We start from the raw sequence: 56,133 nt of genomic DNA, 5'->3' as shown, positions 1-56,133 counted from the left end.
CGATAATGTAGCATGTATCAGAATTTCATTCCTTTTTAACCTAGGCGTTGAGATTAAACCTAAGGCCTTGTGCATGGTAGATTCTATAATTGAGCCATACTCTTAACCTTCTGTCTTAGGGTTCCTATTGCTAGGAAGAGACATCATGAGCACGGCAACTCTTGTAAAAGAAAACACTTAATTGGGGGCTGGCTTACAGTTCAGAGGTTTAGTCCACTATCATCATGGTGGCACATGGCAGCATGCAGGCAGACGTGGTGATGGAGTTGAGAGTACTACATCTTGATCAGCAGGCAACAGGAAGTAAACTGAGATACTGGACATGGCTTGAGCATATATGAGACCTCAAAGCCTGCCTCTACAGTGACATACTTCTTCCAACAAGGTCATACCGACTCCAATAAAGCCACACCTCCCAATAGTGTCACTCCCTTTGGAGGCCATTTTCTTTCAAACCACCTTACCCTCATTGTTTTCTACAACCAAATGACATTATATTGTATGTGCACATATTATTTGTGCTGATTCCAGTGTTTTGTTTATCCATAGGCCTTTGTGTTGTTAGGTTTTTTTTTTTTCATCTTTTCGCTGTTATGAATGATGCTTCTATGATCATATGATCAAATATCTTGGTTTTAGTTATTTTGGATCTATATCTACAAGCAAAATTGCTGAGTCATTCAACACAATTCTGTTTTGGGCAGGGCATGGTGGTGCATGCCTTTAATCCCACCACTCAGGAGGCAGAGGCAGGCAGATCTCCATAAGATACTAATCTGGTCTACGTAGTGTCTTCCAGGCCAGTCAAGGCTGTATAATGAGAGTCTGTCTCAAAATAAAGCAAAACAAAAAGCAAAACCAATTGTGTGTGTGTGTGTGTGTGTGTGTGTGTGTGTGTGTGTGTGTGTGTGTGTTTTAAATAAAACATCCTGTTTCCAGCTATACCCCAGTGTTTCTCCACTGACAGTGCTCAGGGAGCCCAACATTTCCAGATCCTGGAAAATACCCACTATTTTCTACTTTATGGATAATAGCCTCCCATAGGTATTAAGTGATATCTCATTGTGATTCTGATGTGTATGCCCCTAAAATTGATGTTTATCAACTTTGTAATTGTAGGTTATTTTTGTTCTTGTAGTTTTGAGACAAGTTAACCTCATACACATCCAGCTTTTTCTTTTTACATGGGTGCTACAATCTGAACTCAGGTTCTCATGCTTATACAGCCACCCCAGCTCATAAGTATTATTTTCTATAAATTACTGCATGTTTTGATTTGTATATGTAAAAGTTAATTAACATATATCTAAATTTAATTTTCCATTGCATAAAAAATAGACAAAATTGAAGGCCAGTTAGATGACTCAGCAGATAAAGGCACTTGTTACCAAGCCTGATGACCCAAGATCTGTCCCCAGGACCCAAATAATGGAAAGATACACCTACCACACACACACACACACACACACACACACACACACACTCCAAATGTGAAAAAAAATGAGTGGGGCCTGTTGTAATCCCAGCTATTCAAGAAGCTGAGGTAGGAAGTTCACAAATTCAAGGTCTGTGTGGTCTACAGAGCAAAATCAACTCCAAACTGGGCAATTTAGTGAGAGTCTGTCTCAAAATTAAAAGTAAAGAAAACAAAATGTCCCTGTCTATTATGTATGAAGCTCTAGGTTCAATCCCCAAGTGCTTCAAAATTAAAGAGAAAGAAGAAAGATTTCTCACATACACTCCCAGGAGAATTGTAACTTTTCTCTCTGAAGGTTTTTGTCATTGAGTCTGAGGCAGGACAGAAAGACAGGGGAAATTATGGGGACATGGTAAAGGAAGGGAACCTGTTGTGAACTTATTATGCCAGAAGCATAAATAAATTTATATCTTCCCACAATGTCAGAATTTATTAAACAACAGTACATTTGCAGGGGTTAGCTGTTTTAATGACAGCTTTTGTCATTTGTTACCACCTACCTTGGTAGCCTGGCTAAGGTAAATATAGGTTCTTTTATTCCAATCTTATTAATTTCTTAGTTAGGGTTTCTATTGCTGTGAATAGACACCATGACCATGGCAACTCTTATAATGGAAAAGGTTTAATTGGGGGCTGGATTCCAGATCAAAGGTTTAGTCCATTGTCATCACAGTGGGAAGAATGGTGGCATGCAGGGTAGACATGGTGCTGGAGGGGTAGCTGAGAGTTCTACATCTGGATCGGCAGGCAGCAGGAAGAAAGGGTGACACTAGCCCTGGCTCCAGCATCTGAATCCTCAAAGCCCACCCTTAATGACACACTTCCTCAACAAGGCCACACCTCTCAATAGTGCCACTTCCCATGAGCCTATGGGGGTCATTTTCATTTAAACCACCAGAATTAACATTAAATTTTACCACACACCACACAGTAAATACATGTCTGAATGCATATAGGAGCTTTACAGAAGGAATGCCAGTTTAAAAATCTGCAGCAGAACAGATTTCAGAAAGGGATGGAGTCTGTACTGATAAAATAACAAACCAGACCAGGGCCAGAAAGAAGCTGCTACCGCAGCTACAATTTGAGAATGAAGGTCTAGAATTCAACTGGGAGGTGAAAGCCAAATCTGGATCCAAGAGTGAAAAACAGTGGGTTCAGATCCACAGATGGGTCAATAGGTGGATGGTCAAGCAGACCAGGAGACACAAGCAAAGCCTCAGGTCCAGGGTCATGGAGTTCTCTGATTATTAGTCTTGCCAAACAAACCAAGTATCAGATGATAGCTTTGTGTGGCCCATGCCTTCACAGTATTTGGTATCCATTTCTTTGTGGGGCCTGGGTATTATTGATTTTCCTTAGTCTGGCATGTACTATATGTTCTTGGGCTTTGTTTCCCTAATTTTTTTAAAGATTTATTTTTATGTGCATGGGTGTCATACCTACACTTATGTACCATGCGAAGCTTGTGGAGGCCACATGAGGGCATCGGATCCCCTAGAACCTGAGTTACAGATGGTTGCTAGCCATTGTTTGGTTGTTGGGACTCAAAGCTGATTCCTGCGGAAGAGCAGCCAGCACTCTTAATGCTGAGCCATCTCTCCAGCCTGCTTTGTGATGGTTTGAATGAGAATGGAGCCATAGGCGCATATGTGTGTGTGTGTGTGTGTGTGTGTGTGTGTGTGTGTGTAAAACTGGAAAGTTTCTCCAGGTCCCACCAAGCCCCACTTATAAAATAATCACTCAGAAGCTTATATTAACTAAAACTGTTCAGCCATTAGCTCAGGCCTACCACTGACTAGCTCTTACACTTAAACTCAACCCATTTTCATTAATTTATATGTCACCATGTGTTCTGTGGCTTTACGTGTGTGCCATTACATGCTTCTCCCTGGATGGCAGGCTGGTCTGACTCAGCCTTCCTCTTCCCAGAATTCTCCTTTCTGTTTACCTTGCCTATACTTCCTGCCTGGCTACTGACCAATCAACTTTTATTTATCAACCAATCAGAGCAACATATTCACAGCATACAGAGCAACATCACTCTTCACATATATTTGAATGCTTGGTCCCCAGTTGGTGGAACTGTTTGGGAAGGATTAGGTGGTGTGGCCTTGTTGGAGGAAGTGTGTCACTGGGGGCTAGCTTTGAGGTTTCAAAAGCCCATGCCATTCCCAGTTAGCTCTCTCTGCCTCATGGTAATTGTCCCAAAATATGAGCTCTCAGCTATTGCTTCAGCATTGTGGCTGTATCATGATGTTTTGTCACAGCAATTGAAAAGTAACATAAACACCCCTGATATTTTAATAGACCCATGTCCTTCTACAGTCTCAATTCATAGGGTAGCTTTCTTTCTACTCCCAGGAATGTAATTTATCAGTCTGTGCTGGATAGATGGTACCTGACAGATGGAAAAATGGCTAGTCATCTTTCTCCCTCAAAATGGAATCAAGATCTGTGTGTAAAATGGTGTCTCTTAGGGCAAGATACAGCCTAAACTGTTTCATAAACTGTGCAGTAACTTAGAGTAGGACACAGTCTGATATCAACAAAGTCCCACACCACAGAGTGACTGAAGCTTCCCACCAGCTGAGAAGCAAGTGTAGTAGAATATTATTTTAAGGTGTGTTACTTTTGTTTATGTTGCATTTGTTTAACTCTGTGAAGTTTTGTTACTGTGCCTGTCTAAAACACCTGATGGTCTAATAAAGAGCTGAACGGCCAATGGCAAGGCAGGAGAAAGGATAGGCAGGGCTGTCAGGCAGAGAGAATATATAGAGAAGAAATCTGGGAGGAGGAAAAAGAAGTAGCCAGAGAAGGAGGACTCCAGGAGCCAGCCACCCAGCTACACAGCAAACCACAGAGTAAAAATAAGGTTTACAGAAGTAAGAAAATGGGGAAAGCCCAGAGGCAAAAGAGAGCCAGGCTAATTTAAGAAGAGCTAGCAAGAAATAAGCCAAGCTAAGGCTGGGCATTTATAATTAAGAATAAGCCTCTGTGATAAATGTAGCACTGTATGATCAACATGAATTTTTTTGTTGTTTTTTTGAAACAGGGTCTCACTATGTTGCTCTGACTGACCAAAGCAACAAATGTGAGAAGCTGGGACTTTCCTCACCCACAACTTCAGAGACAAGTGAAAGACATGTCTGGAAATGTTTGCAAACAAAATTGAGAAGTATGAAAAAACGAAGCGGTTGCTGTTTCTAAAGACTGGAATACAATCGTTTTCAAGCATCTAGAGGGAGCTCATGAACTATCAAGTAGACCAGATTATTAATCAGTATGGTGCACTGGTGTACAGATTATTTTAAAGCAGTGGTTCTCACCTTTCCTAATGCTGTGACCTTTAAATACAGTTCCTCATGCTGTGGTGACCCCAATCATAACATTATTTTGTTGCTGCTTACTAACTGTAATTTTGCTACTGCTATGAATCATAATGTAAATATCGGATATGCAGGATATCCACTATGTAACCCTGAAGGGGTTGTAACCAACCCCTTTAAACGGACTTGGAGATCAGCCAGAAGAGGCTGAACACTGAATAGTTCCTTATCTGCCTTAATTCTTTACCATCAAAGAGGAAACTTTTGCTGGGGGGAAAAAAAACTGGAATAAAAGCACAACTAGCCAGAAATACAGTATTTGTCTTCCGGTTTATTATGATGAAGGACATTATTTACAATCTGTGTCTTCTGGAGCCGTTCACCTCTAAAATATTTTTATTCTAAATTGTCTAAATTGCTATACTCTGGTTTTCCCTCTCCCACGCCCCCCCCCCCACACCCCACCCCACACACACAGAAGTGCTTTTTAGGGACTTTGAATCAGGCCCAACCAGGATTTGTGCTTCTCAGAATTTCGGAATAGCCAGCTTAGTTTAATAGATATTTTAATATAGAACATCAGCTCTGATAATCGGCAGAGAAAGGAAGGTAACCGCTGCATTGTGAGGTAAGCGCTCAGAACGTTCCGTGCCACGCAATGACCAACGCGCCAAGTGGACTCGCCCGACCAGTGCGTGGCCCACCGCAGCTCAAACGGTTTTTTTCCCCCAGCAGCTTCTCAATTTCAGGCCTGGGGAGGAGGCCAGAAGCCGGTGCCCCGGGACCGACTGCTCAGGCCCTCCCGGAAAACGGCGGGAGAAAACACACAAGGGCAAGGGTGAGTTATGGGATCAGAGTCCAAAACGCAGACTGGCTCCTAGGCCGCCAACCGACTCCACACCCCTTCCAGGGCTGATGACGAACTCAGGGTGCGACGGACGCGCACGCAGCCCGCGCTCGCACGACAGTACGTGCAAGGCAGCGCGAGGGAGTCCCGGTCCGCCACCGGCGCGACTCGCGTCCCGCCTCCTCCGCTCCGCCACCCCCGCAGCTCCGGGTCCGCCTCGGTGCGAGGCCTCCGCCGCAGCCAGGCTGCTGGCCCCGGTCCTGTCTCTTTAAGTGGTGGGGCCTGCGGGCCGCCCCTGCCGCTGCTGCCTAGGTGGCCCCGCGCGCCGCTTTTTGAGGGGCGAGTCAAGATGGCGGCGGCTTTGGCTCTGTGAGGAAGACGGAAGAGGCGGTGGGTTAGGGAAGGCGGCTTCTGAGAAGAGTTAGGGGTTGTCGGGTCGCCAGGGACGCTCAGAGTCTTCCGGGTAGCGCTAGCTCGTCGGCCTCGGATGCTTTAAGCGCGAGGAGCGGAGCGGAGGCTCCGGCTGCGGCGGCAGGGCCAGGTACAAGGAAGGAAAACATGGCGGCGGCGGCCTGAGGAGGCGGCGGCGGCGGCGGCGGCGGCGGGAAGCGGCTCTGCGGAGGTCATGGCGGAGGCGGGAGCAGGGCTGTGAACCGAGCTGCCCCTTGTTGGAACGGCGGCCCGGTAGGCTGTGCAGAGCCGCGCGTTCCTGTCGGGGCTGCTGGGCGCCCGCGCTCCCCCGGCCTGGACAATAGCGCCGAGGAGCGGGCGGCGAGAGAAGGCGGCGGCCCTGGGCTCGGACCCGGGAGCGGACCATGCGAGCGGCGGCGCGGCTCCGGGGCGGCCAGCGGCGGCACTGAGGTCCCGGAGTTTCCCGTTCGCGGCCGCCCGCCTTTCCTGGACACCGTCCCCGGGCCCCTCGGGCGGGGCCCCCGGCCGGCACGATGACCGACACCCGACGGCGGGTGAAGGTCTACACGCTCAACGAGGACCGGCAATGGGACGACCGGGGCACTGGCCATGTGTCCTCGGGCTACGTGGAGCGGCTCAAGGGCATGTCCCTGCTCGTCAGGGCCGAGAGCGACGGTAAGCAGCCCCCGCCGGTGCCCGGGGAAACCGTGGCACTCGGCCTGGGAATACGGGAGTCTAGGCGGGAACGCCGTGGGTACCCAAGTCCGGTGGAGCTGGCGAGAGAGCCTTCGGGGTGTTTCCTTAACCGAGAACCCTGTGGTGGGGAGAGTTGGAGCAGAGCGGAGCACGCTGCGCGGTGCCGCCTTTTCATGGGGAAAGGTCGGAGACCTGGGATCCGGAGCCTGGCGGGGGGTTTGCACCAGTGTGACCTTGAGAAAGGCACGGAACGAAAGCGATCTGCCCCTAGTTCACCCATCTGTAAAACGGACACAAGACCTTGCTTGGAGCTCATGAAGTTCATAGCTGTTGCACACTTTGGAGAAAGTTCTGGACGTTTTTCCACTACCTCTTTCTGATCTTAGGGGTCGGCGATGCTGGCAGCTCCACTAGAGAGAAAACGCTGCTTTGCTTTGTTAGGATACGTTGGACTTGTCCGGTGTTGCTTGTCTTTTTCATAAGAAAGGAAGTTGTTTGTTGTTATGAGACAGGGTTTTCTCTGCGTTGCTCTGCAACTAGTTCTGTAGACCAGGCTGGCCTCAAACTCACAGAGATCCGCCTGCGTCTGCCTCCCGAGTGCTGGGATTAAAGTGCACCACCACGCCTGGCCAGGAAAGAAAGACTGTTTGTAATTCTACTGTGGGAACTTCTGGACCTTTGGAACCTTTTTTGTTTGCTTGTTTTTGTTTTTTGTTTTTCTCTCGAGACAGGGTTTCTCCTTATAGTTTTGTTGCCTGTCCTGGATCTCGCTCTGTAGACCAGGGTGGCCTCGAACTCACAGAGATCCGCCTGGCTCTGCCTCCCGAGTGCTGGGATTAAAGGTGTGCGCCGCCACTGCCCAAGCCCTTTCGAATATTTTATTGTAAGATTTTCTGATTGCTTAAGCGTGTGGTCCTCATTTGGTTCAACTTAACAGGTGGGGAGAAGTATTTTTAAAACTTGAATCTGCCCTCCTGTTTTCCCTTCAGGTCTATTGAAACAGTCTTCAGGGTCAAAAGACCAAGTTGTTCAAAGTTTCACGTTTTCTGTCGTTTTGTTTTCGACAGGGTTTCTGTGTAACCCTGGCTGTCCTGGAACTGTCTCTGTAGACCAGGCTGGCCTCAAATTCAGAGATCCTCCTGCCTCTGCCTCCCAAATGCTGGGATTAAAGGTGTGTGCAACAACCGCCCCGGCTCTGTTTCTCATTTTAAATTATTAGTTTCTTCAGGGTTTGCCATTTTCCTTGGTTACATTCTGAATTTCACTTAATGAAAGAATATATACATGTTGGGCAAAACTTTTCAAATTGTTTCTTTGGAGTATAAATATAGCAACCTTGTTGCATTAGTCTGAGGGACTGGTCAGTTTGGTATGTTTGTAGTTGTTTCATATCTGAATTATTAGAAATTTATTTCAAAGAAGGTTTTTATTCTTTGGACTATACCCAGAACTCATTACATGAAAAACAAGGTTCTCCTGATTGTAGCTGAAGATTGTAGAAACATTAATTTGAATTGGAAAATGGTAATTTGAAGTATAGTACCCACAGGTTATCTTTATACAAATACCCCAAATAAGTTAACAGTGGTAAAAAGTTACCTCTACAGGCATTCTTAAAGTTTCTAACAGAGAGGCAGGTGGTTCTAGGTGACTTAGAGACCAGCCAGAGTCTACATAAAGTTCTAGGCCAGCCAGGGTTACAAAGTGAGACTTGGTCTGAAAAAAAAGTTTCTGATTATAGTAGGTCTGTTTTTCAGAGCTGGGTTTTTATTTGGCATTAAAATAAGTTGATGCCAGTTTGTGGTGGCGCACATCTTTAGTCCCAGCGCTCGGGGAGGCAGAGCCAGGCAGATCTCTGTGAGTTCGAGGCCAGCCTGGTATATAGATGGAGTTCCAGGCCAGGCTCCAAAGCTACATAGAGAAACCCTGTCTCAAAAAGAAAAAAAAAACAAAAACAAAAAAACTGAAGGGGGTGGAGTGGAATAGAAGTTGAATGTGTAGATGACTATCACATAATAACCACCTCTACATTTTTGTATATGTGAAAACTTTCTTTATAGTAAATTGGAAATACAGGTTTTAAGGTTAAGTTAGCTGCTTGTTTTGAGGGTGGGATAACTGGAAAAGAATCCAGGGTCTTGAGCATGCTAGGCTACCACTGAACTACCTCCAACAAACACCCAGTTAGATTTTCAGTTTAACTATATGTAGGCTTTAGACCAATTTTTTGAATTTCTTCACCCCAGTGTGTTTTATTTGATTATACAAAGACCCTTTTGTTGGTTTTTGGGAAAAAGAGTCTCCTGTAGTACCAGGCTGGAATCAAACACGGTATGTTGCCAAAACTCTGGTAGTCCTGGTCCTCCTGTCTCTACTTCCCCAGATCCTGGGATTAAAGGTATACTACCTCATCCAACCTCTTTGTTTTGTTTTAGAGCCGTTCTCTGTAGCTGTTCTCTGTATCTCCTGCTTCAGATCCTCATGTTGGGATTACTGGCAATGAGCTACCACAACAGCCAGTTTACAAAGACCTTTTGAAAGGATCAGCATGAAGACTTAATGCCATACTGTCTTGGAGAATCTCTTTTCCTAACAAGGTTTTGTAAAAGTGGTGTTTCTATGCCCTTTTATATTTTTATCACTTAGGAAATAGCCTCTAAGCCCCTTTCTTCTTTTGTAGTTTTGAAGTTCTAATTTATTAGAACAGGTAAAATGATTTTTATTTTTACCCAATTTTAAACAAAATTAATGATCTGCCTTTGTAAGTTATGTTATGAGGAAAGCTAATTACAAAGAAAGAATTTAAGCTGAAGCCGGGCGGTGGTGGTGCACGCCTTTAATCCCAGCACTCGGGAGGCAGAGCCAGGTGGATCTCTATGAGTTCGAGGCCAGCCTGGTCTACAAAGTGAGTTCCAGGAAAGGCGCAAAGCTACACAGAGAAACCCTGTCTCGAAAAACCAAAAAAAAAAAAAAAAAAAAAAAAAAAAAAAAAGAATTTAAGCTGAGTGTGATACCTTCCTTATTCCACCATTCAGGAAGCAAGGCAGGAGGACCTGAATTCAAATTCAGGGCCTACATAGTAAAACTTCCTCACTAAACAACAAAGAAAAAGTGGACTTACAAAAATTGTGGAATACTTGTGAAGAAATCTAGTTTTATTACTAGAGCTTTTTTTCCCCTTACAGATAAATTCCAAATAAGATCAGTAGTAGTAGAAGTTTATTGAGTACCTCCTATGTGCCAGGGCCTCTTTAAGCAATTCACTTGTGTTTACAGACGTAATTCTTAAAACCGTTCTCAAATGTGAGTACTATAATTAGCCATGTTTTATAGATAATTTAGAGTCTAAGATAATAATTATAGGTTGGTGCAAATTTAACCTAGGATGGTGGTCTGTATTTTAGTGAGAAATCTAGCCTACAGCTTAAAGCACTTATAGCTACTTATGGTGAATGTGATCTCTTATGCTGTGGTCTATTTGTGTGCTATTCTTGGCCTCAGGGATTATTTCAAAGAAATTTTAGTTTCACTCTGCAGATACTTTAATTTTGTTATAGGCAGCATTTCATGTATCCTGGGCTGGACTTGAATTTGCTATGTAGTGAGGATGACCTTCAATTTCTGACCCTGCCTCTAGTTCCTCGTGTTGAGGTTACAGTTATGTTGAGCCTTTATGCTTTATGTGGTGCTGGAGATCGAACCCTGGGCTTTCACGAGTGCTAGATAAGCACCAATTGAGCCATGGGCTCAACCCTAGATAGTTTGATTTCATTGATTGATTGAGGTAGGATCCTACCTACTATGTAGCCCTGACTGCTTAAAGTTATGGTGTCTGCTACAAGTTTGGATCACTCATTATTGTGTGCTTCTTTCTCCATTCTTTTACATGTAATTGAGAATTCTTTTTTTTTTTTTTCATTGTAATGAACAATGAAGGTATTTGTTTTTTTAAAGTTTTTTTTAAAGTATTATTTTGTGTATGTGGGTGTTTTGCCTGCATATATGTATGTGTATCACATGCATACCTGGTTCCTTTGAAGGTCACAAGGATTCCTAGGACCGGGAGTTAGTCTTTGAGCTACCATGTGGATTCTGAAACAAGAGCAGCTAGTGATCTTAACCATTGAACCATCTCTCTAGCCCAGCATTTCTTTTGTTTGTTTTGTTTTGTTTTCAGACGGGGTCTCTTGTAGCAGAGACTGGCCTTGAGTACCTGTCCCTCTGCCTTCATTTCCCAAGGGCAAGGACTGCAGACATAGTGTCTGCCACCATGCCTGGCAAGTGGGAAGTGTTGGTGATCTTCCATAAAGTGGCTCATTGGCCAGTAGAAAATTAAAATTAGAGGTAGGTGTGGTGCACACATTTATAATCCTAACACTTCCTTGTGATCTGAGTGGAAGGCTGAAGCAGAAGTATCCCTACTTTTAGAATAGCTTAAGCTTCATGAGAGACCCTTTCTCAAAAAGAAGAAAAGGAAACTTAAAAAGTTATTGTGGATGGGTTAGACCTCTAGTAATTGTGTTGTCCCATCCTGTCTCCCCCAACACCCTGAAAGAATCCTTTCAAAAACATTGTCATATACGGTAACATTCTTTATCCCTTTTTCTCCATGAATCTGAGTTTTTCAGATTATTTCTTGAGAATTTAGCAGTGTGGAGGCATACATATGTAATACAAATACTAGGGCTACATACTGACTTTTGGGCCATCCTGGTCGAAATAGTGAATAGCAATGCTCTGTTTCAAAAACAAAAATCATTATAAAACTGAAAAATAAGATACTTCATTTCAGCCGGGCAGTGGTAGCGCACGCCTTTAATCCCAGCACTCGGGAGGCAGAGGCAGGCGGATCTCTGTGAGTTTGAGGCCAGCCTGGGCTACCAAGTGAGTTCCAGGAAAGGCGCAAAGCTACACAGAGAAACCCTGTCTCGAAAAACCAAAAAAAAAAAAGATAATTCATTTCTAAATTTTTGAAAGACAATGGTTCGAAGCTAGGGCTGTACGTGCTAGGCAAGTGCACTACCACTGAGCTGCATTCTGACCCCTAAATTTTTTTGTCTGCCTGCCTAAACAGTGGTGTATGGATGTGGAGATCAGAAGACAAATTCAGAAGCATGTTCTCTCCTTCCACTTTGTGGGCCCTGGTGATAGAACTCAGATTGTCAGGTTTTGAGCTAAGTACCTTTACCTGTTAAGCCTTCTCATTGAGCACCCTGAAGTAAGCTTTTGTGTATGTTAAATTCGTTGTTTGATGTCACAGAGACTTATTTTAAATTGCTGTGATAAAACTCTATAATCAAGACAGCATAGAAGGGGTCTACTTGGACTTATGGTTCCAGAGGGTTAGTCGTGGTGACAGAGTGAAGGCATGGTGACAGGTGGCTAGACTAGCAGCTTGAGAGTTCCCATGTTGATCCACAAGCAGGAGGCAGTGAACATACAGGCAATGGTGTGTCTTTTGAAATTTCAAAGCCTGCCCTCAATACACACCTCCGGTAAGGCCACACCTCTTAACACCTTTAAAACAGTTCCACTTACTGGTGACTCAAGTATGCAAAGATATGAGCCAGTTTGGGAAGCAGAGCCAGGCGGATCTACAGAGCAAGATCTAGGACAGGCACCAAAACTACACAGAGAAACCCTGTCTTGGACCACCCACCCCCCCCCCCCCAAAAAAAAAAAAAGATGGCCTCTTCTCATAAAATCATATCCATGTTCTTATTCTGGGTTGCTTGGACAGCATCGACAACAGTGTTTTGAGTGGGCATGGTGGTGTACCTCTGTAATCCCAGTACTTAGAGAGCTGAGGCAGGAGAATGGCTCACAGTTTGAGACTTCCCTGGCCTTTACTAAGAATTGTCTCAACCCCTTCCACCTCAGCCACCAAAAATGTTTTTCCCCTTCCTCCCTAGACTCAAGTGATTGATTCCTCTCCCTCAGCCTTTAAGTATCTGAACTACCTGGCTTCAAAAATAGGGTTCTTCTGTTTGGTTTCTACTTAAGGTGGTTAGTACTACATTTGTAATGTGTGTGCTTGCACACGTGGAGGTCAGAAGGGTCTCCTGATATGCGGTTCCCTACTGAACTCAGGTCATTAGACTTGACAGCGAGCTTAGCCATCTCATCAGCCCTACTTTAAGTTTTATGAAGTATTTTTACATTTAAAACCAAAAAAAAAATAATAATTTTATCTCGCCTTTAATCCCAGCACTCGAGGCAGACGCAGGCGGATCTCTCTGAGTTCGAGACCAGCCTAGTCTACAAAGCAAGTTCCAGGAAAGGCACAAAACTACACAGAGAAAAACCCTGTCTTGAAACACCAAAAAAAAAAAAAAATTGTGTGTGTGTGTTCTGAGTTATTTGTGTAAAAGTTAAAACAGATTGGATTCTGTTAATTGAGGCATGAAGGAAAGGAGCTATAGGGACATATTCAAGATAGCACTGTTCACTGACTTCTGAGACTTAAATTGTGTGCTCAGCCTCATGGTTGTAGAACTCTATCTTGGTTGTATAGTCTGTCTCTACCTGCACTATAATTAGAAAAAGAGACATTTGTGGTGGGAAAGGTTTCCCTTCCGTTTTTTTGTTGTTTTCATTTTGGGCTGTTCTGGTAAGGGAAACAGAGACATGGTATCTTGTGTGTTTTCATGGCTGTTCTCCTAAGTCAATATTAGTGTAGAATCTTAAAATGTACAGTAAGTGTTTGGGTTATATATTTTATTTAGTTATCCAGAGCTCAGTGTCAGTACTTGGAGTACACTTTGAAGAGAAGTACATTTTTAAACTTGAGCACAACAGCTTTGTAGAAGACTTAAGAGTGAGTGGTGGGTTAATTAAAACCTTAATATCTGAATGTGATAACTTATGCAAGTTTGAGGACCATCAGCCAATGGTGGGAATAATTGAAGGGATCTGAGTGTTTTAGGACTGATCTAAATACTGTAGCTTTAAAATTGTTCTTATTTTTTATTATGGGGAGGAAGAGTGTGGTACTCATGGAGGCTAGACAAGGATGTTGGATAATCTGGAGCTAGAGTTACTAGCAATTGTGAGCTACCTGATGTTGTTGCTGGTAACCAAACTTGGATCGTCTAGAGCAGTGTGGTTCTCAACCTTCTTAATGCTTTGACCCTTTAATACAGTTCCTCATGTTGTGATGACCCCCAACCATAAAATTACTTTGTTGCTACTTCATAGCTGTAATTTTGCTACTGTTATGAATCGCAATGTAAATCTGATAAGCAGGGTATATGCATGCAGTCCCCAAAGAGGTCATGACCCGCAGGTTGAGAGCTGCTGATCTGGAAGAATAGCAAACAGTGGGCTGGAGAGATGGGTTAGTGGTTAAGAGTGCTGGCTGCTCTTTGAGAGGACCTGGAGAAGATTTCTAGCACCCACATGGTGGCTAACAACCATTTGTAACTCCAGTTTCAGTGGATCCGGTGCTATCTCCTGACCTCTGGGCACCAGGTGTACAGTGGTGGTGCACAGTGTGGGCAAAACACCCATACATATAAATTAAGAAAAAAATTTTAAGACAGCAGGCACTCTTAACCACTGAGCCTTCCTTTTCTCTGGCCTCCATGATAAACTTTTTTAATGTTAATAGCTTAAGTTTTTATGTGTATGGATGTTTTGCCAGTGTGTTTTTCTGTGTTGACACATGCAAACAGTGTCCTGAGAGGCCAAAAGAAGGCATTGGATCCCCTTGCACTGGTGTTGCAATGATTGATAGCCACCGTGTTTGTGCTGGTATTCAACCTGAGTCCTCTGGAAGAACAGCCAGTGCTCTTAACCCTTCTGAGTGTTTTAAAACCAGAGTCTTTGCTGTATAGCCCAGGCTGCCCTCAAGTCTACGTCCTTCTTCCTCAGTTTCCATATGCTAGGTTTGTAGGCATGAGCCATACCACCTAGCCATTAACTCATTTTTGATGATGCTTTTCTTCCTCCTAGTGAATACTGAAAGTGTGATGGGCCGGGCGGTGGTGGCGCACGCCTTTAATCCCAGCACTCGGGAGGCAGAGCCAGGCGGATATCTGTGAGTTCAAGGCCAGCCTGGTCTCCAAAGCGAGTTCCAGGAAAGGCGCAAAGCTACACAGAGAAACCCTGTCTCGAAAAACCACAAAAAAAAAAAAAAGAAGAAGAAGAAAGTGTGATGATGGTGAAAACAGTATTCTGGAAAAACTGTGTGGTGTTGAGGCAGTGAAGTGAGGGAGGAGCTGTCTTTTTAGTATTTGTTGTGAAACTAAGACCAGGACCAAACCCAGCATTCACATCCACCTGAATCTAATTGATTGGTTAATGCTGAAGGTTGTACAAGAACACTCAAGTTTTCAGCTTACCCCAACCTCCAGCACTGCGTTTCAACCCAGTGCTGTCCTGTGCATGTATCTTAGACAGGTTCTCTTCTACTAAGCTACAATATCCCTAGCCCAAGAACTCTCATGCTAAATCGGTGTGAATCTCTGGTGAAGGGGTGTGAGTCCATATAAGTTTTCCAGCTAAGAATATATATTAGAAGTGATGACAGTTTGCATGAAATGTTGACTAAGCAGTATCATGAACCTTGTGTTTGTAATATACAGCTGGATAACATTGTCAAAGCTCCACTTCCTGTTGCATGTGGTTGTCAGTTAAAAATCCAAGTTATTAAGTGCTGATTGTGTACTAGATATTGGGGTTAGGCCCTTCACATAAATTTTCAGTGAATACCCATAGCATTGTTTTTCCTAACCATAAGTTTTAATATTTTGATTCTTTGGATAGGTTTTTTCTTTTGTTTTTTTTGTTTGTTTGTTTTTTGTTTTTTAAGATTATTTATTTATTATGTATATCGTGTTCTGCCCGCTTGTATCCCTGCAGGCCAGACAAGGGCACCAGATCTCATTACAGATGGTTGTGAGCCACCATGTGGTTGCTGGGAACTGAACTCAGGACCTCTGGGAGAGCAGTCAATGTTCTTAACCCCTGAGCCATCTCTCCAGCCCCTTTGGATAGTTTTTTAATGAGTGTCTCCCCCCCCCCCCCCCTTTGCACTTTACAAGAAATGGGAGGCGGTTCTTTTCCTTTTTTCAATACTGGCTTTTTGAGGTACTGGGAATTGAACTTGGGGCCTTGCACAACAAAGACAAGCACTATATTATTGAGCTACACAAGAGCCTTTTTTGTTTACTTTCCCCCAGCCCAAGATTTTAGTTATGTGTATGTGCGTGGATCTGTGCAGGTGAATTCTAGTGCCAGAGGAATCAGATCCCCTGAAGTACAGGTAGCTGTATGCTGGAAATATAACTCTGCTCCTCTGTAGGGGCAGTGCATGTTCTTAACTACTGAGTCATCTCTCCGCCATTCTTTTGACTCTATATTTTGAAATGAGTTTCTCTCACTTGCTCGTGTAGGCCTTGAATTTGCCCTCTTTCTGCCTTAGCCTCCAAGTAGCCTGTTGTCACCATACGGGGCTCAAAAGATTTTCTTAAATTCTATTATCAAATCTCTGCTATAAAAACACTGAACAAAAGTGGAGAAAATAGCACTGAAGAGACAGTACAAAGCACAGTGGTTCAAACCATGAACTTTAGAGCCAAACAGTCTTAGATCTTATCCTTACTTATCCTTATGTAGGTTTTTCAGTATCTCTTGCCTGTTTTTCCTAGATTTAAAAAAAAAATTTTTTTTGTTGTCATTGTTGGGTTTTTTTGGTTTTTTTTGCATTTTATTTATTGTGTGTCTATGTATGTTCACACAGTCACAGAATAGATTGGGCAACCCATAGGAGTCAGTTCTTCCATTACGTAGGTCCTAGAGATCTTTTTTTGTTTGGGTGTTTTGTTTTGTTTTGGTTGGTTGGTTGGTTGGTTTTTTCAAGACAGGGTTTCTCTGTGAAACAGTCCTGGCTGTCCTGGGACTCACTCTGTAGACCAGGCTGGCCTTGAACTCGCAAAGATCTGCCTGGCTCTGCCTCCCGAGTGCTGGGATTAAAGGCGTGTGCCACCACCGCCCTGGCTCGGTCCTAGAGATCTTAACTCAGATTGTCAGGCTTGGAACTTGCTGGACCTTAAGAGAAAAACAAAACAGTACAAAACTTTTTAATTGTGTGTGCCCATTAGTTTAGAGTTCTCTGAGACTTTATATGATACCTTCCTGAATAATACTAGTTCATGACTCTCACCTTTATTCCCAACCCATCGAAGTGGGGCATGACAACAAATCACAAGAAGACCCTTCCTATTTTATTTTATAGGAGCAACCATATTGACCTGGTGGTTATCCATTATTGGTATATTAGTATATTTTGGTTTTCTGTGTCAGGTTATACAAAACTCTCTGATAGGTGATGTTGTTGTATGCTGTGAATATGTGTTCCTCTGATTGGTTGATAAATAAAGCTGTTTGGCCAATGGTGAGGCAGAATAGGGTTAGGTGGGATATTCTAACTAGAGAGGAGGAAGGAGAAAGGCAGAGCAGCGAGACGCTGCCAGCTGCTGCCAAGAGAAGCAAGATGTAAAGATACAGGTAAGCCACGAGTCATATGGCAAAATATAGATTTATAGAAATGGGTTAATTTAAGATGTAAGATCTAGCTAGTGAGAAGCCTGTGCCAGTAGGCCGTACAGTTCGTAATTAATATAAGCCTCTGTGTGTTCATTTAGATCTGAGTGGCTGTGGGGCAGCGGGAGCCAGGAGGGACCAGATAAACTTTCAGCTACAACTCTCAAAAACTCAGTAGTCTCTTTTGGTGGCATTTCTTGAGATTTTACTTAGAATACCATTGTTCTTGCTTTGAGTATTATTCCATACAATTTATTTAGGTTTTATCCATTAATATTTACCATATTGGAAACTAAAACTGAGACTCGGATATTTATTCACTTAAAAATAATGTTTGGCCGGGTAGTGATGGTGCATGTCTTTAATCCCAGCATTCAGGAGGCAGAGACAGGTGGATGGATCTCTGTGAGTTCAAGGCCAGCCTGGTCTACAGAGTGAGTTCCAGGACAGGCTCCAAAGCCATAGAGAAACCCTGTCTCCCAAAAACAAAACAAAACAAAAAAAAAGTTTGATATTATGCATTAACAAAATAATGGTTAGATTGTTTTCTTTTTTGAGATAGGGTCTCTGTATTATGTAGCTCTGCCTGTCCTGGAACTCACTATGTAGACCAGAGATCCACTTGCCTCTGCCTCCCAAATACTGTGATTAAAGACATGTGCTACCATGCCTGGCCCTAGATGTGGTTTTTTTCATGAGTTGGAGTGGGAAGGATTATCCTAAGTGTTTACTGCAGTTATTAAGTTACTTCCTCCAGAAGCATGTGTTGCTTTTGATGAAGCCTTCTCTACCTCTTCATTAATGTTACTGAAGTCTCTTGCTAAGGATCATTATAATGATTTTATTATCTTTATTTTAAATGTATGGATGTTTTGCCAGTATGGATTTAAGTGTACCATGTGCATGCCTGGTGCCTGTGGAAGCTAGAAGAGGGTGTCAGATCCCCTGGAACTGGAGTTACAGATGGTTGTTAGCTACCACTCAGCCCCAGTCCTCTGTAGGAGTGACAACTGTCCTAAACACTGAGCCATCTCTCCAGTCTCAGAATCATACTTAACTTTTTTCCTGTTGAAGTAGCAAATGCCTCTCACCTAAAATTGAACTCTTATGTCAGCCTCTACACCCATACATTATGATAGAATTATTGTTTAGGGTCTGTAGCTAACTGACATTAACACTGCATAATTGGAGCTTGCTCTTCTTTTTTTTTTTTTTTTTTTCCCCCCTTTTGGGACAGGGTTTCCCTGTGTAGCTTTAGCTGTCCTGAAACTCTGTAGATCATCCTGCCACTGTCTCATGGGTGCTGGGATTCAATAGGCTGGACAAGTGTTCATAACTTGACCCTGTAAAAACCATTAGATGGCAGACCCAACCAATTAGATAGGCTGGCATTAATAAACTGTAAATACAGGGCTTTATTTTGTTTAACCCCAACACTGAAGAACTGTTTCCCAAGTTTAACCTATGTACTAGCTGGGGAATAAGGCATTGGAGATCAGAGCTGGACTTCTCATGGAAGCTCAGTGTGACACATTGAGTCACGCAGTAAACCCTTTTGTCCATATATCTTTACTTGCAAGTGTTAATTGCAAAGAGTCTGGTTTGAGTCCTCTAGTTGCTACTACACTAATGATGCTGGGCCCTCACTGGGACTCTTCTTGGATATTCTGTTGTTGCCCTGTGTTGTGGAGATCCTGCATCTTTGGGTCTTCGGGTCAGGCCCCTTCACATACTCCAGCAGATCATAGATGGGGTGGACCAAGTCATAACCCTGGTTCTGGGCCTGGGCAGCTGCAGGGTTGGTCAGCCTGCCAGTTCTCCCCACCAGGGTGAGCTCTCCAGCACTGGTTCCCCCCCCCCCCCCTTGTAGCAGTGAGCGAGGGACAGGACCAGTTCTCCTGCATTCATACCCTCAGAGTTGGCTCTCCCACACCTACACATCAGGGCCCTCTCCTCCACCCATGCCACCATATGTCAGATGAGTAATGAGGACAACCTTCCCCCCCCACCCACCCAACATCGGGGTTGGGTCACCCACACCTTCAACAACAGGGCCCAGAGCTGGACTTCTAAAGTGGTGTCTTAGATAAGGCCAAGGTATATGGGAGAAATAGATTTCAGGGAAGATACTTCCCCTAACATCTCAAGATACCAAGAACATTCTAAATCAGTGGTTCTCAGCCTACTTAGGGCTGCAGCCCTTTAATACAGTTCCTCATGTTGTGACCACCAACCATAAAATTATTTTCGTTGCTACTTCGTAGTTGTAATTTTGCTACTGTTATGAATTGTATGAATCACAATGTAAATATTTTTGGAGATAGAGGTTTGCCAAAGAGGTTGTGATGCACAGATTGAGAACCACTGGTCTATATTCTTATTTTACCCAGGCTTTTGGGGAATGAGAGTGAAATGCTTCATCTTTGAATGGGCAGTTTTTTTCCCCTTTCTGTTGTTCTGTGACATTACTGAGAAAATCGGAAAGAAAATGCAAAAGAACCTGGTATCTAAAAAATAATTGTTAGTAGGGATTAGATGGCTAGCAGTGTCTTACCGTGCTGTTTTGCATTTGTTCATTTTAACAGCTGCCAAGTCAGGTGTATGTGTCTTTGTTTTTCCTCCCCTTCAGTGCTGGATATCACAGCCAGGTACTTGCACATGCTAAGCTAACAACACTTATCACTGAGCAGTGCCTCCTGCTCTTTCTTTTTGTTTATTACTAGTCTTCAATATAGAACATTTAGTAATAGCTAGAAACAGTTTTTCAAACACTCAAGTGCCAATATTTTTGAGACAGGATCTCTTTGTTCATCAGCCTGGGCCTTGTGCTGGCTAGCAAGCAAACACCAGGGATTCTTGTCTCCACTCTTCCAATGCTGGGATTACAGAAGTGTGCCACTATGCCAGAGTTTTTACATGGGTGTTTGGAATTGAATTCAGTTTTTCATGGTTGTGTGCAACTACTTTATTGACTAAGCCATCTTCCAAGCCCTGGCTTTTAAATAAAAGAAAGATAGATGGGGTGGGTAAGTAGGTAGGTAGTTCATACATTTAGACATGGAGTGAAGAGTTTTGAGACTTAGGGGCCAAAGATACAGTTTACTGGCAATGCATGCCTAGCAGGTAAGGCTCTAGGTTCAACCCTTTAGTACCACAGAAGTTTTATTTTAGAAGATGCACAACATCTAAAGGCAAAGAGATAACCTAAGAAAAATGCTCTAAAATTAGATTGTGGTAATGGCTACAAAATTGGGGTACCCTAAAAAAATAAACTATGGTTTTATTACATATTTAGGGTTACTGAGTTATTAAACATGTAGAAGTTGCTTTAAAATGTTATAGTGGCCCGGGTATGGTGTTGCATGCTTTTAATCCCAGCACTCAGGAGGCAGAGGCAGGCAGATCTTTGTGAGTTCTAGGCCAGCCTGGGAGTTTGAGACCAGCTAGGACTGTTACAGAGAAACTCTGTCTTGGGGTAAAGGAAAAAAAAAAAGTTAAAGCGGCTGGACGCTAAAGAGCAGTTAAGGACCCAGGTTCAATTCCCAGCACCTACATGGCAGTTCACAACCACTTCCAGGGGATCTGACAACCTCTTCTGGCCTCCAAGAGCACTACAAGCACATAGTATGTAAACATATATTCATAAAATAATTTTTAAAAATTACACCCCCAAAAGTGGAAGGTTATTGGATGTATAGGGAGTAACTGTCAAATGTTGTTAGGACATGAAGTAGATTTTCCTACAGAGAAGAAAGACATGTATGCCACAATATCACTGACAATTCTGAGATCACAGATGAATGTTAATGGAAAAACAAAGCTACTGAAATCTGTTCTTTCTGTAAAAGGTGAGTGCCTTTCCACTGGACAGTGGGATTCTAAATAAATCACATGGTGTGACTGCTAAGCAGACTTCACCAAAAGATAAACTGAAGTTGTGGCAGGACCTATACTTTCACTCAAGGAAGACCTAAGGGATTTCCTGGATAAGCTCTAATCTCTGTGTTCATACCGTCAACTGTCATCAATCAGGGCATTAAAGAAGTTTGTCAAGTTGGTGTTTATCACCCAAATGGGATGTTCCAAGTCTTAAAAGGAAAACTAATTCATACACTTTAACACACATGATGTCTTGAAGAATACAGAATATTTCAATCAACTATAAAACATCAGTAGTTGGGATCTGGTGATACACACCCCATAATTCAAGCACTCGGGAGGCCAAGGCAGAAGGATTACTGTGAATGTGTACCCAGCCTAGGCTACATAGTAAACACTTGTTTTAAAAACAAAAAAGGTGTATGAACTTTGATTGGCACTGTTTTAGTAAAACGAATCACTGGTGGTAGCCAACTCTGTAGATTTTTGGTTGGTTGGTTTCTTGAGTTAAGGCCTCATTATGGTGCTCTGTCTTTGAAATCATGTACAATGCAAGCCATCCACAAAGTCCTGATTCTTCTGCCTCAGCCTCCCAAATGCTGGAATTTCAGGTGTGTGTCATCATGCTTTGCTTACAGAAAAATCTATAAGCAAGTATTCTGCTGAAGATATTCTGATTTAATTTCGTGGGTTTTTTTTTGTTTGTTTTTTGTTTTGTTTTGTTTTGTTTCTGAAAATTTCCCAACTCAAGTCTCCATACTGGCTGTATCCTTGAACACACAGAGATCCGCCTAGCTCTGCCTCCCAAGAGCTGGGATTAAAGGCGTGCACCACCACCGCTTAGTTTCTGCTATGGCTTGCTATTAGCTCTGACCCCCAGACAACTTTATTAACATACAAATAAAATCACATTTCAGTACAGTTAAAATATCACCATATTTCCCCTTTTCTATTTTAATAAAAAGAAAAAAGGAAAAAGCTTATAACTTCTAACAAAAGGATCAGCCTTTTCAGAACTCAAAGCAGTTGCCCATTGAAATCCTGAATAAGTATCGATGGTATGGTGTACATATTTCAATTTTCCAAATTCTGCAAAGTGAAACACATCCATCTGCCAGATTTCATTCCTCTGAGTACCCTTTGGGTTACATCCTGCTAATAATGGCCTTTGATTGTAGAAGGAACAAGTAGGACATTTCTTTAGTATTCTTTGGCTTGTGGTATTGTGTTCCCCAAAATATTTGTGCACCCTAATAAACTTATCTAGGGTCAGAGACAGAACAGCCACTAGATACAAAGGCTAGAAAATGGTGGCACTCACACCTTTAATCCTAGCCTTCTGGAAGCATGGATCTCTGAGTTCCAGGCCACATTGGAAACAGCCAGGCATGGTGACACACGCCTTTAATCCCAAGAAGTGAGCCTTTAATCCCAAGAAGTGAGCCTTTAATCCCAAGGAGTGATGGTAGGAAGCAGAAAGGTATATAAGGCGTGAGAACCAGAAACTAGAAGCATTTGGCTGGTTAAGCTTTCAGGCTTTTGAGCAGCACAGTTCAGCTGAGAGCCATTCAGATATGAGGACCCAGAGGCTTCCAGTCTGAGGAAACAAGATCAGCTGAGAAGTTGGCCAGGTGAGGTTAGCTGTGGCTTGTTCTGTCTCTCTGATCTTCCAATGTTCACTCCAATAACTGGCCTCAGGTTTGGTTTTATTAATAAGACTCTCTAAGATTCATGCTACATCGAAAGTTTTTTTTTTTCTTAATCCAAAACTTGTTTTTAGTTATTCTGTCTCCAGATAAACTAGAACTGGTTGATGAGAGGATAGGTAGAATTTCATTCTTTTTTTTTAAATAACTTTATTTTTAGTTTCTGTGCATTGGTGTTTTGCTTGCATGTATGTCTGTGTGCGGGTGCCAGGTTCCCTATAACTGGGATTGCCTTGAGTGCTGAGAATTGAACCTGGGTCCTCTGGAAGAGCAGCCAGTGCTCTTAACCTCTGAGCCATCTCTCCAGCCCAAATTTATTTATTTGTTTGTTTGTTTGTTTGTTTGTTTATTTATTTATTTATGCGTATGAGTGCTCTGTCTGCATGTATGCCTGCATTCCAGAAGGAGAGCATCAGGTCCCATTATAGGTGGTTGTGAGTCACTATGTGGTTGCTGGGAATTGAACTCAGGACCTCTGGAAGAGCAGCCAGTGCTCTTAACCATTGAGCCATCTCTCCAGCCCCCAGATTTCATTCTTAAAATATATAGAGGACAGAGGAAGTAGAAATAGTGGATGAGCATAATGATTCATGTTTATTGTCTGAGCTATTCAAGAGACTAAGGTAGGAGAATTATAATTTTAATGTCTGTTTGTGTTACATAGTAAGAACACTGTCTTAAAATAACAGAAAAGGGCTGGAGAGATGGCTCAGAGGGTAAGAGCACTGACTGCTCTTTCAGAGGTCCTGAGTTCAATTCCCAGCAACCACATGGTGGCTCACAGCCATCTGTAATGAGATCTGGTGCCCTCTTCTGGCCTGCAGACATACAGAACATTGTATACATAATAAATAAATAAATCTTTAAAAAAAAAAACAGAAAAACAAAGGACAGGAAAATAGAAGAAAATTGAGGCTTCTGACGGTGATATGTAAACCGATCTCTGTTTCATGTGTTTTAAGTTTTGCTTGTGTAGTTACTTATTCTTTTTTTTTTTTTTTTTTGGTTTTTCGAGACAGGGTTTCTCTGTGTAGCTTTGCGCCTTTCCTGGGACTCACTTGGTAGTCCAGGCTGGCCTCGAACTCACAGAGATCCGCCTGGCTCTGCCTCCCGAGTGCTGGGATTAAAGGCGTGCGCCACCACCGCCCGGCTAGTTACTTATTCTTGATGTGAACTCTTTCACGAAAAAAAACATTGTCTTGACGTTGGTCATATTGTATCGAGAGCCTTATTTGCTTATTTAATAGTATAATGTAAGACACACAGTATATGTGATATTATTAATCCCAGGTTATCTGAGGATTTCAGAGACTCCAAACAAAATAATGGGATAGAAATGTCTATTAACCTGCTTGAGATCAGTACATGTTATTTTTATTGAAATACCATCGTACTATGTAAATATGTACATTATCAAAAATATTTTTAGTTAGAAATGGAAATGGTTTGCTTGTTGTCCATTATATACATGTACCACATTAACATGGTTCCATAAATATTTACAGTTAGTGTAATTTTATAGTATCTGGCTTCACACTGCTGTTTTTGCTGCCTTGTGCTCTCTTGTTAGGTTGGGAGGGTTTTTTTTGGGAGGGGGGGTGGGTTCAGACAAGGTTTCTCTGTGTAGTCCTGGCTGTCCTAGAAACTCATTCTATAGACCGGGTTGGCCTCCTACCATCACCTCCTGAGCGCTGGGATTAAAGGTGTGTACTACCACACCCAGCCAAATTGTTAGATTTTTATTGCTTCTCAGTCTTCACTCTTTATATTATCCTATCTGTCTTGTAAAAACAAACAAACCAAAAGTATATTTGGCTGGGAAGTACAGTTCTATCTATACTTGCGTAGCATGTTTGAGACTTGGACTGACCTTTACTGCCACCAAAAATAAAACACCCAAAACAGTAAGCATGTTTCTTAAGCTACAAGTTATTATATTTACAGTTTTTTTGTTCATTGTTTTGTTTGTGTATGTGAAATAGCTGTATGTGCCAAAGTGGGCATGTAGAAGTCAGCGGATAGCCTTTGGGATTGGTTCTCTTCCACAGTGGGTTCCTGGACCAAAGGCAAGTCATCAGGCCCTTGGAGAGAACAAATTTACCTGCTGAGCCATCATTGGCTAGCCCTAAGTTACATTTCTTAACAATTTGTGCCGGGCGGTGGTGGCGCACGCTTTTAATCCCAGCACTCGGGAGGCAGAGCCAGGTGGATCTCCGTGAGTTTGAGGCCAGCCTGGGCTACCAAGTGAGTTCCAGGAAAGGCGCAAAGCTACACAGAGAAACCCTGTCTCAAAAAAAAAAAAAATTTGTTCCTTAACTGAAGGTATACATCCAACTGGCTGAGAAAATAAGCATATGTATGTAAAGGAAATCTAATTTTTCTGTTTTGTAATAACAGGGTTTTTTTTTTCCTGTTTTATAGGTTCTCTTCTTCTAGAGTCCAAAATAAATCCTAACACTGCATACCAGAAGCAACAGGTAAAAAAAGAAGTGAAGCTGTTGTGTATTATGCATTATCTATTTATTTTGGTGATTAAGTAAGTTTACCATTGGATTCCTTACAATAAGAAAATCAGAACAGATTGTAACATTTTGCCAGTCTGATTGCTAAAAAAACATTTTATTACATTGTGTTTGTTTGTGACCTGTGGAGGTCAGAGAACAACTTGAGGGAGTTGATTCTCTCCACAGTGTGGATTCTGGGCCTCAGACTTGGGTTGTCAAGCTTGATGGCAGCCATCTTTACATCCTGAGCCATTTTGCATGCCCAGTCTAATTTCTAAAACATGGTTTCTGCCAGTCTGTATATGGATAAAAGGTGTTTTTTGTTTTGTTTATGTGTATGAGGATTTTACCTATATGTATGTCTGTGCACCACATGCATGACTTGGTGCTAATGAAAGAATTCCATGCCTCTCGCAGGCTGACAAGCATGTACTCACTCAACTATACTGTCAGCCACTATTTTGTGTGTGTATATGTATGTGTGTGTGTATTTGCATTTGCATGTTGCATGTGTACAGGTACCTGTAGAGCCAGAAGATAGTGTTGGATCCCTTGGAGTTACGGGTGTTTGTGAGATGCCTGACAGCACTGCTGGGATCTAAACTGGATTCCTCAGGAGTCAGTTTGCTTTTTCTGCCTTGAGTTCTGGGGGCATTGTCAGGCTTGCAAATTAAGCGCTTTTACCCATTTACCCTATCTCCTCAGTTCTCAGCCACAATTTTAAATCAAAAATTAAAAAAGCTATCTTAAGTTGAGTTTATATTCCAGATATTCTAGCAACACGTGGCTCTCTAAAATTAAAGTAGCAGTTTCTTTGTTTTTACCTGAAGGAAAAAGTAACCATTGCTGTAATAATCTAGTACTAACACAGCCAAATGGTTGAAGTTCCTTTTGTGCTTCTGCAGATAGAATGTTAGAATGTCCTCTAAAACAGCATTTTATAGATGGGAGTCTGATTTCTTATATAGCCTCAGTGTAGGGTCTTAGAGTGCTGATCTGAATCTGTACTCTTCCTTCTAGCATGTAAATAAAAATACCTAAACTTAAATTCTTCATATAGTATAAACTGTTATTACCATTTTGCATACACAAATAAAATGTGCTCCACAAAGCTCTTGAAATAAAGAAATTGCTTTATTGCCCTGAAGGTACAAGTATGAAAAAAATTATATTATCATTGAGTATTAAAGCAAAATTAGACAGACGTTAGTATTGGTAGGGCTGGGTGTGGTAGCACGTGCCTATGATTCCAGCATTTTTGGGGGTCGGGCGAGATAAGAGGATCAGAAGCCTTAGCTATAAAGTTTAGGGCCTTGACAAAGAAAAACAAAACAGACAGACAAAACTACTGTGGGGCATAGAATAAATATGCTGGTGGTACATACCTGTAACACAGTACTCAGGAGGCTGAGGCAGGCAAGCCTGGGTAGGTAAGATCCTGTTTCAAACATAAACAACATGAATTCTTACATTGAAAAGTGTTGGAAAGGGTAAGTAGGTGCTTTAGAGAGTTGAAAGGTAGCAACCACTGAAGGAAATACACCCATTAGCCCCAATCCCACCTTTAGACTGGAAACTTGCAGAAATGTACCTGAGCAGGAGGATCTGGGGACATAAGGACTGTGGGCCTAGTGAGACTTGCAAATGTCTACCTCCAGCAGGTTGGGGCAACTGCATGCAGGAGGCAGATTTTACCAAGCTCAAGTACTCACTTGTTTCCAGTCCTTCCAGATCTAAGCCTTGAGGGCTTCTAAGGTTTAGGGGAGCTCCATGGATCCCTGGGAAGATCTCAGCCTCTGGGTAGAGGCTGGCCAAGAATATAGGACTTCTGAGTCCAGGCTTTAGCTAATAAGAGCCAGGCACTCTCCTTGGTGCTGCATGAGAGACACAGGAGAGGCTGGGCTCCTGAAGAAGACTTCCCAGGGGCTAGGTAGAGGGAGCCTACTACTCAAGCCTTTCTATATGGAAATGTATCTGGTAGACTCTTGCTCCAAGGGCAAGACAGGTCCAAGATCTCCAGCTTAGCTCTAGAAACTGGTCAGTGCTCCTTGCTGGTGCTCTGACAGAGTTACCACTTAGTATCCTTAAGAATCCACATTGAGTGTTCCTCCTTTATGTTGAGCCTAGCAGCTAGAGCCACTCACGCTAGCTTCAAACTCAAGGCAGTCATCCTACCTCAGCCCCCTAAATGTTGGATTAGAGGCATGGTTCATTCATCCCTGATTTAGCCAATAATTTCAGAGGCTAAATAAGCCACAGGTAAAGAACAGCTGTTGCCAGCTGAGGGGAGAGATGGATTTTGTTTGTTAATCCATTATTTAAACTTCTTTGTTAGACATTTTAATGAGACTATAAAATACAGTGGTGGCTGGAAAGAAGGCTCAGCAGTTAAGAGCAGTGGCTGCTCTTCCAAAGGACCTGAGTTTGATTCCCAGCATTTATATGGCAACTCATAACCATCTGTACCTCCAGCTCCAATGGATTCAGTGCCCTCTTCTGACCTCCATAGCTGTTGAACACATGTGCAGAGACATACATGCAGAGAAAAAAATACACATAAACCTTTTTTAAAAAATGTAATGTGTGAAGATGGTCTTGGTACAATGACTTGTATTTTCTTTTTAGAATATAGGTATTATGTATGCATTTTACATTGTTTTTCATATATTGACCAAACTTCTATTTTTAAAATATTATTTCACTTGTGTAGATTTGGCCAGAATGAAGTGTAACAAAGTACTGATAATTACCAGGAGCAGCATTGGAAATGTAAAAAATGATGTTCTCAATTCCTGTTGCCTTGTTGCTCTGTTCATTTGCTATATAACTTAATGAGTTTGTGATAACAAATATAGTCATTCAGACTTTTTTTTTTTTTTTAACCCAAAGGACACTCTGATTGTATGGTCTGAAGCAGAAAATTATGACTTGGCTCTTAGCTTTCAAGAAAAAGCTGGATGCGATGAAATTTGGGAGAAAATCTGTCAGGTAATTTTAAGAATAGAGAAACAACACGCTCTTTAATAATAATGGGTTTCATAATGATATTTAAATACAAATAACATTGTTATGCATTGTTCATACACCCATTACTGTCCCTTGTCTTTTCCCCTGGTCCCCATTTTCTTCAAGTAGTCCTGCTTTTGTCACGTTTGAAGTCTAGAGTCTGTCTATGAAAGAAAACATGTAGTTTATCTTTCTTCTTTTCTATTACCTAACTTTTGTTTCCCCCTTAAGATCTCCTTCTTCCAGGATACGCTTATCCAAACTATAGCAGCTCCTGTGCTGAGGATAAACTGGGGCAAAATGTAGTTACCCAGTTGAGAGACTCGGGGCACTGAGAGACAAGCTAAGCTCAGTGGATCCTGGGGGCAGGGATAGCACAGTCTGCAGATGATCTGACATGGGGCAGAAGACAAGGAGAGAGCCAAGGGCGACTCGTGACTCAGGTTTTGACCTGAGCAAAAGGGAAGGATGGAGTCGTCACCTGAGCTGCAAACAGTTACAAGAAGAGCAGTCTGGCTTGGCATGATGGCGCACGCCTTTAATCCCAGCACTCTGGGAGGCAGAGGCAAGCACATACATCTCTGAGTCAAGGACAGCCAAGGCTATACAGAGAAACTCTGTCCTTTTTTGGGGGAGGCGGGGGGGGGGGGGGTGTGAATGCTGGAAGATCAGAGAAGCAGAACAAGCCACAGCCACCTCACCTTGCCAATTCCTCAGCTGATCCTGTTTTCTTAGACTGGATGCCTCTCAGCTGAATTGTGCTGCTCAAAAACCTAAAAGCTTAACCAGCCTAGTTCCTGGTTTTCATACCTTATATACCTTTCTGCTTTCTGACATCACTTCCTGGGATTAAAGGCATGAGTCACCATACCTGGCTGTTTCTAGTGTGGCTTTAAAGTCATGGAAAACGACGCCTACATTCCCAAGATGTGGGATAGGAGGTTTTTGGTTTTTTAATGAGTTATGGATATTGTCATTGTTTATGATGGTTGGATACAAGTTGTTAATTGTTAGTGGTCAGGAAAAAAGCTGAACAAGGAGATTAGATTCAGAGTTTTTGTTTGAAAAAAAAAGAAAAAAAATATAGATATGAGGTAGATCATTGAATCTACTCTAAGATAAAGAAATAATAGGATAAATGGGTAGATCAGTGAATCTACTCTAAAAAGAAAAAGAGGAAAATATAAAAATGACAAAAGGTAGATTATTGAATCTATTATGAAAAAAAATGTGGATATGATAAGGTAAAAAGGTCAAATATTAAATCTACTTTCAAAAAGGAACTACTTGTTTTACATAGGATAAGTAATGAAATTTTTTGTCTGAGTTTATCAAATATTACTGGACTGGACATTGTTAATATATATAATGAAGTTTTTTGTCTGAATCTGTCAAATGTTAATGGACTAGACATTTTTAGAAAAGAAACTAAAGAGGTGTAAGTATATAAATTTGAAAGATATTATAAAATAGTTATGTTAGTAATACAAGTTAGGATAGAAAGTGAATCAGGTACATTTTGGACTTACCAAAATAGGATAGATAATGGAATTATTTTCTCTGAATTTGTCAAATGAAACTCTGTCTTGAAAAAACAAAACAAAACAAAAAAAAACCCTTCACCCCATAAAGACCCTATTCTACTTTCATGTCCTGCTTAAATCTAAATTCTCTGCATAAGAAGAAGCATACTTCTGTCTGGCCTTGTTCTATTTAACATAATGATAACTAGTTCCATCCATCTTCCTGCAAATGACATTTCATTCTTTACAACTGAGTAAAACTCCATTGTGTATATATACCATTTTTGCTTTGTCTGTCCACTTGTTGATGGTGTGCTTCTGGGCTGGTTCCTTATCTTGGCTATTTTAAATAGTGTAGTAAACATGGACATGCAAGTATCTGGAGTATATTGGCTTAAATTCCTTCAAATGTTTATTCAGGAGTGTTAAAACTCCCATCATGTGGTAGTTCCAATTTTATTTATTTATTTTTTTTAAAGAACCTCTGTACTTCCTTAAAAAAGCAAAACAGAAAAAGAACCTCTGTACTAATTTCCATAGTGACTGTATTAGTTATGTTCCCACCAGCAATGTTTTCTGTACATCTTTGCCATCATGTGCTGTCATTTGTTTTCTTCATGGTGGCCATTCTGATTGAGACAAGATAAAATATTGTAATTTTGGTTTGTGTTTTCTTGGTTAAGGGTGTTTAACATTTTTATTAGTTTATTTAACTCACAAATAAAATTGTGCATAGTTATGGTACACAGTGTAGTGTGTACACTATGTCATGGCTAAATTCAACCAATTAACCTGTATTTTCTCACCATTTTTGTAGGGAGAATACTCTTACAACTTTTATAACACATTGTTATCAACTACAGTCATCATTTCCTCACTAGACCTCAAGACATGAAAGAGTCCATTCCTCTTGTCCACCTGCAGCTTTGTATCTTCAAATCAACAACATTCCCCCATTCCTAAACAACTCACACCTAGCTCCTGATAGCCTTAATTCTACTCCGTGTCCAAGCCTCATCTTTTCTGGGTTCTCCATATAAAGGAGATCCTGTGGTATTTGTTTTCCTGTGCTTGGCTTGTTTTATTTAGCTTGACTTTCTCTGGATTCACCCATGTTATTGCAAATGGCATAGTTTCCTTCTTTTAACACTCAGTTGTAGAGCATGTTTAACTTTATTTTTTTTTCCATTTATTGACTATGTTTTTTTGTGAACTATCTGTCTTGTTCAGTTAATTTGTACATTTATTGATTGATTTTGAGGAGTGAAAGCTAGACTTCTGTTTTTCACCCTGTACAAAGTTCAGTTCCAGTTGGATCAAAGACCTTAAGACCTGAAACTACCAAAGGGAAAATGTGTTAGAGATACAGTGTAAACAAGGTCATTCTGAGACTTCCAATTTAAAAATGTTTGAACAGCAAAGGAAGCAGTCAGAATGGAGAGACAGTCTGTCTTATAAGGATGAGGAGTTAATGTTGAGCATTTGGGTTTTTTAATGCTTTCAACTAATGCCTAAAATTTTAAATAAAATTCAGATAGATTTCTTAAATTCTCTACTGTCAGTGAAAAGCTCAAACTAAAGGATTTTGTAAAGCCAGGAATGGTGCAGTCTTCTGTAATTCCAGCACTTAGGAGGTGAGGTAAGAGGATCATAAGTTCAAGGCCAATGTAGACCTATCTCAAAAAAGTTGTTTTGTTTTGTTTTTAATTAAAAAAAAAAGTTAAGCGGGGCAGTGGAAAGAAAAGGACTGACTTTGGAATGGCTTCTCTCTGTTGAGTTTTTGTTTTCTGTCCAGCAGTTGTTTTCCTAGCATATGGCTATTGCCTGTAGAGTTTTTTCATAGAAAAAGGTGAGGTCTGTGTGTTGATGTATGTAAAAAAGCATCCACTAACAACCCCCTGGGTATCTTGTTGTCCTTTGTTTTTCTGGTTGAATGCTCTCACCCTGAGATAGGGTCTTCTATTGGGCTAATATTTAAAGTAAGTCTGGGCTCAGTTTGTATCTATCCTGCTTGGCTCTCCTTTAATATTGTCTCATCTTTACTATGCCTTTCATTAGTCTATTTAAAACAGGGTGCCATGTAGCCCAGGCCGGACCTGAGCTTGCCTATGTAGCTGAGGATGTTTTCAGATTAGTGATCCAAAAAGTGGATACCTTCCTCCACCTCCTGAGTGTTGGAAAGACAGTTGTAAACTACCTACCATACCTGATTTTTACTATGTGTTAGGAATTGAACTCAGGGACTCATATATGCTAAGCAAGTACTCTTCCATCTGTGTTACATTCTGAGCCTATTCCCTAGTCTTCATTATGTTGTTGTGTTTTTAAGACTTATTTTTATTTATGTATATGTTTCTGTGTCTGTGAGTATATGTGAATATGCTAGTGTCAGGCCAAAAGAGAGGGTATTGGATCCCTTTGGAACTGGAGTTACAGGCATTTGTGAGCTCTCAAACCTGGATGCTTGGATCTGAACCAGGGCCCTTATGATAGAGCAGCAAGCACAGGAAACTGCTGAGCCATCTCTCCAGCTTACTGTTTTTTGTCTTGGTTTTTGTTTGTTTGTTATTGAGACAGGTAATAACCCAGCTAGACTTTGAACTTGCTAGGCAGGTACTTCTGACCTTAATCCTGAGTGCTGGGATTAGAAGCATGCACCACCATATCCAGCTTCCCTAGTCTTTGATGCCATGTTTTTTTTTTTTAACCTATGTTCATTTGTGACACAGATAATGCATGTCTGCTTTCTCTACAAGAACTTACCTAGGTGTTCATTTTTCTTAGTTTTCCTATCCAACTTCATATCATTTCTTGCTGGACATGGTGGCTCACACCTGTAATCCCAGCACTTGGTGGCCTAGGCAAGACAATTGATAGGAATTCCAGGCTTCACTACATAGTCTGGCATACAAAGTAAGACCCTACCTTAAATATGTATATGTGTGTGTGTGTGTGTGTGTACATCAGTTACTATTTTGTGGGTTCTGAACTTAAAACTTAGTTTTCTGTATCCTGGTTCACTCTAAGTCATTGCATTTTTGTTTCAGAGCTCTTAAGCCTTTCACCATTTTTGATATAAAAACAGCTAAAAATGCTCCCATTTTTAAGTATCCTTGCTAGCAGTTACTAGATCTGAACTCAAGATACATTTTTATCTTTAATTTGGTTTATGATCTGAAAGCTTTAAGAAAACTTGTATAATGAAAAACACAGAACCAACTTAAGACTATTCCTGATAGAAATTGATTATGTGTAGCATTCATTCAGTAGTGCAGCTCACTGGCTTAAAGTCAAGATCATGTCACCTTATAGTATATTTCAAGACTTCAACCACCAACCTTGCAAAATCTGTCAGTTTTAGTTTCAGTCTGTGTGTCTGTTTTATCCTCATGCCACTACCACCACCACCAGGGTCTGTGTCCTGCAAAACAGGCTTGTGGTATCTTCAGCAGTAGGGTCTTAATGACTAGTTTTCTTGTTTGTTTGGTTTTGGTTTTTAGTTTTTTGAAACAAGAGTTTCTCTGTGTAACAGCTCTGGCTGCCCTGGATCTCCTATAGACCAGGCTGGCCTCGAATTCACAGAGCTCTTTCTGCTTCTCCTCTTAAGTGCTGGGATTAAAGGTGTGCACCAACACCATCCAGCTTTAGTTTTTAAGTCAGTTTTTTTTTTTTTTAACTCAGCAGTGACATAAAATTTTGGTTTATTAAAAGCAGAAGGGCTTCTGGAGAATTATGAAGGCTGCAAATTTGTATGTATGAAAAAGAGAAAATGTTTTCATTGCTTGCTTTTAACTTTCAGCAGTTACTCTTGTGGACAGTTTTCCACATAAAGATTTCACTTACTGTATATGTAGCTTTGTTATATAGGTACACTTTGTCCTGATTAACTTTTCTTAATCATAGGACTACTACTGAGCATTTATAACAGACCATTGATCCACTTTGGTTCAAAGCTAGTTTGCCTTTCGTCTTTGGGATTAATTGACATTAGATGTTTTTCCTTTTGGTCTTAGAATTATGTGTATTTGTTATGACCATAGTAGCATTATGATATTTGATAATCGTTTGAATCTTATTAAATATTGAAGAGCTTGGTACTATCCAATATATGACACAGTTCTAGAAATGTTTCTGTGGACTTTCCCTGGTTAGAAAAGATGGCCATGGACAGATGTATTTGGTCCTCTGTGTTGTGGGTCTTGAAGTGACTCTGACAGTCTGTTTAGACTGTCCTAGGAAGTTGCTCCTGACACTTCTATTTCAGAAGTGTTTACCCAGTTCCTCAACTTTTGATTAGTTTGCATAAACATGAAAACATCATTTGGATAGTTACAGCATGGTAGACAGTTGTCTGAAGTTTGATAAGAGTCTTAAAACTTGATATTTGTCATTACAGCTTTTTTTTTTTTCTCCTCCTTCATCTAAGGCTATAGTTGAGATGTACTGTTTGAATTTTGTCAGCTACCACAAAATCTTTTTTTACAGGTTCAAGGAAAGGACCCTTCAGTGGACATCACTCAGGACCTGGTAGATGAATCTGAAGAGGAGCGATTTGATGATATGTCCTCACCGGGTTTAGAATTGCCATCTTGTGAATTAAGTCGACTGGAGGAAATTGCAGAGCTTGTGGCATCATCTTTACCATCCCCCCTTCGCCGTGAGAAACTCGCACTAGCATTGGAAAATGAGGGTTATATTAAAAAGCTTTTAGAGCTTTTTCATGTGTGTGAAGATCTGGAAAATATTGAAGGACTGCACCACTTATATGAGATTATCAAAGGGATCTTCCTTTTGAACCGAACTGCTCTTTTTGAGGTTATGTTCTCTGAGGAATGTATAATGGACGTCATTGGATGCTTGGAATATGACCCAACTTTATCACAACCACGAAAACACAGGGAGTTTTTAACAAAAACAGCCAAGTTTAAAGAAGTGATTCCCATATCAGATCCTGAGCTGAAACAAAAAATTCATCAGACATACAGAGTTCAGTATATACAAGATATGGTTCTCCCTACCCCTTCAGTCTTTGAAGAAAACATGTTATCAACACTTCACTCCTTTATCTTTTTCAATAAAGTAGAAATTGTTGGTATGTTACAGGTAAGTTAGGTCATTCTTCATCCCTTGTCCCCATCCATCCTGCCCACAACTTATAAAAGGTGCCAGCTTGATTGATAACATTTAAAATGCTAATTGCTATAAGCAAAAATAATAATTTTTTAAATCCTTACATTGGAACTTAATCTTGTGATATTATGGTAAATATTTTTATGTTAATTTATATTGCGATAAATAATATTCTTGATACCTGAAGGTTGTATTCTGGGTGGGGATGGCAAGAGTGATGGCACTTGGTTAGCATGCTAGAGGTCTAGACTTAGTCTCAGATCTCACAAATTGCAAAGGGAATGGGTGGTGTCTAAGTAGAACAACTTAAGGGGAATAACACTAATAAAATAATTGATGGAGCTGGAGACAGACTAAGAGCATGTGCTGTTCTTCCAGAGAACTGGCATTTGGTCCTGTTATCCACATCACGTACTTGTACCTACATCTGCATGTGTCCCTTCCAAGAGTATGTTTTTGAAGTAGTTGAGAGTATTGAGTTTAGGTTTTACTTGTTACTTAATAGCTACTATGTGATTTGAACAGCTTGTTATAGGAAACCTTGGATTTCCAATCTGAGGAATCATATTAACACCATAGGATACTATGAAGTGTGAAGATCAAGTGAAACCATACAATAAAGTGTTGAACGTTTGGTAAAATTTAGGAGCTTTAAAAAGGAATGTCTATTAATGGTGGATTTGAATGTGAACTATGCTGCATAGTATTTGACAAAATGTTAGTCTATTAATGCTTGATTTGAATGTGAACTATGCTACATAGTATTTGACAAGATGTTAGTCTGTTCTAACTGAAATAGAATATTTCTGTTTTGTGTGGGTGTGATATCTGTATCTGTGTTTTCAGGTACAGACACCTTTTGTACACATAAAGGCCAGTGGAGGACTCTGGGTGTCCTGTTACTTGCTGCCTTATTCTTTTGAGGCAGAGCTTCTGTCTAGACTTGCTATGTGTCTTTGTTTTTCCCTGTTTCCAACCCCACTCAGTGGATGCTGATGGTGTATATTGGGACCATGCCCAGCTTGTTCTCTAGGTGCTGGGATCTGAACTGTTCTCATGGTTGCACAGTAAGCTCTCTTAAACACTTAGCTTTCCTCCAGCCCCTATGGTATATTTTCCCTACCAACCTTTTACATGTACACATACAAAATTACACACTTTATATTATTGACTGGTTCCTCTGTAATATTATTAAATACTCTTATACTAATCTGGGATGTATGTTGAAATTGGATGCCATTAGTTTAAAAAAAAAGAAAATGTCAGAATCATGTATTATTTATGCCTATTTATACATTTTAGAAGAAATAACCAGCATTATAATTGAGTGTTGTATAGAAAATGTTTCCTAAACACCTACCATAGTGAATATAAAGCTTACTTCATAGGACCATTAAGATGGCTCAGTGTTAGAAGGAGAGAACCAACTTCCAAAAAGTTATTTTCTGACCTTCATATGTATTCTGTGGCACACTGCTCCCCTCATTCCTAATGTGTAGATTAATGTAATTTCTTAAAAACTTACACTGTAGTCTGCATGAATTTACACTTTACCTACCTAAGCAAATAGATTGAAATTATTAACAAAATCTTGTTGAGAAATTATAATGAAGAAAATTCAGTGGGTACCAGGAAGGATCTATATGGCTTGTTACTTACTGATTCTGTGATAGAATCCTTTGAGGCCTTTTCAAAATTAATGTGTTAAATAATTATTTCAAAATAACTTAGTATGTTAAGGAGTATATATGTAATGGGTATCTTCAAATAATAGATAGTTCTTTAAGATCTCTAATTTTAATATTTTAAAAACTTGAATCCTTTTCTATATCTTTGAAGCCTGAAGAATGTTTTGTTTTTGTCCTTACTGGAGAGAAGTTGTAGAACCTTAATTTCTACCTTTAGCTCATGTAAACTGAGCTTGAAAACTCAGGCTCTAACTCTCCACCCTTCTCCCTTTGCCTCCCCATTGCTGTGATTTTAAGCATTGGCCGCTAGGCCAGAGTTGGCTGTGCTTGTGTTTATTAAGTTTCAGTGCAGCACAGCTATATTCATTTACATACTGTCTGACTGCTCTCCTGCAGTAGTAGAATATGGGAAACCACTGGCCTGCAGAGTTTAAACACTTACTTCCTGGCCCTAAAGTGGGGTTAGGAAAAGAGTGTTGTCAAAACACAAAAGTAATCTTTCTGATAGAAGTCTCCAGTTTGTCTTTGTTTTATTTTATTTTATTTTTTTTTTTATGTTCTGAGACAAGGTCGCACTCTGTAGACCAGGCTGGCTTAGAACTCAGAGATCCACCTGCCTCTGCCTTCCTAGTTCTGGGCATTTGGCCCCCCACATTTGGCTGTATGTGTATACGTGTGTGTGTGTGTGTGTGTGTGTGTGTGTGTGTGTGTGTGTGTGTGTATCTTCCAATAGTTTGGGGTTTTTCTCTTTTTTAAAAAATTTTTTGACATCTTTCATCAAGCTAGTTTATAGAATGCTGAAGTTTTGTTTTATACAGTCTTATCAGTAAGATGCCTAAGGCTGTGTGTGTGTGTGTGTGTGTGTGTGTGTGTATCTTCCAATAGTTTGGGGTTTTTCTCTTTTTTAAAAAATTTTTTGACATCTTTCATCAAGCTAGTTTATAGAATGCTGAAGTTTTGTTTTATACAGTCTTATCAGTAAGATGCCTAAATTTGTTATTTATTTCATAGGAAGATGAAAAATTTCTGACAGATTTGTTTGCACAACTAACAGATGAGGCAACAGATGAGGAAAAAAGACAAGAATTGGTAAGAAATTAAATACTAGGAGGGCAAAGAAAACAACCATTTACACTTACTACTTTTCTAATTTGAGATTACCTTTTTAATACTTATTCTTTTTCCTGACTTTAGGTTAACTTTTTAAAAGAATTTTGTGCATTTTCTCAAACGCTACAACCCCAAAACAGAGATGCTTTTTTCAAGACTTTGTCAAACATGGGCATATTACCAGCTTTAGAAGTCATCCTTGTAAGTTTGCTTCTCTCCATTCTGAACTACCCATGTGAACCCAGATCAAAACTGCATGTGGTGTTGGACAATTTTAGTGTTTGCAAACTTTTCCCTTTCCTCCTTCCCAGGTACCCGCTTGTTTTTTCTCACACTCAGTCTCAGTCTCTCTCTCTCCCTCTCTCTCCCTCTCCTTCCTTCCCCCCATACCCCATTCCTTACACACACACACACACACACACACACACACACACACACACACACGGCTGTCCTGGAATTTGCTCTGTAGAGCAGGCTAGCTTCAAACTCACAGAGACCCACCTGCCTCCCGAGTGCTGAGATTAAAGGCATGCACCACCACCACCCAGCTCTTTTTGTTTCTTAATTTTTTTTAAAACAAAAAAAGTTGCCCAGGGCTACACAAAGATTTCCCGTCTTAAAATTATATTGTTGTTGTTGTTAATATTAATAATATTGTTGTTAATAATATATTATTTTTTATATGTATACACACACACACACACAAATATATATAAAATTAATCCCAGCACTAGAGAGACGAGGAGGCCAGCCTAATCTACAGAGTGAGTTCCAGTACAGCCAGAGCTACACAGAGAAACCCTGTTACACACAAAAAAAAAAAAACCCCAAACACACACACACCTACAAAAAAGTTTTTAAATATGTTTTAAGGAGGCTGGGGAGTGGGTCAGCTGGTAAAAATGATAACTGTGTCAAAAGCTGAATGTGGTATCATTTTTATATGTGGAGGGAGGGTGAGAGAGAGACAGAGAGAATTCTGTAATCCTAGAACTCATGGTAAGGTTGGAGTCTGACACAGATATGTCCAGAAACTCACAGGACAGCTAGCCCGGAGTATGCAGCACTGCCGCAGACACAAGGAAGACCTTGCCTCCTTCCTCTAAGATTTGTCCTTTGACATTACTGTGTGTGCTGCCTTCCTTCATAAAGTTGGTTTGTGACTTTAAGTATGGTCACAAGCCACTGAGCATGTGGAGGTCATTGCACTACTTGGGTATCAATCCTTGCCTTCTGTTCTGTTTGATTGAGGGTCTCTTACTTTTTGTTGCTACATACTGCATGTTAGCTAGGTTAGGCGCTTTCATGGATTCTCCTGTCTTCATCTCTCATCTTGCCATAGAAACATTGGGGTAACACATGTGGACACTATCATCCCTGGCTTTGCATGGGTTCCTCTTGGGATTTGAACTCAGGTTTTTAGGCTTTTTTGGTAAGTGCTCTATCCACTGAGCAATCTCCCTAGCCCTTAGATAAATTTTTACAAATCTGACTATTTTATACAGTGTATTGTGATCATGGTCCCCCATCCTTTTTGGTTTTTCGAGACAGGGTTTCTCTGTGTAGCTTTGCGCCTTTCCTGGAACTCGCTCTGTAGCCCAGGCTGGCCTCAGACTCAGATCCACCTGCTTGCTTCTTCCTCCATAGTGCCAGGATTAAATAGGTGCATCACCACTGACCTACTTCTATCCCTCTTATTTTCATGTCTGTCTGTCTCCCTCTCTCCCTCCCTTCTTCCTTTTTAATTAGGGTTGCTTATGTAAGTGAGTGTGAATAAGGAGTTGTTTGCTGGAGCATTGAACAACTTTACAGCGACTATACCACCAGGAAAATAGCTCCCCCCAGCAACCATTTTGATGTTCCTTTTATGTTGCAGTGCTTTGTGACAATTTCTTTTGTCAGGTTTTAGATAATTTCATTGATAAAGTTCCACATTTTTATGATTTTAAGAGAATGGTACTTTTTCTCTGTAGGGTATGGATGATACACAGGTGCGAAGTGCTGCTACTGATATATTCTCATACTTGGTTGAATATAATCCATCCATGGTACGAGAGTTTGTCATGCAGGAGGCACAACAGAATGATGATGTAAGTAAGAAGTTAACAGAGCAAAAAATAACCAGCAAGGTAAATATTATTTACACTAATAGTAAGTATTTATGCATAGGAGCCTATAGCTGGGGTTACGTATTTTTAAGATTTAAACTACTGCTCTTTGGGAAGTGTAGCCAGTGTCAAATGGCTCACATTCTTCCCCTTAATTTGCTCCTGCCTTAGTTTATAAATTTATAGTATTTGATGTCAACTTTTTAAATTATGAAGCTAAACCCTGAAATCAGTTGACCCTTCTGTCTGTAGAACTGGGAATAACTTTCATTGGAAAGCACTTGCACTGCCATAGGTGGTTCTCAGAATAAAGACTAAAGACAAAATATAGCCCCTGACATGTAGTAGGAAGTGTTTCCTTATAACAATAAAAACAAGTTACTATCTTGTACACTTATAGAAGCTGTGCTGGTATTTAATTAGAAATTAGAATAGGCAAATTGACTTTAAAAAAATCTTAGACTGTCTTGGTAGTGTAGATTGAATTTTGTGGTACCCAATGTGTATAGAAGCTCTGAATGTATGTACTCTTCTACTTTGTTTTACTAAAGCAATGGTTCTGTGTTTTTTTTTCTCCTTTCTCCTAAATTTTGGGAAGCCACTTTTTACATAAGAATAGATAAGCTGCCAGGCGGCGGTGGCACAATCCTTTAATCCCAGGCGGATCTCTGTGAGTTCAAGGCCAGCCTAGTCTACAGATCGAGACCCAGGACAGGCACCAAAACTACACAGAGAAACCCTGTCTTGAAAAACAAACAAAAAGAATAGATAAGCTATCTTGAATTCCTTGAGAAGAGGAAATTTATGTCTCCTTTGGGTGAGGGGAATTTGCAGAATTTCAGCTTGCAGTGTTCCTTTTAAAAAAATATACTCCACCAGTTTGAAGTTGAATGCCTAGTAATGTCTTTATTTGTGGTTTGTTTTTAAAATTATCGTGCTAGACTACGTGCAGAAATGTACCATGAATTATTGAATCATAATCACATTTTTCTTCTATGAAATAGTCCTATCTTGAGAACCTGAGTATCTTGAGTAATTAAAACTAAAGGCTGTTCTTATAGGCCCTGTAACCACTGGTGAGCAGACATGCCTGTGCATCTTCACACTCCATGAACATGCATTAGGCCTCTGGATTTCACTTGCCGATCATTTCCATATAGTGTCTGCATTTTCTTTGTCCTTGTCTGTCTTACCACTGCGTACATAGGCAAGCGGAAGGAGTTTGCTCACTGTATCCCTCAGTTTTTATTTATCCTCTGGGCCAAGAACACCAGCCCTAAAAGGTCCTTAGGAAAACCATAATTTTGGTTTTCTTTGACATTTGGAATCCACATAACATACTACTGTTTCGTACACTCTAGTCTCAACTTATTCAATTTATCATTTCCACAAATGGAAAACTGCTAGTATGTCAAACATAAAAGAAAACTAAAAGTAAATGCAATGAAAGCAAAGCAGCTTTATAAATTCTGAGTATTCTTAGTTTGAAGACATGAGTGTGTAAAGTCCACGAGCTTTCTGCAGATAGTAGATGAAGTTATTAGAGAAGCAAAACGTGTTTTAACACCAAGTCTGACCTTTATGTTTTTTTTTTCCCTTTAATCAGACAAGTTTAAAGATAATAGAGAAGTCCAGAGGTAGTGGCACATGCCTTTAATCCCAGCACTTGGGAGGTAAATGCACTTGGGAGGCAGATCTCTGAGTTGGAGAGTGGGGAGCAGCCTGTGAGTTCCAGGGCAGCCAAAGCTACATAATGAGACCCTGTCTTAAAAGAGGAAAAAGAAATAATAGGAAAAGAAACTTAATTTTTGTTGTTGTTGTTGTTGTTTGGTACTATTTAATGTCTGTACCATCCGTTAGGGAAAGAAACATTTCCATCTACCCTGTTAAATAGAATAGTCATTCTAGTTTGTTTGAAGTTAACAAGACAACTAGAGTTAGATGTAATGCTATAATATGTGTCTTAGTAATCTGTATTATGTGTATTTTTATCACCAGGATATTTTGCTCATCAACCTCATTATAGAACATATGATTTGTGATACAGATCCTGAGCTTGGAGGAGCAGTCCAACTTATGGGCCTGCTTCGAACTTTAGTTGACCCAGAGAACATGCTAGCCACTGCCAATGTAAGCCATGGCTATTTCTTCTTTTTTCATACCAGTATGTTTTCTGTTGCTGGTAGGAACCAGTACAGTTTAAGTTCATCTAAGTATTTTTGATTCCTTAGAAAACAGAAAAGACTGAATTTCTGGGTTTCTTCTACAAGCACTGTATGCATGTTCTCACTGCTCCCTTACTAGCAAATACAACAGAAGACAAGCCTAGTAAAGGTAAGATAATACAGGTTCGTAGCTTTCTTGAATTGTCAAACTCAAAAAGCTGGTGTTGAGTACAGTCTAGATTTAAGATTGGGGCTGGAAAGAGAACTGAGCGGTTAAGAGCACTGGCTGCTCTTCCAGAGGACTCACACTGCGGCTCAGTCCCAGGGCATTACCACCCTCTTCTGGCCTCCGTGGGCACTGCACATGCATGGTACATAGAAATATTTGCAGGCAAAACCCCCCCCCAAAAAACCCTAATGCACATAAAGTAAAAAATAAAAGTCTATGAAGGAAGGAACAGAAGCAGGGGCAGCAGGATACACCCTAAGAAGGAAGTAACAATCTTTAATAGATTGAGATTTAACCATGCATTTTCAAGAGATTTTTTAGGTGAAATTTGTTTAAAAGCCCGATAATCACAGTTAACAAATACTTTATTTGTTTTCATGTTGGACTTTGTTTGTGCTATGGGATCCATGCTGGCCTCAAACTTAGAACCTTCCTGTTTCAGCCTCTGCAATACTGGGGTCACAGGTGTGTGCCATGGTACATGACAAACTATTAAAATTTATTCCTTAGAACTTTTGCTTAAGTGTGTGTATTTAAGGGGTAGTTTCAGAGTCGTCCTTGGGGAATTGCCATTGAAGCTCTATCTAGGAATCCATACTTTATTTTCCCTTATAAATTCCGCAATGTAGTATGTTTATTTTAAAGCACACTGTATTAGTAGTATAATCCATGGCATTAGTAGAAACTGTAGTAGTGTTGATGTACTAAATAAATGTTTATTCTTTTTAACTTTTTTTTTTTTTCTTGAGAAAGTTTCTTTACATAGCCCTGACTCACTATGTAGACCAGGCTGGCCTTGAACATACAGACATCCACTGGCCTCTGCCTCCCCAGTGCTAGGATTAAAGGTGTGTTTAGATAAACTCTTGTGTGACCCTAGAAATCAAATTTTGAAATGTCCTTTTGTTTCTTTCTGTATTTCTTTGTATTTGGTAAAATTTGAGGTCTGCTTCCAAATTCACACGTTCAAGCCACCCAGCATTTACTAAGAACTTGTAGAAGGGATTATGCCATATTCTGTGGGGGTTAAGTAATAGGAATGAAAAAAATAAAGTACTTAGGAGAGACTTGCTGACTTTAAAGATTTATCAGAAATGATAGTTGTGTTAGGAGTGCACTGTGGGTAGTGAAGAAAGCAGAGAGCACAGTGAAGGTAGTGGAAGAAGACAGATGACACCAAAGATGAACAGGTCTGTGGTGTCATTTCTTAGACTGTTTATTGTCTGTTCAGCATACATCTGATCATGCTTTGCTTATTCTAGATGATTTTCAAACTGCACAGTTACTGGCACTTGTATTGGAGTTGCTAACATTTTGTGTGGAGCACCATACCTACCACATAAAGAACTATATTATCAACAAGGACATCCTTCGCAGAGTGCTAGTTCTTATGGCCTCCAAGCATGCTTTCTTGGCATTATGTAAGTGCTTCTTAAAGAATTATTTATTATCTTTCTATATTATCCTGTTCGTAGCTTTAAAGCTCATTGCTGAGAACATTACTGACTTGGGGGATGGGGGTTGTCAGGGCACCTAGGATCTTAATACAAGCTCTGCTCCCTGTGATGTAGTTTGGCAGGTGTTCATACAAAGTGGAGTGGCTAGAAGGTATCTGCCAGTTCAAGTAGTAACTACCACAGTTTAACCAGACTACCAGCAGCCTATCTTTTGTATAACTTACAAACTGAAAGATGGTTTAATAAAAGATAAACAATACTACAGAGACTATATGTATCTCACAGAGCCTGAAATATGTACATGTGGATCTTTATAGAGAAAGTTAGGGAACTGTTTCATAGCTACAGATAATTTTCTTTACTTTGTGTGTGTGTGTGTGTGTGTGTGTGTGTGTGTGTGTGTGTTTTGTTTTTATTGTTTTATCTCTTTTATCAATAGTCATTCTGCAGCCCAAACTGGCTTTAAACTTACAGCAATCCTCATGCCTCAGCTGAGTGCAGAGGTTACAGGTGCAAGCTACCATTCATAGCTTTATACATAAAAATTTTTGTTTGTGTGCATGGTGCTAGGAATTGAACCCAATACCTTGACCACTACACTACATCCCTAGCCCAAAAGCGCTACCATTCATAGCTTTATACATAAAAATTTTTGTTTGTGTGCATGGTGCTAGGAATTGAACCCAATACCTTGACCACTACACTATATCCCTAGCCCAAAAGCAATAGGAAAGTTTTAACAAAATTCTTTTTTTTTTTTTGCCGGGCGGTGGTGGCGCACGCCTTTAATCCCAGCACTCGGGAGGCAGAGGCAGGCGGATCTCTGTGAGTTCGAGGCCAGCCTGGTCTCCAAAGCGAGTTCCAGGAAAGGCACAAAGCTCCATAGAGAAACCCTGTCTCGAAAAACCAAAAAAAAAAAAAAAATTTTTTTTTTTAAGATTAGTCTTAGTTATACTTTTTTTTTTAAAGCTGATATTCACAGTGTTAAGACTTCAGTTTATTATAATAAAACATACTTTTAAGTTACAAGTAGATTAATCTGGGCGGTGGTGGTATACACCTTTAATCACAGGCAGACAGCAGGATCTCTGTGAGTTCAAGGCCAGCCTGATCTACAAATCAATTCCAGGACAGCCAGAGCTATTATAGAGACACAGAGAAAACCTGTCTTGGGGTGGGGGGGAGTTATTTATTGGACCTAAGAGATGGCTCAGCAGTTAAGAGCACTGGATACTCTTCCAGAGGTCCTGAGTTCAATTCCCAGCACCCACATGGCGGCTCATAACCATCTGTAATGGGATCTGATGCCCTCTTCTGATGTGCATACATACAGACAGAGTACTCATACAAAAAGTACATAAATAAATCTTATCTTGTAGCCAGACTTCTTAGGTAATGAGTTTGCATATCTAAACTGTAGTTATTGGTCAGTTGACTGACCAAGTTTAGAGATACTGGTGGCTGAGATGCTTACTGCCAAGTAACTTGCCAATTGGCTTTTAAAGGTAAGTTGGGTTTTGTTTTAAGGCTTCATGTTTCTTTTAAGTTCCCGCTTGTCATGTTTCTTTACTTGACACATTTGTGATACATACATGAGTTTGGAATATGTCTTTTTACAACCTGAAGAGAATATTGGATTCATTTACTTTGCACTGAACACTCAGAATACTAAATTTTACTTTAGTCATAGCTTCTGTATTACTAATGAGACTTTTTGAGGACTATAGCAAATAAATCATCTTCCACCAGTGAGCTCGGCACATACAAAGAAGGACTTTAAGGGGTTAGAAAGATGACTCACTGGTTAAGAACACTGGATGGTCTTTCAGAGAACCCGAGTTTGATTCCCAGCACCCATGTGACAATTCATTACTGTCTTTTCTCCAGTTAGAAGGCAATCTGATGCCCTCTTCTGGCCTCCACAGGTATCAGGCACACACATGGTATATAGGCATACATGCAAGCAGAACATAGTACACATAAAAACATTTCTCCATATACTTAACCATAGGAGAGGTGATAATACCAAGGCCAAGTTCTTTTAAGTCACCATAAAGAGTTTTGTATGTATGTGGGGAAAGGAGTTTGGGAAATGAAACAGATAAGTTTAAATAGTTTTATTTCAACAAAGAAAATAGCCAGATGTGGTGACTCAACCTGTAGCTCTGGTATTCCAAAGACAGACCAGATGTATGTCTGTGAATTCAAGGCTAGTAGTAGCTACATAAAGAGAACCTGTCTCCAGGGGAAAAAAAGAAAAGAGATTAAACACAAACTACTGTTATTATATTTCATTGAATCTGAAATGCACATCTTTATATATTTATCCTCTCAAACTAAGGTAAGTCTTACAGTTAATGACATGGCATTTATAATTAGTAGTTTTGTTTTCATAGTTTTTAGGAAAGTCATGTGAAAATCAAAATCCAACTTAATAAGAACTGTACTTAGAGAAATATAGTAATAACAGCTTGTTCTAGGTGAATCAGATTAGGAAGTTTTCACAGAGGTGTTAACTTGATTTGTCTTGTTCATAAGAGAAAGTGACATTGTTAATTGAATGTGCTATTAAGATGGTAAGTATAGGACGGCAGTGTGTTTTGCTATAGATGGGAAACTTGAGTCTAGCTGGAAAATGTCAGGACATGGAAGCTAAAAGAAAAGGCCTAGAAAAAAAGTTTAAGCATTCCCTTTGTCTTTTTTTGCTTGTAGTATTGTAAAAAGAATTTATTGTAATCCAGTAAGAACTGCGTAGAGAATCGTTTTACATGATAAAGATCATACTGGAAACTGCTATTCTATCTTAGGTATATTCTATATGTATTTTATAACTGGGACAAGTTACTTTGAAACCTAACTCTTCACAGTGGGCCTCTATTCCCAGACTTCGGGATGAGAGCATCTCTGACAATAGCAGTCATCAGTAATAATACTTTTATAAAGACTGGCTTTAAGCTGGGTAGTGGTGGCACACACCTTTAATCCCAGCACTCAGGAGGCAGAGGCAGGTGGATCTCTGAGTTCAAGGCCAACCTGGTCTACAGAGTGAGTTCCAGGACACGCAAAGCTACACAGAGAAACCCTTTCTCCAAACAAAAGATTTGTGGTTCTTCTGAGAAAAGTATGCATTGAAATAAAAAGTTAGGTATACTATTTTAGAGAGAATTTTATAAGTTAAATACACACGTAAGTAGAAAAGACAATAGTTATAAGTGGTTGTGAGCCAGCATATGGTTGCTGGGAATTGAGCTCAGCCAGTACTCTTACTAACTTTTGAGCCATCTCTCCAGCCCCAGGAATTCTATATTTTATGTGTTGCTTTTTAATTAGTATTTATCATTTTTAAATAGAACTAAGCAAGTCGGTAGGTAAGACCCACAGTCCTTTCTAAAATGAGTACAAGATAGATAACAAGTTCCATTCATCTATGTACTTTTTAAGACTTTGGGTACTTTTATGTTGACTAGGTATTGTTATTAAAAAAGTGTTGAATTCAGGCTGGGGAGATAGATTGGTGGGTAGAAGCGACTTGCTGCTAAGTTTGGTCCCTTGAGCCTACAATGTTGGGAGAAGACCAAACTCCTAAAAGCTGTTGTCTAACCTCCACATATGAGCCATGGCACATATATTCCCCCTCCCACACATAGTAAATGGAGAACAGAAACAGAACTCCGTAAAAAGAATAATTTTCTTTTAAAGCTTTATTGTAGGGTCAGAGGCAGTTCAGTGGTAGAGTGCTTACGTGGCATGCTAACATCGTGAGGCTCTGGCTTCAATCCCCAGCATCAATAGAAGGGGGGCAGGCAGAATTTTGCTACAAAGCTTCTATTATTAGTTCCACGTGTGATAATGAGTCTCATACTTACTCCATGAAATCTCATGTCATGTACTACAAAAAAAAAGTCATGGGCTGGAGAGATGGCTCAGAGGTTAAGAGCACTGACTGCTCTTCCAGAGGTCCTGAGTTCAATTCCCAGCAACCACATGGTGGCTCACAACCATCTGTAATGAGATCTGGCACCCTCTTCTGTATACATAATAAATAAATAAATCTTTAAAAAAAAAAAAAAGTCATTAAAACTGAACAAAAGAGAATCCTGGCCTGTTATAATGAAGATTAGTGCCGTTGTGAGTGGAACCAGAGTGCACATTAAGTTGAAAATGCTTTGGTTATGCCAGTTGGGCATAACTAGGAGCTTTCTCTAATCTCCTTTGAATGACTGGACTTTATAGAATTGATTGATAAAATGTGGAAAACAACTTGCTGTTTAGTAGCAAAGAATAATAGTATTTGGATATTTTTGATGCGGGGCTGTTGAGGCGGGGGTGATTTTAAAAAGAAATAATTATTGATGTAAATCAGGATAAATGGAAATAAGAGAGGGAGGCCAAAAAAATAAATAAATAAACCACCTAGACCTACTTTCTATCTACATCAGCACTTTCTGGGAAGATGTGCTTTTAAGGGGTTAAGGGTGTCATCTGCATGTCCTGGCCTCACTGAATTCTGGGAAGGTAGTAGAGTCTTTCCCCATACCTAGGAATTGCATATGTAGCATCGGGGTTAATGTGATGTTTTGATAGGACACAAGTCTCCACAAAGCCTGCAGAGTTAGATTACCAAATCTTAGAATAATAGTTCTTGCTTTTTGAAAGTTTAAAATTTACAAATTAGCACGAGCTTTTTAAGTGTTAATTTTTGTCTAAACAAGTGGAACTGTCTCACTTAAGTTCTTTTGCCAGCCAACCCAAGAGAATTCACTTTTTTAGAAATAAACCCTTGTCAGCCTTCACTCACCACACAGAACAATGCCTCTTACTGCTTAAAATGTCTTCACCATGCTTATGTTTTTACATTTTTTCAGTAGATTAAAAATAAAACGCAGTTATTACTCTTTAAACTATTTTGAAACTCCCTGCCCAGAGTGTTTCTTTATGAAGATACACTCTTAAATAAGTTGAATTGTTAGGGCAGTTTCTAACCAACTGTACCTAATTGGGCATTCACTTGTGGACCTCTTTGTGCCAACTAAAGAAAAATTGAGCTGCTTTACTCCTCTGCCTTCCCACCCAGAAACCGTGTCAGCATGGTTGCCTGGCTACCTGCTCATGAAGGACTTGATTAATAACAAATTGGCAATTTAACGAGCCACTTCCATGATCTCCAAAGAAACCAAAATACAAACACAATATTTAATCTTGCCAACCGAAGACGATGTGACTGCATGAAGTGAGTATGCTTTTTTGAACTGTTTACAGTAATTGGGGCATTAACTTACTGATAATTCCATATAGGTTAAAGAGGGTTTTGCTGAAGTCTAGCTGTCTGAGTATATTTGGATCTTGATGAATGGTGACTTAAGTAACTCCCCATACCTCAAGATGCAAATATATATCTACTAATCTGTAAGTTAAAGCCTAATTAATTATTAAAGGGAAAATTAAAAAGCATACTCGCTGCAATGAGAGTAGAGGACCGAATTTTAAAACAACCTAAATTTATATCTAAACCATGGGAAGGCAATTTTCGGGACATGCAGATTTTTGTGGTTTGTTGTCTTTTTTTAACCACATCTACAAATAAACCAGTATAAATCCATGAACTATGAACTATATAATATAGTAAGATTATCCAAAAATTTGAAAATCAAATTACAGTACAGTGGATTGCCCTTAAAAAAAAAGTGTTTTTTTGTTTTGTTTTGTTTTTTAGGTGATTTAAAATGTATTCAAAGTGGTATGATGAAAATATTGTCCTCTTAAATAATATGGTAATCTCATTCCTTACCTTAGCTATAAACCTCATTTTGGCCAATAGTGATTGATGTATTACCAGAACTTTTCTGGCTTTCTAAGACTTGTGTTCTATGATAACATACACTACCTTTTTGGTGGTGGTGGTGGTGGGGAGGGGTGTCCTAGATCTCACTATGTAGCCCCCATTGGCCTTGAACTCTAAACAGTCCTCCCACCTCAGCCTCCCAAGTGTTGGAATTATAGGAAATGACTTCCACAACCTACCAACACACACTGTTTGAGAATGCCTTTTCTTATAGCACTCTTAAGATCCCTGTGTTCAGGTTCACATACCTGCACACAGGTAAGAATGGAGAATACTGGTGTCTGTTCATAAGTTCTGATGTTTGTTGACTCCAAGATGTAGAACATTAAACAGCAATACCTCTGTGTTTCAGGTGCCCTCCGATTTAAGAGAAAAATCATTGGATTAAAAGATGAATTTTATAACCGCTACATAATGAAAAGTTTTTTATTTGAACCTGTAGTCAAAGCATTTCTCAACAATGGATCTCGTTACAATCTGATGAACTCCGCCATAATAGAAATGTTTGAATTTATTAGAGTGGTAGGTTCTATCTTCTTATATTAGGATTTTGGTTTTAAATTGAGAAACTTGAGTATCTGTCTTTTGTCTTGAGAATGTGTGGAAAGATTTTCTTTAAGAACCATACTACCAAAAACATAAGAGTAATTGAATTTAGACCAATAAAAAACCCCAAATAATAGGTGTGCAAAACTATCTGGCATGCTTTATAGAGCTGTGATAAATATGCTGGCTGTGGTGGCTCAGTGTGTAATCCTAGTACTCCTCAGACCCTGTCTCAAACAAAAGAAAGAATTGTGATAAGATATACAGAACTTTTCATGCTTGTCATTTTCATTATTCTAAAATATATCCTCTAATGGTAGTATTTTTATGTTACTGCACAACTGCCACAGAAGTCCATCTCCAGAACTTTACTTTTTCTGTTCTTTAGTATGTTTTTGAGATTAGGGTGGGTCTTGCTCTACAGTTCAGACTGGCCTCAATCTCATGACCATTCTCCTGCCTCAAGCCTTACAAGAGCTGGGATTGCAGGTGTGTGCCACTGTATCCAGTCTTGGGGAACCAGAATCACTAGAGTGGGGCTTGGACATACACTATGGGAACACCTGTGGACATTTCCCAGATACACCAAAAGACTATTGAAGGAGCCAGTATAGCAAGAATATACTGTTCCCCTTTTCATTGTTTGACTACTTTTAAAATTGTATGCTAACTTTATGAAATTAAACTTTTGGTGAGTCTTAGGAATTACTACAGTAAAGCCTCATTTTATCTTGTTAAAGTGGAATTTTTGGATCTGATTTATTTCATTACAATTCTTCTCTGTAGGAAGATATAAAATCATTAACTGCCCATGTAATTGAAAATTATTGGAAAGCACTAGAAGATGTAGATTATGTGCAAACTTTTAAAGGATTAAAATTGAGGTTTGAACAACAAAGAGAAAGGCAAGACAACCCCAAACTCGACAGGTAAGTTACCACATATTTGAACATGTTCTTGGTTCAGCAGTATTGGGTGGTGCTGGCTTTCTTGGCAGTATTTGAGTTGTAGAGAGAAGATGAGAAGACATGCACAGGAATTGCAAGGAGTGGAGGAATTGCCGTTGTCTCCTTTTTCTTCAACACTTTTTCTGCATGCATGTGTGGTCACACACGTGTATACCATGATGGGGAGGAGTGGGACAGATGATTGTTTCAGGATAACTTGCAGGAGTTAGTTCTCTGATTCCAGCATGTGAGTTCTCGGGCTCAAACTCAGGTTTGTCCTACTTAGAACACACCTTTACTCTCTAAGCTGTTTGGGCAACTGTTAGTTTTGCTTGTTTGTTTCTGAAAGTAAGATCTTCAGACACCAATATAAACTGATACAGCAGTGAGGTTTTAACATGATCAGAATATTATCTTAATTAATTTTTTTAAGTATAGATTATTTAAAATAGCGTGTACCTTCCTAAATAACTAGATTCACACTTACAGTATGGGTTGTTGTCGCCCCCCCACCCCCATTAATTTTGTTTTGTTTATTTGGTTTGGTTTGGTTTTCAAGACAAATTTCTCTGTGTAACAGTCCCTGGAACTTGCTTTGTAGATCAGGCTGGCCTCAACTCACAGAGATCCACCTGCCTCTTCATCTCAAGTCCTGGGATTAAAGGCGTGCACCACCACCACCCAGTCCCATTAATTTCTTTCTTTCTTTTTATATATATATATATGGTTTGTCTGCATGTATATCTGTGTATCTACCAGGTGTATGCTTGATAGCCACAGAGGACAGAAGAGGGTGTTGGATCCCCTGGGAGTGGAGATACAAATGATTGTGAGCTGCTGTTGGATGCTGGGAATTGAACACAGCTCCTAACTACTGTGCCATTTCTATGTAGCCTGTAGTATGATTTATAATCTGTACAATAATTACTTAACTCCGATTGTTAACAGGTTTAATAATTGAGCTATAAAAAGTATTTTAGAAATAGGAAGTTTGAGTATACTAGCTTATATCAGATTTGATACAGTCTGTCTCTTACTTATGCATTTGTTCCAGTGTGATTTGATATTTGGTTTTGGTGGTGTCAAGGATCAGGCCCAGTACCTTGTTTACCTCAATCCCTTTACAGCCTTCCATTTTCTCATAGCATGCGGTCCATCTTGAGGAATCATCGATATCGACGAGATGCCAGAACTCTAGAAGATGAAGAAGAGATGTGGTTTAACACAGATGAAGATGACATGGAAGATGGAGAAGCTGTGGTGTCTCCATCTGACAAAACTAAGAATGATGATGATATCATGGATCCAATAAGTAAATTCATGGAAAGGAAGAAATGTATGTTGAAACAGTGGGCAAGGGAAAGTGAGGCTCTCTCAGCCCAGGTCTTTATTTCTTGAGAAAATGATTAGTATCTACTCAGAACATAAGATGACAATTGAGAGACCTACAGGACATGGCTGAATTGCTGACTGTGTGAAGGTGTATGCTGAGTTTTCCTAGTTTAAGGAAATTAGTTTGATGGAGGGTACAAATACTAGGTGTGATACCGAAGGTCATACTTCTGCATTGTAAATTTGCTGGGTAATAGCATTTAGTACTTAGATAGGCTTTGTTCATAGGTTGGATGTTATCAAGAGTTGCTCCTGAGCAAAGAAGTAAGCTAGTTAATTGTTTTCTAGTGTCACTTCATTTGGAGGAATTAAGAAAACAATGAGTGACAAGTATTTTACACTCTCCTTTTTAGTGAAAGAAAGTGAAGAAAAGGAGGTGCTTCTGAAAACTAATCTTTCTGGACGACAGAGCCCAAGTTTCAAACTCTCCCTGTCTAGTGGGACAAAGACTAACCTCAGCAGCCAGTCGTCGGCAGCAAGCCTACCTGGCTCTCCAGGGTCACCTGGGTCCCCAGGCTCTCCGGGCTCTCCTGGATCCGTCCCTAAGAGTACATCTCAGACGGCAGCTATTACCACAAAGGTACACTTCTCACTCCCCACATGCTGGTCCTTTTCTACCATGCTTTAAGCTTTCTCAGTGCTCAGTGCACCTGGGTTTTACTCTTTGCTTCTCTCTTCTGGAACTAGCTAACTGCTGTGGACTAGAGGGTGAGACCTCATCACAACCACTACCTGAACTCACATCAGCGTGTCCAGTGCAAAATTCAGTCTCTTTGGTGTTTTTCACTTAGGAACTTTATTACCTTTCCCAATTAGAAACCAGCTCAAAACTTGGGAGGGGAAGCAGGAGTTTTCTGTTTGTTGTTTGATTGGTTTTGTTTTTTGTTTTTTGTTGTTGTTGTTGTTGTTTTAGGTTAACTAACTACTATCACTAACATTTCATATAAGAAGGAATAAAATTTTGATACTAAATATGTAGACAACATCTCTTTAATAAAAGCATTTGTTTTGGTAGCTTTTGCTACTTAAGCATGCCTTCCCCCAATGTACATAAAACTAATAGCAGTTAGACCAGACTAATTAAATTCATAGTGCCATCCAGTCTCTGTTGTTCTTTTTTTAAAATCATTTGTGTATGTGGACATACCACAGCACATGTGGGGGTCAAAGGGCAACTTGAAGGAATGAACTCTGCCTTCCGCCATGTGGATCAAACTTAGGTCATTGGGCTTGGTAGAAAGTCCCCTTACCTTCTGTGCCATCCCACAGTCTCATTTCATTGACACTGGCAGGAGATCCCTTGAGGCTAAGGCTGAGTCAGAGATGTTGAGATGAAGACATAGGCTGAGAGCAGAGTACTATGGATTTTCATAGCCAGATTGTACTGTAGGAGTTGGAGAAGTAAGCTGAAAAGGAAATCCAAAAGAGAATGATAGAGAGATCGTAGAACTACTTCCTGTCTGCCTCCATATTGAGTGATCTGTCTTCATTAGATTTCATTTTGAAGTAAATTTGAGCCAGCCATTGTAGTGCAGGCCAATAATCCTAGCTCCTTTGGAGACAGAGAAAAGAAAATTGCTAGTTCAGGGCCTGCCTGGGCAACTTAAGTGAGACCCTGGCTCAAAAAGTAAAAATGAGGGCTGGGTGTGTAGCAGTAGTAGAACCATTGACTTGAGACATATGAAGCCCTAGGTTCAGTCCCCAGTGCCATTTAAAAACTTTTAGTCATAAGCCATTTTTCAGTGATGTTTGTTAACTGGGTGGTTTTCTAATAGTGTGTAATTTTTTGTTGCTGTTTTAATTTTTAATAGCTTAAAAGAACCTTAAAAATATGAACATTTAAAATATACATAAGCCAGGTGGTGGCTGCGCATGCCTTTAATCCCAGCACTCAGGAGGCAGAGCCAGGTGGATCTCTGGGTTCAAGGCCAGCCTGGTCTACAGAGCAAGATCCAGGACAGGCACCAAACTGTACAGAGAAACCCTGTCTCAAAAAACCAAAATAAAATAAAATAAAATATACATAAAAATAATGAATGGCTTTTGGCATGCTGCCATAGGCCTATACTTCTTCTGGACTTAACACGGGTATTTTCGAATGCAGTGTTTTTTCTTTAAATAATCCTTATTTCTGAACAGGGAGGACTCGTGGGTCTCGTAGATTATCCCGATGATGATGAAGATGATGATGAGGATGAAGACAAGGAAGACACGCTACCACTGTCAAAGAAAGCAAAATTTGAGTCCTAATATTAGCAACTGCCTGTGATCAGTACCTGTTGACAAAACTGGTTCTTTACCCCTCCCCCCTACAAAATCCACATCAAAGCGCAGTGGTCTCATGTGAGTGACTGACACAAATCAGCAGCACACTGGACTTCTGCTCATCAAGTGCCAATTCAATGGAGCAGGAGGAGGGGGATGCCGTGCAGTTAGGGGGAAGACATAGCCTGTGAGCTCTCCAGCTTGGACCACACATTGCCCTTTTCTCAGGGAAGGAAATGGAAATCAAAAGCCAACAGGGCAGGGGTTTTGTCAGTGGAACTCTGGATTGACTGGTCAGTTGCTACAATCAGAACTTGCTTTCTTGGACCATGTTTGAGACGTAGAAGAATGGGTCTTTCTGCCATAGTTCCTCACTAGTAAAGAATGCCAGCAGTTTCTTTGTTTAAAGAGACCTGCCTTTAAAACCGTACATTCTGAACATTTTAGTCAAGCTACAACAGGTTTGGAAAACCTCTGTGGGGGAGGGGCAAAATAAAGTATCCTCTTTTTTTAATCTGTTCCCTTTGCCCTTCAAACTGCAGATTTTTTTTTTTTTAAAAGGTAGGGATTTGTCCCTACTTGATTAAAGATTGAGTGGAATTCTAGATGTGGTCATTTGTGTCATAATTTTTCTTTTTGTTTCAGTTTGTTTGTTTTGTTTTTCTCCCCCTGAGTGTATGATTAGTTGTTGAATATATATATTTGGGACCATTAAAACATTTTTGATGTAATATAGCCTAACGTGCTGGCACCTGCTTTACATGTGTAATTTGTGTTCTACATCACAGTTCTTAATTTGTTTAGAGTTTTATGAAAGATGGTATAGTTTTTATTGACAAAAGCAAAGTAATCTTACAACTATGTGCATAAAAAAGCAATACTATTTTGTGACTAAATATTTTATATTAAAATTTGCATCAGCATCTGTCTTGAGATTTCAGGGAAATAGAATGGAATTTAAAACTTGGACAGTTTTGTTAAACCTAGAAACATGAAATTAGTATTCCAAAGAGATTCAGAAATTTCATATCTTGGAGAAATGACGGTACATTAAATCAAAATTGAGGATGGATGATTTAAAAGTAATACTTGACTTTTGAATAATAAAAAGAAAAGTGAAGAGTAAGAGAAATTGTATTAATTGTATGTTTCTTTTCTTTCTTTCTTTTTTTAACATATGCCCTTTGGAATACCAGTTTAAGCTGTAAGTGGTGGTACCTAAATAAACACCCAAGGAGCATTATGTGGCACCTTATTAAAACAGTATTTTGGGGTCTGGGGATGTAGCTTAGTGGCAGCTTTCATTTTTAGCTCCATTACTACCTGAAAAA

The 56,133-nt window shown here is 40.2% G+C and overlaps 1 protein-coding gene across 4 annotated transcripts; it reads left to right on the top strand.

The window, feature by feature from the left end:
• The first annotated feature begins 6,266 nt into the window (after window positions 1-6,266).
• Window positions 6,267-55,537, top strand: Ppp4r3a (protein phosphatase 4 regulatory subunit 3A). Of its 4 annotated transcripts, none has more exons than XM_059279010.1 (15): window positions 6,267-6,739; window positions 25,312-25,367; window positions 28,284-28,382; window positions 34,409-35,026; window positions 37,753-37,830; window positions 37,936-38,052; window positions 39,825-39,941; window positions 41,958-42,089; window positions 42,191-42,293; window positions 43,616-43,774; window positions 50,005-50,174; window positions 50,985-51,127; window positions 52,273-52,481; window positions 52,891-53,117; window positions 54,677-55,537. In XM_059279010.1, exons 1-15 carry the CDS (start codon window positions 6,598-6,600, stop codon window positions 54,785-54,787), a joined length of 2,481 nt encoding a protein of 826 aa, XP_059134993.1. In that variant the 5' UTR covers window positions 6,267-6,597; the 3' UTR covers window positions 54,788-55,537. The 4 variants fall into 4 exon arrangements, with proteins under 4 accessions (XP_059134993.1, XP_059134990.1, XP_059134994.1 ...); XM_059279007.1 differs by having other exon boundaries at window positions 39,825-39,980; XM_059279011.1 differs by having other exon boundaries at window positions 6,269-6,739; window positions 52,291-52,481.
• The last annotated feature ends 596 nt before the right edge of the window (window positions 55,538-56,133 follow it).

Source organism: Peromyscus eremicus, chromosome 14, assembly GCF_949786415.1.
Source record: "Peromyscus eremicus chromosome 14, PerEre_H2_v1, whole genome shotgun sequence".
Lineage (NCBI taxonomy): Eukaryota > Metazoa > Chordata > Mammalia > Rodentia > Cricetidae > Peromyscus > Peromyscus eremicus.
This window is presented reverse-complemented; position numbering and strand designations above follow the sequence as displayed.

Excerpts from the sequence above, each read along its gene's own strand:
- Ppp4r3a (XM_059279007.1), top strand. The coding sequence starts at position 6,598 with ATGACCGACACCCGACGGCGGGTGAAGGTCTACACGCTCAACGAGGAC. Across the intron at positions 42,294-43,615 it reads AGAAGACAAGCCTAGTAAAG|ATGATTTTCAAACTGCACAG; the intron begins GTAAGATAATAC and ends TGCTTATTCTAG. Across the intron at positions 51,128-52,272 it reads GACAACCCCAAACTCGACAG|CCTTCCATTTTCTCATAGCA; the intron begins GTAAGTTACCAC and ends ATCCCTTTACAG.